General features: G+C 38.6%; 3 protein-coding genes across 3 annotated transcripts in view; 2 read left to right on the top strand and 1 right to left on the bottom strand.

The window, feature by feature from the left end:
• LOC130070343 (GTPase IMAP family member 9-like) overlaps positions 1-4,182 on the bottom strand; it is a 9,991-nt gene extending 5,809 nt beyond the window's left edge. The window contains exon 1 of the mRNA XM_056234718.1: positions 4,147-4,182. The gene's annotated coding sequence lies outside the window, so the exon portion shown is untranslated. The remainder of the gene's footprint in view (positions 1-4,146) is intronic.
• A 27,926-nt stretch (positions 4,183-32,108) lies between these two features.
• On the top strand, positions 32,109-34,092 carry LOC130070351 (GTPase IMAP family member 7-like). The gene is made up of 3 exons (XM_056234725.1): positions 32,109-32,170; positions 32,732-32,767; positions 32,880-34,092. The coding sequence occupies exons 1-3, from the start codon at positions 32,137-32,139 to the stop codon at positions 33,803-33,805; spliced, it is 996 nt and encodes a 331-aa protein (XP_056090700.1). The 5' UTR covers positions 32,109-32,136; the 3' UTR covers positions 33,806-34,092.
• Positions 34,093-39,526: 5,434 nt separating this feature from the next.
• Positions 39,527-41,510, top strand: LOC130070350 (GTPase IMAP family member 7-like). Its single transcript, XM_056234724.1, has 3 exons — positions 39,527-39,588; positions 40,150-40,185; positions 40,298-41,510. The coding sequence occupies exons 1-3, from the start codon at positions 39,555-39,557 to the stop codon at positions 41,221-41,223; spliced, it is 996 nt and encodes a 331-aa protein (XP_056090699.1). The 5' UTR covers positions 39,527-39,554; the 3' UTR covers positions 41,224-41,510.
• The last annotated feature ends 30,579 nt before the right edge of the window (positions 41,511-72,089 follow it).

Here is a 72,089-nt window from a genome sequence, read left to right as displayed (position 1 = left end):
TGGATAGTTGCATTTTTCTCAACTTTTTTCAATTTTACTTGTGCTAAATTTTTTCCATTTAATTAATATTGCTATTTATTATTTATTTCTTTTAATTTTGGGCTAGTCCTATTGAAGGTTCCATGTTAGGTCTAAATAATGAAATGTAATATAAAATTAAAAGAAAGAAATAATTAATAGCAATATTAATTAAATGAAAAAAAATGTAAATATAGCTGCGAGCAGCGATTACGGGCCCAAGCCGGTGGCACCGCTACCCCGGTGCCTTTAGTTCCCTACCTAAAGGGAACCGGGGTGGCGGTGCCGCCGGCTTTTGTGGCAAAAAAATTTACACCGGTGTGGTGAAGTGCTGGGTCCCACTGAAGTTTTGGCCCCATTTTGCTTGGCTGTGTGCACGGCTTTTGTTGTACCAGCGCGCGCGGCGACGCGTCCGAGGATGAACGACTTCAAGCCGAATCTGCCCGAGCATGTACGTCTCACCGCACCGGCACCCAGTTTGCGCGTCTAAATTGCAAAGTTTTTTTTAATGTTTTGTTTACTGTGTGTGATTTATTTAATGGAAAGCACATTCACTTGTAGTTGTCTTGCTGTTAATTTAAAATAAACGTAGAGCAAGTGGCTAATCAGTGTCTGCTCATTTATTCAAGTTGTTCTATAACAGACGAACGTCGCTCTGCATACGTCATCTCCTTCATCGCTCTGATTGGTTTTAGGTCTATCCAATTGCGCCCAGAGGCATTTGAGCGACGTCCGTTGGTGACACCCCTTTGGAAATGATTTTTCTATGAAGCTTTGCCAGACCATAACTCAGTTACTACTGCAAATGTAATGTAAGCGGAATGAAACCACTCGTTCCCAGCCAGCACAGCCATGTGGGGCCCACATGGGTTTGACGTGGGCTATCTAACTGGGACCCAGCCAGTTTTGCTCCCAGTTTCCATGTAGGCCCCACATGGGTTTGCCCAGATGAAGTGAACACTGCTCAGTGTGCACACTACAGGCTGTTAAATGTAACACTGATCAGTGTTGGAGTTAATGAGATAATTAAGTGATTGAATATGATTGAGCATTATTGATGAACACCTGGTGTTAGTAAGCAGAATCACTGAAGAAAAGAGAAACACAAGAGCTACTTCCAGTCACAGCCTTAGATGAAATCAACTGAAGATAAAATACACGAAATCTCTCAAGATCTGATTAAACAACTCCACAAACAGCATTACCAGCTTCACTTATTACCAACCAGGTTGCCTTTAATTCTGTCAGACGTCTGCAGAAGTTCTTATTGAAAATTAACAGAGGTTAAAATGTTGATTATTGAAATCAACATATGATTATTGAAAATAATAGTTTGGTTTGATGTTACTTACCATTATGGTGATAAGTGTTTGCTTTAGTTGGGCTCTTGATTTTTTAACATCAGTTTTTCTCTGCTCAGTTGTATCAGATTGTTATGTTGAGAACACCAAGAGAAAATGCAATCAGAATCTATAAACTGATTGATGATTAGAATATAATCATCATGTAGGGGTGATCAGAACTAGGGCTGGGCGATATATCGCATGACATTGTTATGCGCATTTCATCAGTAAAACCGGTTCCTTGATTAGTAGTAAATCACCCTCACCTGCTTTCAGATGGAAGATATGACGCAGATATGAGTGTTAAATTAACACTCAAGAGTGTTAAAGTTAATGAGATAATTAAGTGATTAATTTAGTAATGATTGAGCATTATTGATGAACACCTGGTGTTAACAAGCAGAATCACTGAAGGAGAAAATCTAAAATTGTAAGCCACCGTTATGGCGATCAGTGTTTGCTTTAGTTGCTCTTGACACTTATACTTTCACTTTAAATTTTGTTTGTCTGCTGTTATTGATTTATAACAGTCAAATGAACAAAGAAAAGTGTGATCTGGTTGTGTTGGTTATGTTTTGGCATAATCATGCTGTGATCTGAAAAACGATACTTATTGAGATTATCTGGTTTAACTTGTTAACAGCGCTTTGTGATTCTACAGCGTATGATTATCAGTATTTTTTTTTTTAATCTAAAATATTTCATAAACATTGTTCTGATCAAAATACTTTCAAATGAAATTATTTAGAAACACAGACATCAATAATCAGCCGGTGAATCTCAACAATGGTGATAATAATAATGCATGTTGCAGTGGCTGCCACTAATCACAGCTCATTAATGGCTCCCATCATGCATTGCGGTATGAATAAATTATGATCTGAATTGTCTATGTAATTTACTTTTCCTAATTGAATATTCTGCTCGTCACCATTGTTGAGATGCATTGACTGAATCTTGACGTTTGTGTGTGCCTAAAAGAAAGATTTTTTTTAAACAACTTTTAAGAAATACTTTATAGTATATCTAAAATTCTGGATATTTATGCAGTATCACAATTATGCTGTAACCCAACAGCATTAATCACAAACATAAAGTTGAAATGATGATTGTCATAATATAACCAACACCATTACATCACTTTTGTTTTTTTATCTGTCAGTTATAAGTCAGAAACAACAGCCAAACAAAATCTAAAGTTAATAACATAAGGGTCAAAAGCCCAACTAAAGCAAACAATGATCGCCATACCGGTGGCTTACAATTTTCTCCTTCAGTGATTCTGCTTTAGTTGTCTTCAATAATGCTCAATCATATTCAATCACTTAATTATCTCATTAACTCCAACACTGATCAGTGTTACATTTTACAGCCTGTAGTGTGCACACTGAGCAGTGTTCACTTCATCTGGGCAAACCCATGTGGGGCCTACATGGAAACCGGGAGCAAAACTGGCTGGGTCCCAGTTAGATAGCCCACGTCAAACCCATGTGGGCCCCACATGGCTGTACTGGCTGGGTTATTTTGTGGTTGACGGACCGTTTATCAGTTTGGACCAACGCAGGCCGATCTTGATCATCAGCACTGTTACTACACAGCCAAATCCAGTAAAGAAAAAACTTGAATTCGCCACTGAAGTAATAACATCGCTGCGAGATCTAGTGAGAAACATTCGCATTTCTCCGTTATTAACGGATCAAACAACGGTGACGTGGAAACCAGGAAGAAACATTATGCCATGAATGAACTATCCAGTGTCCACAGATCTGCAACATTCATCATGGATTTACTGTAGTAACACTACTAACTGTAACCATGGGAGTTTGGCAGGAATTGTAGGCTATAATGCTTTCAAGTAACATTACGTCGGTTTTATTTTGACATTATGAATACAATTGCTGCCCTCAAATGTTAATCTGAACTAAAATAAACCTTTGTTTATAACTACTACAATATTACATTTAATTTTGTCCAAGGAGCTGTTTTGTTTTATAAGCTCCTAAGAAAAGTCAAGTATAGCTCCATCATTGCTCAAAGTTAAAAAATAGCATACTTTATGATGTTAGTATTAATAAAAATATAATAAAAAAAATTAAATCAAGGAAATTTCTTTCTTATTGCTGTATCGGAAACGTACCGAATCGTACCGAACAGAACCGTGACACAAGTGTATCGTATCGAACCGAACCGTGAATTTTGTGAACCGTTACACCCCTGAGAGAGAGAGAGAGAGAGAGAGAGAGAGAGAGAGAGAGAGAGAGAGAGAGAGAGAGAGAGAGAGAGAGAGAGAAAGCCTTATACTCATGTTGAAGTTATATACAACCCATATGCAGTAGTCTGTTCAATATAAAGGCCAACTAACAGATTTTTTAACCTTCCATAAGCTTGAGATTTACATAATTCATAATCTTTTTTATAAATTATTTTTATATTTACTTTTTCTAGACTTTAGGTTTCGTCAGCGTTGTTTGTTGATGTCATTTATTAGCACAGCTGTTTATGCTCTCGATGTTCAGTATTTGCATTCATGTTAATCTCGTCCCATGTTTAATTTTGTATAACCTTATATTTTAAAGGATCACAAAACCGTATAGGCAAATAGGCCGATTAAAGTTCTGGTTCGTTTTACGTTAGTATTACCCAAAACCGAAAGCATATGGAGACCTAAACCTTAAAACAAAAACATTTCTGTAACATGTCCTATTATGTATTTAAGATTTCACATATACTTTCAGTAGCTTACAATGAATTTGTTAAATATACATTGACATGAATATAAACTTACCGATACGATCACAAACAGTCGATGTAAGATGTCTTCCGTCAGAAAGGAGCTTGCACAGAATGTCCGTATTGAAATGTTCCTTTCACTTTCAACAGTGGCTCTGAATCCTGTGACGCTGTTTGTCTTCAATAGGAGGCGCTGTGATTCCATCAGGTGAAGCAGCGACGACTGAAATAACTAAATCCTTTAACATATCATCAAAGCCTTATCATTAAGCTTTAAACTTTGTCTGAGGCATTAAAATGGTCTGTGGGTAAATCTGGCCTGAGTGAATGAATAATGTGGACTACAGGCAGTCAGTGGTTATGGCCACACTCTAAAAAGAGATGTGTTAAAAATAACACATGTTAGTGAGTGTGCTTAGGGACAAAACATGTTGTGTCAAATTTAACACAATAAATGTGTAAGTCATTTTAACACACAAATTGTGTCAGGTTTACATACTCAGATGTAATTTTAAAAGTAAAGCGAAAGGGGCAGATGTAAAAATATGAACCATTTAGGTAGCCTACTCAATATTTGAGTACAGAATGCATGTGCATGTAACAGAGTTAAAAATGCACTTTATTAATTCAAATTTCTAATTTATGTTTAATTAAATTTTAACCATATTTGAATTATCATTTAATCATTTGTTGGGTATTTGTGAATTTTATCTTATTGAGTTTAATTAATTTAACATATTGCTATTGTACCTCCTAAGTCCTAACTGTACGTTCACACCGTCGCCGACTTGAGCTTCCAAACTACCGGAAGTCATTCATTTTCAATGGAACCCTGTCAACACACCGATGAGGGGCCCATAAGGGTTGGATATGGGCTGGTGAGTGGGCCCTATCTGGGCTGCCCAGATGGGGCCCAGTTAATTTTGTCCGGGGGTTCCATGGTGGCCCCATGTGGGCAAGCCCAGATGGGCTGAAGGTGGGCTTCACATGGGCCCTAGCTAAAACCCACATGGGCAAGCCAGGTTTCTCCCATCTGGGGCCCACACTAGCTGGGCCCCATGTGGGCTGATTATGGGTCCCTGCTATTCTACCCATATGGGTAATAACCGTTATTATTATGGGCAAACAAATTCATTTTTGGGGCTTATTTTACAGTCAGCCCATACAGTTCTTTAACCCTTGTATGTTAATAGTTTTGTTTACACAGCCAATATTCCCGGGTCTGGTGGACCCACCACATTATTAGGCTTTTAAATCAGCCATAACAATTTATGTAAAAATATTTAACAGATGTTTACTTTAGCTCAATATTACCAATGTTATATACATAACTTATGGTTCATATTCACCATTTACCCCTGTGAGATCACAATTATGATCATATGATCTTTTTTTTTTTGTGAGAAAACAAGGAAATTCAATTATATATATTAAAAAAATAGAAACAAGATTTTTGATCATTATTGGTGCTCATTTCTTATAACTTAATCAGAACAGGTGAAAGTGCTTGAAATGTAACAATTTTGTAACTTTGTGTGGGAATAGCAGGTGCAGAAAGACAACATTTGCGCACACAGACAAGACACACAGCAGGCCTAGTTAGGAGGAGGACACAGTTAAGTTTCATAGCACCAACAATTAATGTAATAGTTGTGTAGGAGGGTGTACCATGTGCAGTCATTGAAAATAAGTTCTTTTTTATGTTCTTCACAGAAAATGAGCCAGGGCCAATGAGTTTGAGTTAGAAGAAATAATATATACCATAACTTTTTCTTTTTGCAAACATTGAAAAAGGGTCCCACAGACCTAAACACCTTGGGTTAATAAACAAGCTATAACAAAGAGACCAGTAATACAATTAATTACGCTTTTATTAAATTAAAATTTAAAACAACATGCTTTTGCACAGTGTTCCCTCACTGTCACAGACAGAATTAGTTTATTTCCACCTCAAATGAGCGTTTTTCATTAAGCCTCTTTCAAGAAACAAATATAACGGTCACTTACTTCATATGTGCCAACACAACTCTCAGCCAGGACTGTAAAGACAACTATGTTAAGAAAAGCGCTATATAAATTAAGATTATTATTAGAAATACACACATTCTCTTGAACACAAGCTACGCAACTGAGAGACATGTGCGAACACACTGCTCAGCCAGGACAACAAACGCCCCATTCACAATATTTAAAATCGACATGTTTATAATGTTAGGGTATTGTGACACCTTGGTACAACTTAAAACATTATCCACATGCGTACCTACCATATGTTACTTCATACAGTTTTAAGGCCTTGAACTCTCCCTTCCCATTTCGGCCCAGAAAGTTATACTGCCTGGAAAGGCCATGGTCTAGGAGGAAGGTCATCATCCTTTTTGTGGCCTCGTCAACAGTCCAACTCGTCATTTGCTTTTCTCTCCACTGTACCGAACTCGTACCGAACCGTGATGTCTGAACTGACCCGTTACTTCTGTGTACCGTTCCACCCCTAGTGTGATCACACTTGAGAAGTTTCAGATCAAATTCACTGCAAGCCCCCCAATAAAATTGAATTGAGTTTCATTACCCTAGACTTAACATACATACCAGTTCGGACATGAAGTTTGAGTTTGACAGTTTCTCTTCCATGATTTCCACATCCCTAACTGTCTTTAGGGCAGTGGTTCTCAACTCCAGTCCTCGGGAGCCACTGCTCTGCATATTGTGTATGTCTCCCTTATTTAACACACCTGATTCAGATCCTCAGCTCGTTAGGATAGACTCTATGACAGGGGTCCTCAACTCTGGCCCGGAAGCGAATTTTTTTTTTGCAGGGTGGTAGGGGAAGACTCATTAATATTCATTGGGGAACTGATCCGCAATTGGTTCGCTGTCACACGTCACTCAGATTGACGTGGCAGATCAAGACGGTGTCCCCGCAAAGATACAGAAGTTTGCGAAGTTCGTGAGCGGTCTCCGCACAAATCTTCCGGATTTGGATAACCAAATGTTGACGGGTATGCCTTACCTTCGCGAAAGTGTCTGTTGTCACGAAGGAGACGATGTCTGTTTTCTCTATCACACCTCATTAGAGATGCGTCACGGCGAGCCAATCAGGGATCAGTTCCCCAATGAATATTAACGAGTCTTCCCCTACCACCCTGCAAAAAAAAAAAATCGCGGCCCGGAAGATCCACTTTCCTGCAGAGTTTACCTACAACCCTAATCAAACTCACCTGAACAAGCTAATCAATGTCTTCATGATTACTACACCTTACAGCAGTGGTTCCCAAACCTGTCCTGGCGACACCTCAACACTGCGTGTTTTCTTTGTCTCCCCAATCAAACACACCTGATTCAACTCATCAGCTCATTAACCCATGTGATTATGAGCTAATGAGTTGAATCAGGTGTGTTTGATTAGGGAGACAAAGAAAACACGCAGTGTTGAGGGGTCGCCAGGACAGGTTTGGGAACCACTGCCTTACAGGAACACAGAAAAATTCCCAGTGTTAAATCAACACTGCTCAGAGTACATATTGTCCCAATCTAAAGAGTGTTAAAAGTGGTAAAGTTAATGAGATAATTAACTGATTAATTAAGGGATGATTGAGCATTAGTGATGAACACCTGCTGTTAACAAGCAGAATGACTAAAGAAAAGAGAAACCCTATTACAACTGACTTCAGCCAGAGTCTTAGATGAAATCAACTGAAGACATTAAATCTCTGAAGATATCAGCAGAGGAGGATTAAACAACTCCACAAACAGCATTACCAGCTTCACTTATTACTAACCAGACTGACTTTATTTCTGTCAGACTTCTACAGAAGTTTTAGAAGTTTTCAGAAGTTTTGTACATTGAGAATTAACAGAGGTTTAACTCTTTCATTTGAAGTCACCATAACAGTGATTAGTGTTTCCATTAGTTGGGCTCTTAACTCTTATGGTGTGTTCACACCGAACGCGAATAGAGCGTCAAATAAGCGTCTATCGCGTCTAGTTAGACGCTTGAACATTCGCTCGAGTTCAAACTTTTCAACTTGCGCGGAAGACATTCGCGGCAAACGCGCCGCCCAATTCGCATCATTCGCAACGCGAATAGTGGTGAAGTTAACGACTCATCGGCCAGCGAGCTTACTCGGGAGATTGTTGCGTCTGTGGAGGACAACGGCTTAGACCTTTCCAAGTGCAGAGGGCAAGGGTACGACAGTGCCGCAGATATGCGCGGCATATACAGTGGTGTCCAAGCAAGGATAGCTGCCAAGGAGCCAACTGCCGTGTATGTACACTGTGCCTCACACAATTTGAATCTCATCCTTAATGATGCGGTGAAGATACAAGAAGTAAGACAGTTCTTTGACATTGTTGAGCGCATTTATGTGTTCTTTGGGCACAGCATAAAGAGATGGGCAATGCTCTCAAATAAAACACACAGTGACGACACAAACAATGACTCCAACATAACACAATAACGCAGTAACCGCTCTGAGATATCGGTACAGTGTTGTGATGAAGGCATTGGCAAAACTTTCACTGACAAGCAGTAAGAAAGATGAACGGGACGAGGCTGCATCGTTGAAACAGGCAATTGAGAAATTCTCATTTGTTTGTCTTGTTGTCCTCCAAAGCAAAATCCTGGAACGAACTAATGTGATATCAAAACTTCTACAATCCCAAGACATGGATCTGGCTACAGCAGTCCAGCTACTGAACAGCGCCATCAGAGACCTAACTGCGTTACGAGAAAATTTTGAAGATGCCAAACAAACAGCGAAGAGCTTTTCAGAGAAGTGGGGAGTGAGCAAGACATTTGAGAACACTCGGTTGAGAAAAGTGAAAGCGCATTTTGATGAGCTGTGTCAAGATGAACGTTTAGCAGATGCTGAGTCTTACTTTCACGTCCATGTGTTTAATGCCTGCCTTGATATTGTCATCTCTCAGTTGACCCAGAGATTCGCCGGTTTACGATCAACAGTTGACAATTTCAAAGTTTTACTGCCCGAGACTCTTTGCACTGCAACAGATGATGAACTATTTTTGCAAGCAAACAGGCTGGTGGAGATTTACAGAGATGACATTACCACTGATTTCCCAATGCAATTGTTATCATTCTGTTCATGCTTGAAAGACCGTATCTCACAAATGAAAACAGTGCAACAGCTGACGAAGATGCTGATCGTCGAGAACAGCTGCATCACTGCGAGTTTCGGTGAGGTTTGCACTGCTTTCATGCTTTTTCTGACCATCCCAGTGACAGTGGCCTCTGCAGAGCGTTCTTTTTCAAAACTGAAACTGATAAAAAGCTATCTCAGGAGTTGAATGGGACAGAGTCGTCTCTCTGGACTTGCCATACTGTCAATTGAGAATGCCCGTGCGCGCCATCTGGATCTTAAGGATTTAATCGACAACTTTGCACAGAGGAAAGCCCGGAAAATGCCGCTATAATGTAAGTGAGCAACTTTTTTATGTATTTGGACCTAGGCATATGTGTGTGTAGTCATAGCGGTGAGTAACAATGTGTTCCCTATCGGTCAGTCACTACAACGTAGGTCAGACTGACCAATAGGAATCTCGCTAGAGAGGCCAATCTACTTCGAGTGAAACTAAAACAAGCCAATGCACATTGGCATGCAATCATTTGCATCAGCTGCGCGTCCTCGTCAGCGCGGGTATTTAACAGCAGCTGTTATGATTGCACGCTAGCTTTTTGCTTCGGAGCCAAACGCTAAATGTTTAATCCTACAGAGTGTGACTACGAGCCTCTTCTTTGGACCTCTCCTTCCCGGTGCGGGCGTTACAGCACGGCAGCGCGAACAGTCGTCTTTTTCTCTCTCCTGTCTGTGGTATTGAGCAAAACCAAAAAGCTGTTGTAACAGCTGGTAAGGTGCGCCGTACGAGCGCTCAAAAGCTGTTTTCACAGCTGGTAAGACAGCGAGAGAGAGAGAGAGAGATCGCGCACAGACAGGTGCACATTCCTGTCTGGGTTCGCAGTGACTGTTCCCCTGCGTGTTTCAGCACCAGTGAGAGTAGTCCCTAAAAGAGCTTACACAAATAGAGAGCGTCTTTTAAAAAGAAAAAGATGACTTTCTATTTGTGTGTTTCTGGATGCGGTCGTTACCTGGGCTCACAGGATGGTCACAAACGCTGCCTCGTGTGTCTGGGCATTGAACACGCTGAGGCAGCGTTTGTGGATGAGTCATGTACCCATTGTGGGAAGATGACCATCGCGGAGCTACGGTCGAGACTCCTGTTCCTGCAAAGGGGCGGAGTCCCCGTGCCTCTGCCTCGTTCCAATCCTCCTCAGAGGGTTGCTTCGGGCGGGGGCGCGGGTGACCTGAGGATCACGGTGAGCGCGTCTCCTTCGGGGAACCAACCCCCTAGGAGCCCTCACCCCTCTCATGCTCCGCAGCCAGTTGAGCTTCCATTGGAGAAAGCTGGACCATCCTCGAGGTGTGTACCGGTTGTCTCCTTTGGGGCTCCCAGTGACCAGATGTCGATCGCTGCATCGGAGGGTGGGTCAGACTTCTCTGCGGACGACGACTCGGCACCGCTGCCTCCTTCGGGGGTGCCAGCGGTGCCTGAGACGGACCCGGAGATGATGGCCATGCTCTCCCGGGCCGCCAACGGGGTCGGGCTCGTGTGGAATCCTCCACCGTGTCCCGAACCCTCGAGGTTGGATGATTGGTATCTCGGGGTGGCGCGCGCTGGTTCTCAGCAACCCACCCCAGTGCCTTTCTTCCCGGAAGTGCATGAGGAGCTTACGGGAACGTGGACGGCACCTTTTACTGCCAGAAACCGTTCCGGTGGCTCCTCCTCCCTCACCACCCTTGATGGCGGGGCAGCTAAGGGATACACGCGCATCCCGCCAGTGGAACGGGCCGTTGCTATGCAACTGTGCCCTAACTCCACTTGGCGTGGAGAACCGTGTCTCCCTTCCCGGGCCTGTAAGTACTCGTCGGATTTAACCGGCAAGGCTTACAAGGCCTGTGGGGAAGCTGCCTCTGCCATGCACGCCATGGCGTTGCTGCAGGTCCATCAGGCCAAGGCACTGAAGGACCTGCACGAGTGTGGTCATGATCCCCAAGTTCTTCAGGAACTTCGCATCGCGACGGACCTCGCGCTTCGTGCGACGAAGGTGACCGCGCGGTCGGTGGGTCGTGCGATGTCCACCATGGTGGTCCAGGAACGCCATCTCTGGCTGTGTCTGGCTGACATGAGGGAGTCTGACAAACTCCGGTTTCTCAACTCCCCTGTGTCCCAGACCGGCCTCTTCGGCGACGCGGTCGAGAACTTCGCCCAGCAGTTCTCGGCTGTACAAAAGCAGACGGAGGCCATCAAACACATCCTGCCGCGGCGGCCAGCTGCTGCCTCCACCCCGCCGCCCGCGGCACCTCAGTCTGCTCGTCGCCGAGGGCGTCCGTCTGCGTCTGCCCCTGCTCCCGTGCCGCAGCAGCAGCCTCCACCTAAGCGGCGCCGTGGAGCCAGTCGCAGGCAGGGCGCCCCGCCCGTCCAGGCCCCCGCCAAGAGGGGCGGCAAAGCCAGGGGTAAGCGGCCCTAGGACGGGCGACCCGGAGATGGAAGGGACTGCTCTCCAGGAGACGATGACTGCATCGCTCCCTCCCCCGGAAGAGGGCCGGGTGGAAAATCCTGTGTTTCGTTTTGTTTGTGTTCCGCCGCTGGCCTTAAAACCAGCGGTACCCAAAATTTCAATAAAAGAGCAGTTTCTACAGAATCCTCACCACTCTCATCCGCCTCCTCTGTCGCCAGTGAGCAGCAGTGTGCAGTTCGAGAACGCCACCGAGCCGCCTCCTGCACCTCCTGCCCCGTGGAACCAGGTAAGTGCTGCACAGCACACACAGACCCTGCTACGGGCCGCCTCCCAGAGAGAGCCTCCCGAGCCGCGTCCCTGTATTCCACCTCGCTGCCCCACTCCGGGTACGCCTACAGTCCCTTTGGTCCCGCTTGCACGGTCTCTGAGAGCCTGGTTAGCGCTCCCCAGTCCGTCTCGCTGGCTCATTCGGACCATCAGGCTCGGCTATGCGATTCAGTTCGCCCGGCGTCCCCCCAAGTTTCGGGCCATCCACTCCACTACAGTGAGAGCAGCCGATGCCCATGTCTTGCGTGCGGAGATCGCAGTCCTACTGGCGAAGGACGCGATAGAGCCGGTCCCTCCAGCCGATATGAGGTCAGGGCACTACAGTCCCTACTTCATTGTACCCAAGAAAGGTGGTGGGTTACGACCGATCTTGGATCTGCGAGTTTTGAATCGGAGCCTCCACAAGCTACCGTTCAAAATGCTCACGCAGAGACGCATTTTCGGATGCATCCGTCCCCAAGATTGGTTTGCAGCGATCGACCTGAAGGACGCGTACTTTCATGTCTCGATTCTTCCTCGACACAGGCCGTTTCTGCGCTTTGCGTTCGAGGGTCGAGCATATCAGTACAAGGTCCTGCCCTTCGGGCTGTCCCTGTCTCCCCGTGTCTTCACGAAAGTCACGGAGGGGGCCCTTGTTCCCATGAGAGAACAGGGCGTTCGCCTCCTCAACTATCTCGACGACTGGCTTATACTAGCACACTCTCGAGATCAGTTATGCGAACACAGGGACCTCGTGCTCACGCACCTCAGCCAGTTGGGCCTTCAGGTCAACTGGGAAAAGAGCAAACTCGCCCCTGTGCAGAGGATCTCTTTTCTCGGTATGGAGTTGGATTCGGTCGCACAGACAGCGCGCCTCACAGAGCAGCGCGCTCAGTCGGTGCTGAACTGCTTGAACACGTTCAAAGGCAGGACAGCGGTCCCACTGAAATTTTTTCAGAGGCTCCTGGGGCATATGGCAGCGGCAGCAGAGGTAACTCCGCTCGGCTTGCTTCATATGAGACCGCTTCAGCACTGGCTTCACGGCCGAGTCCCGAGATGGGCGTGGCATCACGGCACTCACCGGGTGGCAATCACACTGGCCTGCCGCCAGACCTTCAGCCCGTGGTCAGACCTCTCGTTCCTTCGGGCAGGAGTCCCCTTGGAACAGGTCTCCAGGCATGCTGTGGTATTCACAGATGCCTCTGCCACCGGCTGGGGTGCCACGTACAACGGGCATGCAGTGTCAGGGGTGTGGACGGCTCCCCAACTGCATTGGCACATCAATTGCCTCGAGTTGCTAGCAGTACATCTCGCTCTGAGCCGCTTGAAAAGGTCGCTACAGGGCAGGGACGTACTGGTCCGTACGGACAACACAGCGACCGTTGCGTACATCAACCGACAAGGTGGTCTACGCTCCCGTCGCATGTCGCAACTCGCCCGCCATCTCCTCCTCTGGAGTCAGAAGCGTCTGAGGTCGCTTCGAGCCATGTATGTCCCTGGCGTGCTCAACCGTGTGGCCGACGAGCTATCACGAGCTGTGCTTCCGGGAGAATGGCGACTCCACCCCCAGGTGGTTCAGCTGATCTGGAGAGAGTTCGGAGAGGCTCAGGTAGACCTGTTTGCCTCTTCAGAGACCTCCCACTGCCAGCTGTTTTACTCCCTGACCGAGGGAACACTCGGCACGGACGCACTGGCACACAGCTGGCCCCGGGGCCTACGCAAATATGCGTTTCCCCCAGTGAGCCTACTTGCACAGACACTGTGCAAAGTCAGGGAGGACGAGGAGCAGGTCCTTCTGGTGGCTCCCTATTGGCCCACCCGGACTTGGTTCCCAGAACTCATGCTCCTTGGGACAGTCCCTCCCTGGCCCATTCCTCTGAGGAAGGATCTTCTGACTCAGAGACGGGGCACCCTATGGCACCCGCGTCCAGACCTCTGGAAACTCCATGTCTGGTCCCTGGACGGGACGCGGAGGTTATAGGTGACTTACCCCCTGAGGTACTTAACACCATCACTTCAGCACGGGCGCCATCCACGAGACGTGTTTACGCCCTGAAGTGGAACCTGTTCGTCGAGTGGTGTTCTTCTCGCCGAGAAGACCCCCGGAGATGTTCGATAGGGTCTGTGCTTTCCTTCTTGCAGCAAGGGTTGGAGCGAAGGCTGTCTCCCTCCACCCTCAAAGTACATGCTGCCGCTATTTCAGCTTATCACAACCACTTAGATGGCAAAACAGTGGGGAAGCACGACCTGGTCGTCAGGTTTCTTAGGGGGGCGAGACGATTAAATCCTCCTCGACCCCCCTCCATACCCTCTTGGGATCTTTCCCTGGTGCTTCGAGCACTTCAGGATGTTCCCTTTGAGCCTCTGCAGTCAGTAGACTTAAAGCTTCTTTCCATGAAGACTTTGCTACTGGTTGCACTGGCCTCTGTCAAGAGGGTAGGAGACCTGCACGCATTTTCGGTCGACGAATCGTGCCTAGAGTTCGGGCCGGGTGACAACCATGTGGTACTAAGACCCCGGCCTGGCTATGTGCCCAAGGTTCCTACCACTCCCTTCAAAGACCAGGTAGTGAACCTGCAAGCGCTGCCTTTGGAGGAGGCAGACCCAGCCCTGGCTTTGCTCTGTCCCGTTCGCGCTCTGCGTATGTACGTGGACAGAACTCAAAGCATCAGGACCTCAGACCAGCTCTTTGTCTGTTACGGAGGCCAGCAGAGGGGAAAGGCTGTCTCCAAGCAGAGGATGGCCCACTGGATAGTGGATGCCATCGCCTTGGCTTACCAAGCTCAAGGCGTGCCCTGCCCGCTCAGGTTGCATGCACACTCCACGAGAGGCGTCGCATCCTCCTGGGCGCTGGCACGTGGCTCCTCGCTAACAGATATCTGTAGAGCTGCGGGCTGGGCGACACCTAACACGTTCGCTAGATATTATAGCCTACGTGTAGAGCCGGTCTCCTCCCGTGTTCTCACCCTAAACGGGTAGAACCACCGAGAGGCCCGGCTCTGTCGGCTTGCTGCACCCTACTGTGCACCCTTATTGCTCTGAAGAACCGTGAAAAACCTGTTGAGTCCTCCAAAAACCCCTCGGCCCGGACATGGCGGAGCGTCCGGTGCCAGGCCTTTATCCGCTGAATCCTTGAGAACCGGATCTGGGCTGGGTTCCATATGTGTGACCCTACGGGGATCCCATATGTGTATATTTTCCACGGATGCTCCTAACGGAACCCCGTGTCTTTCCCTTGGGCTAAGTCACCCACTATCTCATATGTAGTACAGCCTTCGGGCTAGTCCATATGTATTCCCCACATAACTCCTTGAAGTAAGTGGCTTCTGCAGCGTCCTCCTTCCTAACTGAAGGGCACGCTTTCCCAGTGTTATCCAATAATCTCACTGTATGGGTTATTACGGAACAACAGTGACAGATACACTCTGTGTGTAGCCTCCTCCTATCGTCCTTCTAGGCAAGAAGGTGTAGAGGCTTGCATGGGGCGCTGGATGGGGTGCAGCAGCTGTGGCGCTTTGGTAGGGATTCCTATTGGTCAGTCTGACCTACGTTGTAGTGACTGACCGATAGGGAACGTCTCGGTTACATATGGTAACCCTCGTTCCCTGAGGGAGGGAACGGAGACGTAGGTCCCGTCGCCACATCTGCTGCCGCCCGCTGGGGCGGCCAGCTTTTTCAGGTTTGGCTCCTTAGCAAAAAACTAGCGTGCAATCATAACAGCTGCTGTTAAATACCCGCGCTGACGAGGACGCGCAGCTGATGCAAATGATTGCATGCCAATGTGCATTGGCTTGTTTTAGTTTCACTCGAAGTAGATTGGCCTCTCTAGCGAGATTCCTATTGGTCAGTCTGACCTACGTCTCCGTTCCCTCCCTCAGGGAACGAGGGTTACCATATGTAACCGAGACGTTATTTTGTTAAATTCACTGACAGCGCGTTCTCTTTTGTCTTGTCGCGCATGAGTGGTTTAAAACATTTGCGTGAATAAGAGCATGGTCATAACCCTAGCAAAAGGATGACAGAAAGAACAGATGCTGCGTTTGCATTAAATATTTTAACACGTTAAAGCTGGACAAAAATGAATCGCGAAAATATTTTTTTCCTCACGGCCGCACGCCGGAGATCCGGCACGGTGTCGTGCCGAAAAGTGATTGCCTTATTTATTGCAATAAGTAGAGGCTTTAATCGTTTTGTTGTAAGTAGAATAGGCTACTGCATTTTATGGGTTAGTTTCGAAATTTAAAGGTATTTTAACAGGTAAAAGGGTTGGATTGGTTGGTACACAGCAGGTAAAACCATGCAGAGGATAATTGCAAAAGAGATCATGTCTGTATTTATAGCTCAGCAGTAAGTCATGTTATTATAGGTTACAGTCCGTTTTCCAAATACAAACACGTATTCCATCCGCAACAACAGGCTTCTTTTATTTCCTATAATCATGTAAATGTCATCCCTGATTAAGCTATAAACTGCAAACACTTATTTGGCCACAATTGTTATTATTATGTTAAAAGAAACATTAAAGTATCACACAGATACATTTGCTATTACCACGGACATAAACTGATAGTTATTTGCACGTTATGTCTGTTTGATCTAGCTGTGTATGACATGACACAACCGACTTTGTTGCTGTGCAGATATTGAGATCCCTCGGCGGCTTTCAGATTGTCCAATTGCTTTTCCATCCAGTAGTAGCAAATCTCGCTGTACGTTATGCTGGGCCACGTCGTCATGTTAGTGTTCTGCACTGAATTCGGGTGGGGGATAGTAACGCCATCTCCAGTCAAAACTGGAACCGTCGCTGTGTTTACACCGGCAGACGCTGTGCAAACCAATTCCGGCAGAAATGAATTGCATTTGAGTAGAGTAATGGCAGCGCCCATGATTTGGCGCGTAAACTTGTGTATACAACCATGTGCATCTAATCACTGCCATATAGTGTCAAAAATACTAATATAAATATATCCAAACAAAATAAACTATCATGCCAACAATAAACATAAATGGCTCCTACAATTACTATTTTATTTGCGGTATACTATTTGTTTATTTTATTGACTAAACTATTATGTTATATTTACTATTTGCACTGCACTGTACCATAATATATATTATCATAAAGGATCCATCAGTTATCTTTGTTATTGCTAAAATCTGGTCAATCACAGAAAATGCTTTTTCCACAATAAGAAAACTTAAATTATATCTCAGTATGGGGGTCTTCACCATTCTTATCCAAGAATAAAAAGCCAAATACATGACAAGCCTGAGCTTTGACCATTCTTTATTAAAAAAAAAATATTTTACAAGTCTAACTATCGAGATTTTAAATAACTAAAGATGGAACTTTTTGTACACCACATACAAACCACTGAAATCGGTTGATAAATGTAAACACAGTTTTTGTTTTTAATCCAGAAAAAACGCAGCTCACCGTTTACTTGCATTAGATTACAGTGCAGTCTTGCCCTCCGCAAAATGGCGGACCCGTTGACGTATCACAGCAACGTTCCAAAGTGGCCAATAGGGCGTCTATGTATTTAATAGGGACTTTAAGCAACAGCTGCTGATAGAACGGCAACGTGAGCCGGAAGTAAACGGTAAACTGCCGTAGCTAAAGAGCGGAAAAATCACTAAAGAGGACGGGATAGGGGATAATTTAATCATCAGACAAAATACAAAAAATAAAGTGATTTTAAAAAGTAAGAGAAGGGTTGATTTTGGCATTTAATGATATACAGAAACGATTATAATGCCACATAACCTAAACCATAACATTAACTTTCTTAATCTGTCACGTAACGACTACGGCAAATCAGCTGTTCTCTCGTAGTAGACGGTTACAGTAGAACGTCGTGAAGTAGCAGTTAATGTCGCGCATGCGCAATAGAACGACAGAATGTTGCTTAAAGGGGGGGTGAAATGCTGTTTCATGCATAGTGAGTTTTTTACACTGTTAAAGAGTTGGATTCCCATGCTAAACATGGACAAAGTTTCAAAAATGAAGTTGTAAGTTTGATGGAGTAATTCTGTTCCAAAAATACTCCTTCCGGGTTGTCACAAGTTTCGGAAAGTTTTTTCCGAATACGGGCGTGTGTGACGTCAGAGTGGCCGGAATTTCCTTATACGGGTCTTAAGGGCACTTCTCCCGGAAGGGCGCGCGCGCATCTGTAGCCTAGTGCGTGCGAGAGTACGCCTATGCCCATCAGAGCGCTGGGCTCGGTCGGCTGCGCTGCAATAAAAAAAATGGCACCAAAAAAGTGTGTTTTTGGTTGCCAGGGCAAGACAACACTGCACAAATTTCCAAAGAACCCAGCGTTAAGGGACCTGTGGATGGATTTTGTTTTTCCAGAGCAGCAACGGAGTTGTGCAAGTGTTTTTGTTTGTTCCCTTTATTTCGACGGTAATAGTTTTATAAACAAGGCCCAGTTCAACGCCGGATTTGCAGATCGCCTAATACTTAAAGATGGAGCAGTCCCAACGATAAAGGTTCACGGTTGTGCGTTGGAACCGCAGGCGGTGAGTAAAACTGCTTCAAATGTCTGTGAGTTGTTAACTATCGGCGTGTAAGCACAGCAAGTAAACAACATGATCACATACAGTTAATGTATATCTATGGAGCATGCGATGTATGGTGTGTGTGTGTTTAAATACATTTGTTTAGCTGGCCACTGTAGGTGTCAGTTTGTTTATTGTAAAAATAAATCATGTCCTCATAAACCACGAGTCTGTCTGTTTACAACACACAAATGTTATAAAACTCGCGCATGACATGGTGTTCTAAAAACACTGCGCTCAAGTTCAAATCATTTCTATTTTTTAAAAAAACGCTCGAGACCTTATGGTTTTCACCCATTTCACTGCCCATCTCACGTTTTTGTGAGCAAAAACGCGTTCTGTATGAACGAGCCCTTAGTATTGTTTAGATCCTTGTTCTGCATGGGATTACTATCTGATTGTTAGCAATGGTTTATTTTCGGATGTCACTCACAGCTTCCAGACGCTCTCAATGCAAAAGCTTCGCGCGCTCGTGTCGTGATTATTTAGCTCCGCCCACACGGCAAGCCTCCACCCGCTCGGGTTTTTCCGGAAAGACTCGGTACAGCCTATCTTTCTTTTATAATTATAATAAAACTAAAGACTTTTTGGAGATATGAAGGATGCAATACTACTCTATAGGTACTCAAGATTAACATGAGATTGAGTGAAACTGAGTGTTTCACCCCCCCTTTAAAGTCCCGTTGTATATGAGGCGCAGCCACACACAGTGAAGTTTCCTGCCGCCAGCGTGTCCGTATCTCGGCCAGATTGCGTTCGTTACTAGGCAATATAGATACAATATAGACACACGGAAGTTGACGGAACATTCTCGGCCACCGCGACATCACGCGAACACACACACGCACGCACGCACGCAAGCACACATGCACACACACACATTCTCGGCCACCGTAGCCTACGTTCGTTACTAGGTAACCAACAATATCGCGCGAACACACGTCGTGATCATATCGTGATGGAGAAGGTAAGTTGGAAGAAAGCTCGTCTAACATTTTTAGGCTAGAACATTTATTATATAGCCCATCGTATACATTATTATTAATGCAGTCAAAAACTCTACAACTACTTTGCAACCAGGCCAGAAGCTTTGGCTAAGGGAAATGTTAGTGGCTATGGGAAGGAAGATGTATTTCTAAATTTTATTTTAAAGGCACACTATGCAAGAATTGTACCTTAATATAACAGCTGTAAAGTCATTTCGGTGGTAAAGAAACTCATAGTAGGGCGAATCATCCTGGTAGTAAAGCGTGGGGGGTCGCCACTGGAAAAACCAGCAATGCAAGTTAGAGAGGAGCGCCCCGACAAATCTCGCGAGAATCACGACATGCTTTACGGCAACGACGTCACACACATCAACAACTTATGAAGCATGAAGACACTTGCGCGCATTTCAGACGTGACTCGACCTCTATGGACTCGACGATGGAAAAAGCAAAGAAAACGCGGTCGGTAGAGACTTGGCAAAGGAAAAGAGAATCTGACCGCGTGAGGAACCGGAAAAGAGTCCCTGATTCGCCCTCGCTATGTGTGTGCGTGTTGTGTGAGTGAGCGCGGGCGCGGCTGATGAGCTGATCAGCGCCAGCTGTTTTGAATGAGGATGTCCTATATATTGTTTGTTACCTCGTCCTGTCTTTGTCAGATGGTTGTTGAGGCTACCAGGGTTCTACCCACCGTGTTCTCCTGCATTCCACTCCTGTACCCATGCAGTGGTTTCCTGAGATTTTCCCGGAGGAATTTCTACCTGTTCCTGCATCTGTGTCTGCCCACTGCGTCCCTGCGTCGCCGAGCCTGAGTCTTCTTCTGCCTGCTTCCATTTGGACCCACACGGCTATCTACTATTGTGCTCAATAAATTACTGTTTACTCGCAACTCAATCCTTTGACTATTTCCTTCAGAGTTGTGACAGTCCCACTCGGTCGGTCTTTCACTAGTTGGCGCGAGCTAAAAAGCAGCACTCAACAGCGATGCTGACCTGGCGATTTTGTTGATGGACTAGTAAATAAATCTCTTATTTCTAAACTTGTTTGCGTTCTATGTTGTATGTTGTTGCGCTTGCTTGTAAAATGTCATTTTTTTTACATTGCTGTTCATTCATCCATTGTTGATAATTAGACCAGTCCAATAATTTCCACATATGTCTAGCTAGCTATTTACGACAGTGCAAGTATTCCACAGCGACTAGGGGTCACTGTTTGACAAAAACACAATTTCTGCATGGTGTGCCTTTAAATTATATATTATACTGTATTAATAGTCTTTCTAGTTACATTAAGGCTACATGTATACTTTCAATTTCTTTTTCCAGATGCTGAAAACATGATGCAAACTGTTGAGACGAAGGTATAATACTCAGATTTTCATTCCATTCCAAACTCCATACTTTTTTTTATTATTATAATTCAATTTACAGCTATTCGTTCTGTGTTTTCTTTCTAAACAGTTAGGCTATGTTTATGTGGTATTTTTCATGTTTTCATCACGCAATCATGTTTTTGATGCGGTGGTGACGCGTTCATGTAAGGGTGGCGGCGGCGCTGCCGATAAAGCAACTAAAAGCTGTCACAAAGAACCGGCAAAAGCAATGATTATGAATATGTCAAATATAGCAAGGAGACATTTTAATTGTTTATTAATAAAGTCAAGATGAAGTTGACGATGCTGACTCGCGATCTTCGCAGTAGGCTATGCGCCAGAGAGAAATGCACATTTCATTTCATAAGCAGAGAGCAGTCTGTTTTCTTTCGTTTTGAATTGTTCTGTTTACAAGTATACATTTCAATATAGATATATTTTTCAGGTCCGTGAATAGGCTACCTTATACGCTGAGTTTCGGTTCATTTATGAGACGCGCTCCTGTTCACGCGCCGGCGCCTCTGTGTCGTAATTGTCTGCTATATTTAGCCTACTTCTTATTTATAAAATCCAGGCAATTGGTTGATGAAACATTGATTAAAATTAAGATACAAAACGAAATTCACTTTAAAGAAAGGCTTGTGTCTGTGTAAGGTCTCTGTGAAAGTTTTAAAGCAGTCTTTTAGTGCCGCTTCAGAGCGGTCGCGTCCGTAACGGAGAACTGACGTCTGTAACATTGTTTTTTCCTCATAAAGGCAAACACGAAAAATAAAATAAAATGAACGTTTTATGTTCTGTGGAGAGCCAACCCTTCTTCATCCGATTTGCGCAGTCTAATTCACAGAATTACAAAAAAAAATCTTGCCTCCTAAAAGTTAAAGATTTTTTTTGTCACGCATGACTGTCTATTTCCCTAAAATTAAATATAAAACGCATGTGTAGACTGATATTTTTCTAATGTCTGGACTCCTTTCAGCGAGGAGCCTATGGATAAACAGACGTTTCAATATTTTGGTATTAATGCATTTATATTTCAAGTTTTGACTGCAAATGTCATGTCCATAACGCTGGAATTCCCAAATTTTAAATAATTTATCCTCAACTAGTTTTGTGGTGTAGGTCTATGTATTTTATAATGTTAGGTTAACCTCAAATAATACTAATAGTGATTTAAAGATGTGGTAGCATTGGATCTGGACGGTATGGATAATGAATTACTTTTAAATAACAGTAACAAGTAATATATAATGTATTACAGTTTGGAAGTAACTTGCACAACACTGCTAATCAGTAATGCTGTTTTCCAGGGCCCGTATCCCTAAAGATTCTGAGAATCCTCTCAGAGAGCTCCTAACTTAAACTAAAAATTCCTTGCCAGGAGTTTTAGCTTAGAAGTGATTCCAGAACATTTTCAGTGAACTCTGAGCAAGGAATGGATGGAAAATCCTATCTTAGTGAGGAGGTGTGGTTGACCCCGTTGCTAGGTATGAGTCATCATTTCAAAAGCCGTGATTGGTTGATCCTACAAGTTTGATGAAAATGAACTTTTGGTGATAATGAGCAAAGGATGTACCCTCAAATCAATCAATAAACATAATTATACACTCTAACATACCTGCCAACTTTTGAGTTTTGCTCGGCGTGAGATTTGTTGACGGGGGGGGGGGGGGGGGGGTTGAGACGAGTGAGATTTGTTGACGGGGGGGGTCTCGCTCGCGCAAGGTCTCTCGCTCGCTCTACGCGGTTTGGAGCACAATCTCTGTCTCGCATGCACGCTCGCTCTAGATAACGGGAGCTTTTTAACGAATTTGCGGTATAACTAGTCAATCACGAGGTAGATATATAGATAAACTCATCTTCCAGGCATTTGACCGCCCGGATTGACACTTCAGCGTGAGAAATCGGGAGTGTGGCGTGTGAGCGTGTGAAACCAATCAAATGCGGGTGTCTCACGGCCAATGCGTGAGAGTTGGCAGCTATGCTCTAATCTTATGCTGACTGTAATTGTAAATAATATTTCACATTCAAGAAAATATCAGGAAAATGAATAGTAAGCTGTGGGTTATAGCCTAACATTAGAATCTAAAATATGTGAAAACTTAAGCTCATTACACCCTGTTCAAATAATGATTCGTGTCTTATTTGCTCATATTAATATCCTAGCTGGCATATTTTGTATTTTCACTCCCATATGGACCCCATTGAAAACAAGATGGCCTATCTCAAGGGGCTGTCCTTAATGAAGTATAAATTGCAACGTTACAACTCAGTGTGGTCTTAACGAGGGTAACACGGCTCAGCTTTTATCAATGTCTGTGATTGCTGATGGTCTATTTATGAAGGCTTGTTAACAAATATCCTACATGTAGTATATAGCGTTGCACACTTATACTAATGTTAATTAAATAGTGCCCGCTTAGAGGCGGATGTAGGAAATGGTGCGTATGGGTGTTCGGTGGTTGTGGGCTGTTGCCGGTGCAGACATTAAAAGAAGTAAACGATCCTGATGTTGTCGTCCTTCCTCTCACCACGAAGTACGTTAACAAAACGTAAACCAAAGCAGGAATACTACACTACAAACACAGAAAATGGAGAAAAAAAGGAATCGCAAGCCGAACTGGACTGAGGAGCAAGGTTTGTTGCTGGCCCAGTTGGTGAAGTAATTGCATCTCTCAGGAGATCCACCACAAACATGATTCCTGCACGATCCAATCTGTAGCGTCTCAATAATTCCCTGTCATCCAGTGTTTGCAGGACATCTCTCCTGCCTCCTCTGTTGGCCATGTTGTGCAGCTGCTTAGCTTAGGGGAACTCCTAAGCCACTAAAAGTCCTCTTCCCTGCTCTTAGCAGATCTCGCCTTAGGAGCCCTTTTAAGCGCTAGGAATCTTGAGGAATAGCTTTTATATTAACTGGGATTTCCGTGTCACTTTTAGGGGAAATTCTAAGAAAACGTCATGACTCTGAGAATTTTCTTAGAATTTGGCCGCTAGGAGCCACTTTTTGCTCAAAAATTGGCCCAGGTGCACAGAAGCTGAAATATGGAGGCATGCTATAAGGTGGTTTGCCTTTTCGGCGGACAGGAGAGGAGGGCGCCAGGAGAGACTGGCGCGTCAGCAGCAGGAGCAGCAACAGCAACCGCTGCCACAGCAGCTAGTGATTTTGTTTAAGTGCATGTTTTTTTGTGTGTTTTTTTTTCACGTTGTGTTAATAGCCTGTGCGTTTTTTTATCCATTAATTCTGTGTTTGTTGTTGACTGTTCTGTGTTAATTGTTGACTTGTTCATGACTTTGTTGTTTCTTTTTTTTATAATTAAATCTATGAATTCGTGGTCATTAATTCTGTGTTTGTTAACTTTGTTCACGTTGTTTTAGTATGCGTTTTAATCATTAAATGATTTATTTCAGCTATAGCCTATAGGCCTATTGCTCCAAATAGCTCAAGCCAAGTCAAGCTTTTTATTTATAGCCAAGGCCTTATAGTGAAAATGTTTTTCTGGACATTCCACAGACTGTGAAAAATGTAGGCCTATAGGTAGCATAGGTTACTATACCCTAACTGACAAAAATGCCGAAAATAAGGCAAAAGGACAATCCAGTGATTTAAGCGGAATCGTAACACATCCGGCACAGCTCCGGTAGGCGGAATCGTTTCACGCACCCGTTACGCATCTGTAACGGGATGATCAGGCGGTGCTGGATCGGCGCTGGCACATATCCGCAACAACCTCTAAAAACAGACCAGAAACGGCTTCGACCCGATGTGCGTTTGGACTCAGGAACGAGTCCCTGAGGCGGTTGCGGGCCAGACCCGACTCTATCGTTTTGCGGTTGCGGCCCTGTTCCGTTACAGCGTCCAGTGGCTATCTGGGGGGTGTTGTTTCACTGGATGAGGCTGTGAGAATACCGGTTGTTGTACAATTGTCTCTTTAGGCCTTGCGCCTGATTCCAAACACTCATGCTTTGATCTTTTTTCTCTTAGAAGCTTTGGAGGAACAAATGATTTAGCACTGGCATTAAGACTTTATGTTTTCTTTTGTTCATTCTCTAAATTGGAATGTTTCCTTCCTGAACGGTCAGATTTACTGCTTGACACACTCTGAGATTTCAAAACATTCAGTTTGGCCATTTGAATTGCAATTTCTCCATGCAAATTAAGTTGTTCTTTCTTTTTCCGTAACTGTTCTTGATCCTCCAGCTCATGCTTATCCTTCAAGAATTTTTGTTGTGCCCTTAATGCTGCCAACTCAGCCTCTGCTTTGAGACGTACAGAAGAAGTAGATGATGCCACAGATCTTTTTTCTGTTGTTGAGCTTTGAATTTTGGATAATATACTCCCCACATTTGATACACTGTCAGTTGGTTTGATGTCATCTTGTACAAATGATGCACTTGCACTTGAGGATTGGGAAACTCTTCCTGCATTGCACCAGCACAAGACTGAACAGACATAACATTCTCCAATGATCCTTCTGGTTCACTCAACCAATGTTGAACCGCTTCTTTAAATGTGTTGCTGTATTTCATAATACTCCAAAACCATTCATTTTGTTTCATCTTTAGGAAGTAAATGAATCACCATGTCATGCATCTTGCTGGCATTTTCACAAAGCTGAACAAGAGTTTTAAACTGAATTTGCATCTGGGAGGTATTTTCCTTTCTCTTCATCAGATTTTTCATCTCTGGTCTCTGGCTCTTAATTTTGTTTACATTTGATTTCCGTTTCATTTGCAAACTTTCAATTTTGTTCGCCAAAGCCTTTGCAGTAAGTTTAGTTTCTCTTTTACCGCAATCCTTTTCAAAGCCAGTGACGTCATCAACACTCACTTCACTCATGTTTGAGTTTTCTCACAAGTCAACAATGTTCGTATAATCATTCAAATCCTCCAACATCACAGCATCAGCGACACGTAAACAAATGCCGTCAACATCGTGACATTATTTTTCAACACAAACTGATCACCAACGATCAGCTTTAAACACCAGGGGCCCGTTCTTCCTACGTCGCTAACTCACTTAGCTGGATTTGATTGTTGGCGATTTGGCATGATCTTGGATTGTTTGGTTCTTCGACGCTCATCCTGGACTTGCTGTCATAGCAACAGGTGCGCCAGCTTGAACCTGCTCGCGAGCAGCTTATTTCATGTTAACAGGATTAGATCGCGGCTTCATAAGCGGAGCTGATACGGGAAGTCTTTTAGCGCAGCGCGATAGTGTAGGCCTACTTATATCATTTTTTTCATGACTCGTGAGGATGTCGTTTACATCAATAATTTGTTGGAAACGTATAAATGTTCGACTCGTCTGAGGGTTGAAAAGTCTGAGGGTTGCACCTGACAGGGCCTGTGACATTGCATGGGCCATATTACACAACATTGCACCATCAGAAAAAATATAAAACATTTCATTAATAAAAGACAAGACAAATATGCTTAGTTCTTTGAGTTTTATTTTAATTGTTCTTTGTAAAGAAAAGCCAGTGATCAAGTCATCTTTTGCCTGCAAATAATATATATTGTACTCTGTGTGAAATAATATATTAGCACTTACTCTGAAGTTCCTATGAAGCAACTCTATCTCTAGTGCCAGTTTTTTTTTTTCTTTAAGTTGTCAAGTATTTTCAAAATATTCTAGGGGTAAACCTGTCAACACATGGCCAATGCATCAAAAATTAAAAGGAAAAGTACAACACTGCCCACCTCTGCATCACTGCTTTGTGCAGACTCTTCTGTAGATGTGGACTCCTGCAACTCATATTGCATTCAGAAATAATAGGTACTCAAGTGTAAATTAAGTAAAGTTATTTATGCACTTAAAGATACCTGAGAGGGCTTCTTCACTGGCCTGTGCATTGGGGGGGGGGGGGGGGGGGGGGGGGGGGGGTGTACATGAGTACACATGTTCTCATGTACACATTACAAAGTGTTGTACTTTCTTCCCTTTTGATGTAACAATAGGAAAACTCCACTTACTGCACGCTTCAGTCAACACTTGCTTGGGAACACATAAAAGTGTTGGTGTATTGTTTAATACTGCACAAAAGAGAAAAACACAATTTCATTACAATGAAGTACACTGGGGGGAAATGTGATCAATAACCCATCGCAAAATTTTTTTTTTTTACATTAACTATGTAGTTTCACAGTCACACATGTAGACTTTCACAAGTCAAAGCAATTCATTGCTACTCAAGGTTTAACAGCTGATACGACTGGACAGCCATAGGCCTACTTAATTTAATGCAGCAACAAATTATTTTACAGTGTACTAGGATCATTTAAAGTTCATTTACCAGCAGTGAAGGTGTTGCTGCTCCTGGCCTCTGGCTGTGGGTCTGAGGAAGAGCTGAACCCAGGGATAACCTCCACAATGGGTCGTTCACATTCAAGCCAAGGGCCAGCTCTTCTGCCTGGGTATAATGTGGGGGTGCAGGACCACCACCTGTTTGTTTTACTTTTCTTTTTTTACTCAGCCTTTTTCTTGGTTGCTTTTAGAAAGAGGCAAACATTTATTAACAGTGCCTTTTTAAAAGAGATTAGTTAGTACAAATTACTTATTATGTAGAATATTCTAGTACTTCACTTTTACTTGTTCCTATGTTCTAGAAGTGGGTGGTGACTGACATTACAATGAACAAAGTTATTAATTATTTAGAAATTATTAAACTATAAAAATATATACTGTAATAAGTGATAAAAACATCTAACTACAAACTTAATTTGTCTGCTACTTTTTGCCAGCCCTCTCTTCTGGCTTTTGCACACTTTGAGGTGTTCCCTGGCGTTTAATTAAGTTTTCAAATTCTGCATATCCTTCAAGCAATAACTCTTGCTCTTCTGTGGAGAAAAAAACTGAGCGCGCTCTTTGGCCACGGTGAGCTGCCAATAGCAGCGTTGCTGATCAATGTTTCGATACATATCCCCTTTTAACCCAGCGCATGAACGCGCAATTATCTCAGATAACTTAATCCAGCTATACTAATCATAACCGGCAGGAGTGTTCGAAGAACCTAATTAGCCGGATCATGATGAGCATGATGATATTATCTTTGATGTCTCGTTTGATCTCGGATGTTTTAAGCAACGTACGAAGAACGGGCCCCAGAGCTCTGTGCAAAATCAACTGAAGCCAAACAACAAACAATAACACAACCGTGCGATCATCCCCAATGGATAGATAGCGACGAACAGAATTCAATCTGCGCGCAATCCAATACTGCACAGCTGATTAGAACAAATAAGCCCAACAGGTTTACCAGATGATTGTTTGCTTGCTTCTCTTCGGAGCTTTGCTGATCAAGTTTCGCTGGCGTTTCAACTTCTACGATGGCTGTAGAATTCCTTTCCCTTTAATGGAGCAGAATCCTCCGTCTGCGATGTGAACTTAATCCGTTTAGCGCGTCCGCTGAGAATGGTCTTGACATAATATAGCGGCTTGAATATGATGAAACCGCTGAGAGACTAAGACAGGGACTTATGCACTCGTGACGCATAAATACAACATCGATGAGGCAAATTATCTTTTAGCAATTCTTTATTGCTGGCTGATGTTTCTTGATGGTACAAAGTTTAGTGGTCAACAAAGAATACATCGCCCCTGGGGCTCGTTCTTCGTACGTTGCTTAAAGTGTAAATTGCAGGTTAACCACCACAACCAATTAATGTGTAAATTAAAGTGCTCAATGTGTATATATGTAAAAATTTCTACGGCATCGACGCCACACGACTCCTCCGATAAATATTTATATTATTTGATGAAAATTTGATCGATTTTCTTACCGTTTTTTGCAGCAGAAAGCTAACGAGCTAGCCGTCACGGGGGTGTCTTTCGTGTCTTTCTAGCCTTTACAGAAGGTTTTCTATCCAGCCTGGAACTTGTGCGTCCTTTCAGAGTGTTTCAGCAATAAATCCAAACGCTTATATCCAAGTTTTATCGACTTGATGTCCATAATTTATACATTATCCGTCATTTTTGCCGCTAGCTCGATGCTAGCTGCCATTTTGGATAACACGTCATGCGTTGCGTGAGGTTGTTGACCAATGACAGGCTGATCCGTCATCCACGTTGGTGTGCGTCATTACGCATGAAACAAGGCTGATATTAGGCTTGTTTGAGATGAGCAAAATCTGCGCAGAACCGATCACCGGTGATCAGCGCGAGATGCATGCCGGTTAGAAATGTGTCCGAGTGCGGTCCGCCTTGCTCTGATGTCATGCCGACGGATGTCAAAAAACTCTCGCGACCGCAAGGCGCGCGTGTCGGATTCTGCAGTCGCGCGCAGTTGCTCTCCACCGACTGCGCTGATCAAAAGCATGATGGGAAACGACTTGCTGACGGCACAGCTTGATGCTCATTGGTTTAAACAACCGTGATGTATTGTTCTCTTTTAAAATGTTTGATTTTAAAACTCTAATATCATGTTTTATGTGTATAAATTATGTGTGGATGATATTCCCAAACTCTCTGACAGTGTGATCAGATTCTATGTGATGTAATTTAAAAAAATAAAAATAAAAACACATATCTGTATTAAAGAAAAAATGATTGATAAACACGTAGGCCTATTTAAAATGGAATTAAATAAGTACTTTGGGTGTCTTGTTCTATATATTTATTTTCATATACAAGCAGTAAAACTTAAATTACATCCAGTTTAGCAACACCGTGCACGGGCGTGAATCCCGCGATATCCGCCTTTGATCTCACAGGTGTCAGATCCACTGCGAGAAGCGAGATCTGTCCGGCTTGCCTGCGCTTTTTCCACTCCTCCTCTCACTGCAGCCGCCTACTCTCGACTACATTTCAGGCGAGGCAAGGCGCATCTCAAACAAGCCTATTGTGGAGAGAGAGACGCACATAGAGACGCGAGTTTTGAATAATGGATCGTCAGATTGAGAAACATGGATCTAAATCAAGCGCTGGCCTTTTTTGATCCCATGGAGGATAATGGATTTTCTGGAGAAAAGAGCTTTTTGACTGATGAGGAACTAGATTACCTGGATGGTCTTAGACACTGCTGAAGAATAAGTTCCATTTATTTATTTACTGTAAAAGTGAATATCACTATTCTATGATATATCAATATCATATTATCACTAATATGATAAAATATAAATTTTCTAAATATGTAAAAATAAGTTCTGTAAAAGTAGTATTTCGTTTTTCTATGTTTGTTACAGAGTTGTGGATTACACTTTGTCTGCCATTGTTTGTCTTGAGTTTTTTATTTACTGTAAAAGTATAAAAATAAAAAAACGAATATAATAAAATATACATTTTCTAAATATGGTCAAACAGGCCACCCCCTGGAAATGCAAAGCCTGTGATGTGGCCCTCTGTGTGATTCCTGATAGGAACTGTTTTGAGGCTTGGCATCAGTGAATTTCATGAGGCCCAAAACGCCTGGACTTCTTTTGGAAAAATGTAAATAGTTTTGGTTCTGTTCAAGTTATAATGTTTATTCCTGTGCTCCAGGACTCCAAAGACATGAACAAACTGTTTTCCAGAGGACATTTGCTTAGCTTTTATTTATTTGTGTGTGATTTCAATAAATGTTTGAGTGATTCAATTTCCGTTTTATTTTTTCATTTGTCTTTGTGGTCCCATAACTTATTTTACATTCAAGTGACATCAATGCAACACAAATATGCTGAAAGTTCAATTTGTCCTGAAAAAAAAGAGGTGTGTCAATTGTCTGTGCACAAAAGGGTTGATATTTTACAAGCTTTTTTAGTAAATAACACCAGACGGAAAATTTATTTTAAAAATACCCTTAGGTCTCAGAGGGTTAAAACGCATTAAAATAACATTTATTGGGGTTTCTTCAAAGGTAGCATGTTTTTTTACGTAACTGGGTGATGATGTCATAAGAGGGAGCGCGGGCGCCCACATAGCAACATTGTGTCGGCCCAGAGCCGGCCCAAATCTGGCACTTGTGGCATGCGGATCTGGTCCACATGCAGCGTGGAATGACGGCCCTTGGGTGGCCCACTCCTGTTTGCCAGATCTGGGCCACAAGCAGGCCACCGCAATGCCACATGTCAGCCAAGAGCAAAGAAATAAACCAGAGCTGGACCTTATCTGAGCCACAAAATCTGTGTACATTAAATATGGAGTAAGTTCAGCCTTAATAAGCCTGTTAACAAGCAGAATCAATAAAGGAAAGAAGAGAACAGAAAAAGAGACGAGCAGAAACACAATAACTACAACTGACTTCAGACACAGTCGGTGAAATGCACTGAAGAGAAGACATTAAATCCCTCAAGATCTCAGCAGAGGAGGAATAAACAACTCCACAAACAGCATTACCAGCTTCACTTATTACTAACCAGATTGACTTTATTTCTGTCAGACGCTGCAGAAGTTTTATTGAGAATTAACAGAGGCTTAACTCTGTTTAATTTGAAGTTACCATAACAGTGATCAGCGTTTCCATTAGTTGGTCTATTAACTCCTATTATGTTCTTTGTCTTTTTTTGGCTGCTGTGCCAGTGTGTGTGTGTTAAACACATATGCAGCAGCAAAGAAAGCTAAAGTGAAATGAGATCAGGTGATGATGGTTTCTGGTGATGGTTTTATAATCATCATCATTAAAAAGACTGGTTCACTGATGTCTTTTGACTCTAATAATTGTGTTGTAGCCTACCAATTAATTCATATCTTAAACCCTGTGTTTCTGCTGCATGAGAGATTTGGCAATATTGCAACTTCACAGACTCTTCACCGGACCGGTACGGGTTGTGTCGAGCCATTCTGCTGTGAAGAACTGACGACGACACAGTTTGATCTTCGGCTGACAAATCAGAGGAAAGGGGTGTTACATTCCCGCCCACGTGTCGAAATCCAATATTCAAGCTGTTTATTCATTTTTCTAACCTGAGAACGAAAAATCAAGCTGAATTCTTGTTTTTCGATTTTTGTGTGAAAACTGCTTTCTATTTTTTCTACTTTCAATATTATTATTTTTTTTTTAAAACGACTGAACGAATGATACACAGTTTTTTAAAATATAACTGATTGTTTTCGTCTGAGTTTGAGTGACTGTCAGGCACGTCCGAAAGCGAGTAACTTTAGAAAAATGTGCCTTACTCAAGACGCGAAATGTTTTGAACGATTCAGTTCGATTTGGTGAAATGGTTCGACTGGTTCACTAAAAAGAACCGGTTCAAAAGAACGATTCGTTCACGAACCGGACATCACTTCGCTTGTTTCTTGCTTCTGGTGATCGCAGCGCTCGAGGAGAGATTCGCCATTATAAAGTGCGAGCTGTCAGCGGATCTACTGTAAATATCATGGCCTCATCAAGCGCCAAAACACAGACAGCAGGTAATTTTCTGCTTTTAAGAAGAATTTGAGACCAACTTTGATCGAAATAGTCTAATTTTGTAACTTAACACAGTCATGTGTGTGTTTTTTTTTCTTCAGAAATGTTTACTTTCGTTTTCAACGTGTAGCTAATGCTGTTTAACCCCAAATCTGAAAATAGCCCAACTTAAATTGAGCTTTCTATTATCATTTACCCCATTTCATATTGCAAGTTATTTAATTTTGATACATGTTAGAGCAATTGCAAACATTTGAAATGAAGTTTGAGTGAAATGGAAACAGGTAGCCTGCGTGCTGTGAATATCTATGAAACAAATTACAAAGTCGAGCTGCCTTAAATCTGGGCTTTTCACTACTTTAAAATTGTTTAAGTAATATTAAAAGACTATTAACAATTAGCCTAATGTTTTTAAATATGAAAAGACTATTGTAAGCATATCGTATATTGTGGGAATCTTTAACATTCTATTCCAAATAATGTAAACTAGTCTATGTCTTATATCGAAAAGCTTTAAATGTGCACAAAAAAAGAATGAAATTATTTTTTTTCTACTTTTGTAGTTCGAAGAGGAAGCTTTGATTTTGACTCTCCAAATAGTGAGTAACACATGTTCACGATATACACATTTGTTTGGGTCTATTAATCTGTTTTAGCATTCACATGAACTTATTCTGTTTTTGTTTTGTTTTGTTTTTTCTATTTTTTAAGTGTCTATGAGACTGGTGTTGGTGGGAATGACTGGAGCAGGGAAAAGCTCTTCTGCAAACACAGTCCTGGGCAGGAGAGTTTTCAGAGCCGCCAGAAGTGGTTCATCTGTGACCAAAGAGTGCTGGAAAGAGACTGAAGAAGTGGCTGGAAGAAAAATTACTTTGGTAGATACACCTGGTCTTTTTGACACAGCTGCTTCAGAGGAGTATCTGAAACTGGAGATCAGTAAGTGTTTAAACATGACGGCACCTGGACCTCATGCCATCATCCTGGTCATTAAACTCGGTCCATTCACTGAAGAAGAGAGACTTTCAGTGGAGAAGATCAGAGCCATATTTGGAGAAGAAGCAGATAAACATACACTCATCCTCTTCACACACGGTGATGAACTGACAGACAGCAGTATTAGAGATTACGTCGATGGAGCCAGTGAAAACCTGAAAGAAGCCCTGATTCGCTGTGGAGGAAGATATCACCTGTTCAACAATAAAGACATGGAGGACCGTAATCAGGTTCTGGAGCTGCTGGAGAAACTAGACGACATGATTTCTGATAATGGAGGAGGATTTTACACCAGTGACTCTTACCAGGGTGTGGAGCTCTTGCTGAAAACTAAAGAAGAAGAACTGAAGAAGCTGTACGAGAAGAAACTAAAAGAGAAAGAAAGAGAACTGGAGTCCAGATTTACTGAAGAAAAGACCAAACTAAAACATAAAATAGAGACACTAACAGCATCTGAGCAGGAGAAAGAAAAGAAGATCAGAGAGCTGGAACAGCTGAATCAGAGGAACCAGATTAAAATGATTGAGCACAAGCGTTATTATGAAGGAAAGCTCAGACAGGCCAGACTGGAGGCAGAACTCTCTCCTTTTAATGACAGAAAAATGATGGAGATCCTCACCAAGATTCAAAGCCTCCATCTTTAATCATTTCTGTGTATTTGATGAACACCTTTATTTCCTTTTTCAAGACGTTGATTGTGCTCAGACATACAGTTATATGTAACTCTGAAAATAAGACATTTCTCTTTGTGCACTAAATAGAAGGTGCCAATAATGTACGAATTAGACGTTCATGGACACTCTTCATACAAGGTTAAAAACTAGTTCAAATGTGGCCATTGTGGACATATTTTCAACATCATTTATGGTCTTATTTATGTATAATTTATACTGTTTCTGGACCAAATAAACACTCTCAGGATGCATTAAATTAAAACGCATGTTTATTTCAATGTAATTGCAAAGCAACTCACAGACAGTTTGTGTTTGTCCAAAAATCATGAGATGATGAGAAAATCATCACAAAAACAAGCATCTAATATTGTCAGATGCTTTAGCATTTTCAGCTGGCCAACTTGAGGAAGTGCAATATTGGCACCAATAGCATTAAAATCAATTGTTTAGAGATATATAAAAGGGATGAGCACACAATGTTTTGAACAAGTGAGTCATCTAGTCACACACAGACATCAAGAATTTGCATATGATTCACAACAATGGTGGCAATAAAAAAAAAGCTTCATGCTGCAATGCATGATGGGTAGCTTTCATAGTACAAAACCCATCCTTGATTCCCAAGCTTTTTTGTTTTGATTGTCACCGTTGTTGTGATTCATATCCAAAATCTTGATGTTTGTTTGTGACTATATGACACATTTGCTCAAAACATCCTGTGCACATGCTTTTTATAAACCTTCAAGCAAGTGATCAGTTTAAAGCTATTTGCGCCAATATTGCAGTTTCACAAGGTTGGTGGTTATAAATGCCACATATAAACACAACATTAGATACTCATTTTGTGATTATTATGTACATTTTTTTGAGTATGATATTACTTTTTCTTGGCTTTTCTGCCACAACAATTGTGTTTTACAAACACAGTTACAGCAGCCAAAGAAAAGCTAACGCAGAAAATAAAAGCGGGGACCAAGAACCCAACTAAAGCAACACTGATCACCACAATGGTGACTTCAAATGAAACAAATATCTACATCTAAACCTCTGTTAATTCTCACTAAGATCTTCTGTATATGTCTGACAAACACAAACTGTGTGAATTGCTTTGCAGTTACATTGAAATAAGCATGAGTTTTAATTGAATGCATCCTGAGAGTGTTTATTTGGTCCAGAAACAGTATAAATTATATATAAAGGAGACTATAAATGATGTTGAAAATATGGCCACATTTGCACGTCTATATCTGATTTGCACGTCTATATATGAAAGCACTGTAAGCCTATTTTGATTACACAGACCATTTGTTGCAATTGTTCTATGATCAAGTTAGGCTTACGATGTTTATTGGAAACGCAGCCCAGGTCATTTGTCGATGATGAAACTACAATCCTGTAGTGTCCTGATTCACTGATTTCACCTAGCGTTATAAACTGATTATACAAATGCATAATTAATTTTTCATTACAGTAAGCAATTCCAGCAGTGCTTTAATAATCTGAAGGTTTTAAAATCACACACATACATCAATAATCTACATATGAATCTCAACAATGGTGACAATCACACACATGCTTCATGTTGCAGTGCATGATGGGAGCCACCAATCAAAACACATCCATGGCTGACATCGTGCATTACAGCATGAATAAATTATGCAGCTAAATTGTCCTGTAATTTTCATTGTTTTTTTCTGTTTGCTTTTATTTTGCTATTGTTTTGTTAGGACTTTAGTAGCTGGTTTTGTGATGTTCAGAGTTGATCTGTTTGTCACTAGTTTGTTTATTGTCACCATTGTTGAGATTCATATGCTGATTCTTGATGTCTGAGTGTCCAAACACAAGATCTTTTATGCTCAAAATATTTTCAAAAATGTTCATATTGGTTTTGGTTCTCAAATTGTTGAATCTTTGGGCTACAATCACCAATGCAAAAATTAGACATCAAGCATATAGTCAAAGATTTTAACTCTGAATGACATCAGTGATTAGTGGTGGGTAGGGCTGGGCAATATATCGCACGATATTGTTATGCGCATCTCGTCAGTAAAGCCGGTTCCTTGATTAGTAGAAAATCTCCTTCACCTGCTTTCAGATGGAGCGGCATTTACTACAAAGAGCCGTAGTTAACTGACAAGCTGAGCCATATCGCATTAATATTGCTGACGATACATCCGCGATATGGCTCAGCTTGTCAGTTAACTACGGCTCTTTGTACACAGCAAAAACTCCAGTGTTAAATTAACACTCCTGGGAGCGAATGTATATGAGTCCACTCTCAGTGTTGAAGTTAATAAGATAATTAAGTGATTAATTGAGTGATGATTGAGCATTATTGAAGACACCTAAAGCAGAATCACTGAAGGAGAAAATCTAAAATTGTAAGCCACCGTTATGGCGATCAGTGTTTGCTTTAGTTGGGCTCTTGACCCTTATATTATTAACTTTAGACTTTGTTTGGCTGTTGTATCTGAGTTATAACTGCCAGGTGAACAAAGAAAAGAAGTGATTTAATGGTGTTGGTAATATTATGACATTCATCATTTTAAATTTATGTTTGTTATTGATTCTGTTGGTTACAGCATAACTGAGATTCTGCATTAATATCCAGAATTTTAGATATAATATAATTGATTTCTTAAAAGTTGTTTTTAAAAAAAAAACCTTTCTTTTAGGCACACACAGACCTCAAGATTCACTCAATGCATCTCAACAATGGTGACGAGCAGAATATTCAATTAGGAAAAGTAAATTACATAGACAATTCAGATCATAATTTATTCATACCGCAATGCATGATGGGAGCCATTAATGAGTTGTGATTGGTGGCAACAAGGATTATTATTATCACCACGGTTGAGATTCACAGGCTGATTATTGATGTCTGTGTTTCTAAATAAAGAAATTTGATCAGAACAATTTTTATTAAATGTTTTGGATTATAAGAAAAATACGGATTATCATATGCTGTAGAACCACTAAACTGTTGCTAACAAGTTAATCCAAATCATCTGAATAAGTTTCATTTTTCAGATCACAGCATGATTATGCCAAAACACAACCAACACTATCAGATCACACTTTTCTTTGTTCATTTGACTGTTATAAATCAATAACAGCAGACAAACAAAATTTTAAGTGAAAGTATAAGTGTCAAGAGCCCAACTAAAGCAAACACTGATCGCCATAACGGTGGCTTACAATTTTAGATTTTCTCCTTCAGTGATTCTGCTTGTTAACACCAGGTGTTCATCAATAATGCTAAATCATCACTAAATTAATCACTTAATTATCTCATTAACTTCAACACTCTTGAGTGTTAATTTAACACTCATATCTGTGTCATATCTTCCATCTGAAAGCAGGTGAAGGTGATTTACTACTAATCAAAGAACCGGCTTTACTGATTAGATGCGCATAACAATATCGTGCGATATATCGCCCAGCCCTAGGGGCAGATCGAGGCTTCGTGAGGCAATGAAACAGTTAAAGCATATGTGCCATATTGTGAGGCTTCGAATCAATCCGACACCCGTCTCCACGGTGACACCTAGTGGTCACTTGCAGGTGTTGATCTGAAACAACCTTGACAATGAACCATTAGAAAAATGTTTTTTTTTTATTTTTATTATTGTATTTTTCTAATATGTGAAACTTGTAACCTGTAGGCTCTTCACAGTGCAAAATGTTATTTTGGTCATGAAAAAATAATATTAATAAAATAAATCAATCTTATGGATTTTTATTCAAAAATATTAATTTCTCTGCTGTCGAAGGCCTTCGCCTACTTCTTTTTTTACAGATAATTTCTCCAGCCTTTGAAAAAATCCTTTTACAAGGGACACTTGTTGCTGGCATGCAAAGATATTTTTTAGCAAGGACGTACAAATGAGGAAAGATTACTGCTCTCTCTTTCCAGTAAGTTAGTGGATCACGAGTTCTGGGCAAAAACGCATCGTTTAGGTATTTTTTTTCACTTCCACTGTGGCATCAGCTGTAGCATTGTGTAGTATCATCTGGGTTTTATGGATACGATCAGGGCTTGACATTAACTGACATCAATGCAACACAAATATGCTGAAAGTTCAATTTGTCCTGAAAAAAAAGAGGTGTGTCAATTGTCTGTGCACAAAAGGGTTGATATTTTACAAGCTTTTTTAGTAAATAACACCAGACGGAAAATTTATTTTAAAAATACCCTTAGGTCTCAGAGGGTTAAAACGCATTAAAATAACATTTATTGGGGTTTCTTCAAAGGTAGCATGTTTTTTTACGTAACTGGGTGATGATGTCATAAGAGGGAGCGCGGGCGCCCACATAGCAACATTGTGTCGGCCCAGAGCCGGCCCAAATCTGGCACTTGTGGCATGCGGATCTGGTCCACATGCAGCGTGGAATGACGGCCCTTGGGTGGCCCACTCCTGTTTGCCAGATCTGGGCCACAAGCAGGCCACCGCAATGCCACATGTCAGCCAAGAGCAAAGAAATAAACCAGAGCTGGACCTTATCTGAGCCACAAAATCTGTGTACATTAAATATGGAGTAAGTTCAGCCTTAATAAGCCTGTTAACAAGCAGAATCAATAAAGGAAAGAAGAGAACAGAAAAAGAGACGAGCAGAAACACAATAACTACAACTGACTTCAGACACAGTCGGTGAAATGCACTGAAGAGAAGACATTAAATCCCTCAAGATCTCAGCAGAGGAGGAATAAACAACTCCACAAACAGCATTACCAGCTTCACTTATTACTAACCAGATTGACTTTATTTCTGTCAGACGCTGCAGAAGTTTTATTGAGAATTAACAGAGGCTTAACTCTGTTTAATTTGAAGTTACCATAACAGTGATCAGCGTTTCCATTAGTTGGTCTATTAACTCCTATTATGTTCTTTGTCTTTTTTTGGCTGCTGTGCCAGTGTGTGTGTGTTAAACACATATGCAGCAGCAAAGAAAGCTAAAGTGAAATGAGATCAGGTGATGATGGTTTCTGGTGATGGTTTTATAATCATCATCATTAAAAAGACTGGTTCACTGATGTCTTTTGACTCTAATAATTGTGTTGTAGCCTACCAATTAATTCATATCTTAAACCCTGTGTTTCTGCTGCATGAGAGATTTGGCAATATTGCAACTTCACAGACTCTTCACCGGACCGGTACGGGTTGTGTCGAGCCATTCTGCTGTGAAGAACTGACGACGACACAGTTTGATCTTCGGCTGACAAATCAGAGGAAAGGGGTGTTACATTCCCGCCCACGTGTCGAAATCCAATATTCAAGCTGTTTATTCATTTTTCTAACCTGAGAACGAAAAATCAAGCTGAATTCTTGTTTTTCGATTTTTGTGTGAAAACTGCTTTCTATTTTTTCTACTTTCAATATTATTATTTTTTTTTTAAAACGACTGAACGAATGATACACAGTTTTTTAAAATATAACTGATTGTTTTCGTCTGAGTTTGAGTGACTGTCAGGCACGTCCGAAAGCGAGTAACTTTAGAAAAATGTGCCTTACTCAAGACGCGAAATGTTTTGAACGATTCAGTTCGATTTGGTGAAATGGTTCGACTGGTTCACTAAAAAGAACCGGTTCAAAAGAACGATTCGTTCACGAACCGGACATCACTTCGCTTGTTTCTTGCTTCTGGTGATCGCAGCGCTCGAGGAGAGATTCGCCATTATAAAGTGCGAGCTGTCAGCGGATCTACTGTAAATATCATGGCCTCATCAAGCGCCAAAACACAGACAGCAGGTAATTTTCTGCTTTTAAGAAGAATTTGAGACCAACTTTGATCGAAATAGTCTAATTTTGTAACTTAACACAGTCATGTGTGTGTTTTTTTTTCTTCAGAAATGTTTACTTTCGTTTTCAACGTGTAGCTAATGCTGTTTAACCCCAAATCTGAAAATAGCCCAACTTAAATTGAGCTTTCTATTATCATTTACCCCATTTCATATTGCAAGTTATTTAATTTTGATACATGTTAGAGCAATTGCAAACATTTGAAATGAAGTTTGAGTGAAATGGAAACAGGTAGCCTGCGTGCTGTGAATATCTATGAAACAAATTACAAAGTCGAGCTGCCTTAAATCTGGGCTTTTCACTACTTTAAAATTGTTTAAGTAATATTAAAAGACTATTAACAATTAGCCTAATGTTTTTAAATATGAAAAGACTATTGTAAGCATATCGTATATTGTGGGAATCTTTAACATTCTATTCCAAATAATGTAAACTAGTCTATGTCTTATATCGAAAAGCTTTAAATGTGCACAAAAAAAGAATGAAATTATTTTTTTTCTACTTTTGTAGTTCGAAGAGGAAGCTTTGATTTTGACTCTCCAAATAGTGAGTAACACATGTTCACGATATACACATTTGTTTGGGTCTATTAATCTGTTTTAGCATTCACATGAACTTATTCTGTTTTTGTTTTGTTTTGTTTTTTCTATTTTTTAAGTGTCTATGAGACTGGTGTTGGTGGGAATGACTGGAGCAGGGAAAAGCTCTTCTGCAAACACAGTCCTGGGCAGGAGAGTTTTCAGAGCCGCCAGAAGTGGTTCATCTGTGACCAAAGAGTGCTGGAAAGAGACTGAAGAAGTGGCTGGAAGAAAAATTACTTTGGTAGATACACCTGGTCTTTTTGACACAGCTGCTTCAGAGGAGTATCTGAAACTGGAGATCAGTAAGTGTTTAAACATGACGGCACCTGGACCTCATGCCATCATCCTGGTCATTAAACTCGGTCCATTCACTGAAGAAGAGAGACTTTCAGTGGAGAAGATCAGAGCCATATTTGGAGAAGAAGCAGATAAACATACACTCATCCTCTTCACACACGGTGATGAACTGACAGACAGCAGTATTAGAGATTACGTCGATGGAGCCAGTGAAAACCTGAAAGAAGCCCTGATTCGCTGTGGAGGAAGATATCACCTGTTCAACAATAAAGACATGGAGGACCGTAATCAGGTTCTGGAGCTGCTGGAGAAACTAGACGACATGATTTCTGATAATGGAGGAGGATTTTACACCAGTGACTCTTACCAGGGTGTGGAGCTCTTGCTGAAAACTAAAGAAGAAGAACTGAAGAAGCTGTACGAGAAGAAACTAAAAGAGAAAGAAAGAGAACTGGAGTCCAGATTTACTGAAGAAAAGACCAAACTAAAACATAAAATAGAGACACTAACAGCATCTGAGCAGGAGAAAGAAAAGAAGATCAGAGAGCTGGAACAGCTGAATCAGAGGAACCAGATTAAAATGATTGAGCACAAGCGTTATTATGAAGGAAAGCTCAGACAGGCCAGACTGGAGGCAGAACTCTCTCCTTTTAATGACAGAAAAATGATGGAGATCCTCACCAAGATTCAAAGCCTCCATCTTTAATCATTTCTGTGTATTTGATGAACACCTTTATTTCCTTTTTCAAGACGTTGATTGTGCTCAGACATACAGTTATATGTAACTCTGAAAATAAGACATTTCTCTTTGTGCACTAAATAGAAGGTGCCAATAATGTACGAATTAGACGTTCATGGACACTCTTCATACAAGGTTAAAAACTAGTTCAAATGTGGCCATTGTGGACATATTTTCAACATCATTTATGGTCTTATTTATGTATAATTTATACTGTTTCTGGACCAAATAAACACTCTCAGGATGCATTAAATTAAAACGCATGTTTATTTCAATGTAATTGCAAAGCAACTCACAGACAGTTTGTGTTTGTCCAAAAATCATGAGATGATGAGAAAATCATCACAAAAACAAGCATCTAATATTGTCAGATGCTTTAGCATTTTCAGCTGGCCAACTTGAGGAAGTGCAATATTGGCACCAATAGCATTAAAATCAATTGTTTAGAGATATATAAAAGGGATGAGCACACAATGTTTTGAACAAGTGAGTCATCTAGTCACACACAGACATCAAGAATTTGCATATGATTCACAACAATGGTGGCAATAAAAAAAAAGCTTCATGCTGCAATGCATGATGGGTAGCTTTCATAGTACAAAACCCATCCTTGATTCCCAAGCTTTTTTGTTTTGATTGTCACCGTTGTTGTGATTCATATCCAAAATCTTGATGTTTGTTTGTGACTATATGACACATTTGCTCAAAACATCCTGTGCACATGCTTTTTATAAACCTTCAAGCAAGTGATCAGTTTAAAGCTATTTGCGCCAATATTGCAGTTTCACAAGGTTGGTGGTTATAAATGCCACATATAAACACAACATTAGATACTCATTTTGTGATTATTATGTACATTTTTTTGAGTATGATATTACTTTTTCTTGGCTTTTCTGCCACAACAATTGTGTTTTACAAACACAGTTACAGCAGCCAAAGAAAAGCTAACGCAGAAAATAAAAGCGGGGACCAAGAACCCAACTAAAGCAACACTGATCACCACAATGGTGACTTCAAATGAAACAAATATCTACATCTAAACCTCTGTTAATTCTCACTAAGATCTTCTGTATATGTCTGACAAACACAAACTGTGTGAATTGCTTTGCAGTTACATTGAAATAAGCATGAGTTTTAATTGAATGCATCCTGAGAGTGTTTATTTGGTCCAGAAACAGTATAAATTATATATAAAGGAGACTATAAATGATGTTGAAAATATGGCCACATTTGCACGTCTATATCTGATTTGCACGTCTATATATGAAAGCACTGTAAGCCTATTTTGATTACACAGACCATTTGTTGCAATTGTTCTATGATCAAGTTAGGCTTACGATGTTTATTGGAAACGCAGCCCAGGTCATTTGTCGATGATGAAACTACAATCCTGTAGTGTCCTGATTCACTGATTTCACCTAGCGTTATAAACTGATTATACAAATGCATAATTAATTTTTCATTACAGTAAGCAATTCCAGCAGTGCTTTAATAATCTGAAGGTTTTAAAATCACACACATACATCAATAATCTACATATGAATCTCAACAATGGTGACAATCACACACATGCTTCATGTTGCAGTGCATGATGGGAGCCACCAATCAAAACACATCCATGGCTGACATCGTGCATTACAGCATGAATAAATTATGCAGCTAAATTGTCCTGTAATTTTCATTGTTTTTTTCTGTTTGCTTTTATTTTGCTATTGTTTTGTTAGGACTTTAGTAGCTGGTTTTGTGATGTTCAGAGTTGATCTGTTTGTCACTAGTTTGTTTATTGTCACCATTGTTGAGATTCATATGCTGATTCTTGATGTCTGAGTGTCCAAACACAAGATCTTTTATGCTCAAAATATTTTCAAAAATGTTCATATTGGTTTTGGTTCTCAAATTGTTGAATCTTTGGGCTACAATCACCAATGCAAAAATTAGACATCAAGCATATAGTCAAAGATTTTAACTCTGAATGACATCAGTGATTAGTGGTGGGTAGGGCTGGGCAATATATCGCACGATATTGTTATGCGCATCTCGTCAGTAAAGCCGGTTCCTTGATTAGTAGAAAATCTCCTTCACCTGCTTTCAGATGGAGCGGCATTTACTACAAAGAGCCGTAGTTAACTGACAAGCTGAGCCATATCGCATTAATATTGCTGACGATACATCCGCGATATGGCTCAGCTTGTCAGTTAACTACGGCTCTTTGTACACAGCAAAAACTCCAGTGTTAAATTAACACTCCTGGGAGCGAATGTATATGAGTCCACTCTCAGTGTTGAAGTTAATAAGATAATTAAGTGATTAATTGAGTGATGATTGAGCATTATTGAAGACACCTAAAGCAGAATCACTGAAGGAGAAAATCTAAAATTGTAAGCCACCGTTATGGCGATCAGTGTTTGCTTTAGTTGGGCTCTTGACCCTTATATTATTAACTTTAGACTTTGTTTGGCTGTTGTATCTGAGTTATAACTGCCAGGTGAACAAAGAAAAGAAGTGATTTAATGGTGTTGGTAATATTATGACATTCATCATTTTAAATTTATGTTTGTTATTGATTCTGTTGGTTACAGCATAACTGAGATTCTGCATTAATATCCAGAATTTTAGATATAATATAATTGATTTCTTAAAAGTTGTTTTTAAAAAAAAAACCTTTCTTTTAGGCACACACAGACCTCAAGATTCACTCAATGCATCTCAACAATGGTGACGAGCAGAATATTCAATTAGGAAAAGTAAATTACATAGACAATTCAGATCATAATTTATTCATACCGCAATGCATGATGGGAGCCATTAATGAGTTGTGATTGGTGGCAACAAGGATTATTATTATCACCACGGTTGAGATTCACAGGCTGATTATTGATGTCTGTGTTTCTAAATAAAGAAATTTGATCAGAACAATTTTTATTAAATGTTTTGGATTATAAGAAAAATACGGATTATCATATGCTGTAGAACCACTAAACTGTTGCTAACAAGTTAATCCAAATCATCTGAATAAGTTTCATTTTTCAGATCACAGCATGATTATGCCAAAACACAACCAACACTATCAGATCACACTTTTCTTTGTTCATTTGACTGTTATAAATCAATAACAGCAGACAAACAAAATTTTAAGTGAAAGTATAAGTGTCAAGAGCCCAACTAAAGCAAACACTGATCGCCATAACGGTGGCTTACAATTTTAGATTTTCTCCTTCAGTGATTCTGCTTGTTAACACCAGGTGTTCATCAATAATGCTAAATCATCACTAAATTAATCACTTAATTATCTCATTAACTTCAACACTCTTGAGTGTTAATTTAACACTCATATCTGTGTCATATCTTCCATCTGAAAGCAGGTGAAGGTGATTTACTACTAATCAAAGAACCGGCTTTACTGATTAGATGCGCATAACAATATCGTGCGATATATCGCCCAGCCCTAGGGGCAGATCGAGGCTTCGTGAGGCAATGAAACAGTTAAAGCATATGTGCCATATTGTGAGGCTTCGAATCAATCCGACACCCGTCTCCACGGTGACACCTAGTGGTCACTTGCAGGTGTTGATCTGAAACAACCTTGACAATGAACCATTAGAAAAATGTTTTTTTTTTATTTTTATTATTGTATTTTTCTAATATGTGAAACTTGTAACCTGTAGGCTCTTCACAGTGCAAAATGTTATTTTGGTCATGAAAAAATAATATTAATAAAATAAATCAATCTTATGGATTTTTATTCAAAAATATTAATTTCTCTGCTGTCGAAGGCCTTCGCCTACTTCTTTTTTTACAGATAATTTCTCCAGCCTTTGAAAAAATCCTTTTACAAGGGACACTTGTTGCTGGCATGCAAAGATATTTTTTAGCAAGGACGTACAAATGAGGAAAGATTACTGCTCTCTCTTTCCAGTAAGTTAGTGGATCACGAGTTCTGGGCAAAAACGCATCGTTTAGGTATTTTTTTTCACTTCCACTGTGGCATCAGCTGTAGCATTGTGTAGTATCATCTGGGTTTTATGGATACGATCAGGGCTTGACATTAACTTTTTTGCTCACTAGCCAATGTGGCTAATGATTTTCCAAAATTACTAGCCACGCAGCATTTTTACTAGCCTATTCTATTTTAACAAAAATAATTTTGTTTTATTTTATCACTTCGGGGTACGCGAACCGAAATTCACAACGCTTTATCTGTAGAGTGGGAAAGGGATCCTCCATAGGGAGAGGATAGTGGACACTTCAGCACTGCATTGTCATCAGGTCCAGGCGAATCTCCTTCGTCAGATCTGGATACGGCCTGGATCCGGCAGGCTAACGAGTACATCAAGAGTACAACGAGTAACGAGTACATCAAGATTTAAGGGAAGTGTACCCAGTTCCGGCTGACCTAATCTATGCAGCCTAACATTGAATTATAGAAGTCTATAATGTATTATGTGTATGCTATGTCAAAGAGATGTGTTTTTAGTCTAGCTTTGAACTGACAGAGTGTGTCTGCTTCCCGGACAATGGTAGGAAGACTGTTCCAAAGTTTTGGTGCTAAATAGGAAAAGGATCTACCGCCTGCAGTCGATTTAGATATTCTAGGTATTATCAACTGGCCGGAGTTTTGAGATCGCAATAGACGTGAAGGACTATAATGCGTTAAGAGCAAAAGTTTTTTGTCCAATAATTAGAATCTCTGTCTTTTCAGAATTTAGTAGTAGGAAATTACTAGTCATCCAATTTTTTATATCAGCTATGCATTCCGTTAATTTTGTGAATTTGTAGGTTTCGTTGGGTTTTGAAGAAATATACAGCTGAGTATCATCGGCATAACAGTGAAAGCTAACTCCATGTTTCCTAATGATATCTTTCTCTGATGGTAGCATGTACAGAGTGAACAGCAACGGTCCTAGTACTGAGCCTTGTGGTACGCCATACTGAACTTGTGATTGATAAGACATCTCTTCATTTACTGCTACAAACTGATAACGGTCAGATAAGTATGATTTAAACCATGCTAGTGCAACTCCACTAATGCCAACATAGTTTTCTAGTCTATTTAAAAGAATGTTGTGGTCAATGGTGTCAAATGCAGCACTAAGATCGAGTAACACTAATAAAGAGATACAACCACGATCGGATGATAAGAGCAAATCATTTGTGACTCTAATGAGAGCAGTCTCAGTACTATGGTACGGTCTAAATCCGGACGGAAAATCCTCGCAGATATCATTTCTTTCTAGAAAGGAACATAGTTGCGAAGATACTGCTTTTTCTAATATCTTTGATAGAAAAGGCAGATTCGAGATCGGCCTGTAATTTAATAATTCTGTAGGATCAAGTTGTGTTTTTTTAACAAGCGGTTTTATCATAGCCAGTTTAAAGGTTTTTGGTACGTATCCTAGAGACAAAGATGAATTAATGATAGTAAGAAGAGGATATATGACCTCTGGAAGCATCTCTTTCAGTAGTTTAGTCGGTATAGGATCTAACATACAAGTTGTCGATTTAGATGAATTAACGAGTTTGCAGAATTCTTCCTCTCCTATAGCAACAAATGAATCAAATTTTTCCTCAGGGAGACTACAATGCACTTACTGATGCGATACTGTGGTAGACGGTTGCATAGTTATAATTTTGTCCCTGATATTATCAATCTTATAAGTGAAGAAGTTCATAAAGTCATCACTGCTTTGTTGCTTTGACACTTCTGAGCTTGAAGCTTTCTTTTTCGTTAGTTTAGCCACTGTTTCAAATAGATACCTATGATTATGTTTATTTTCTTCTAATAGGTTTAAAAAATAAGCAGATCTAGCAGCTTTTAAAGCCTCTCTGTAAGCAATCGAGCTCTCTTTCCATGAAATCCGAAATACCTCTAGTTTAGTTTTCTTCCAGTTGCGCTCCATTTTTCTGGCTGCTCTCTTAAGGGTCTGGGTGTGCTCGTTGTACCACGGTGTTGGACTATTTTCTTTAATCTTCTTTAAGCGCAATGGAGCAACTGTGTCTAAAGTGCTGGAAAAGAGAGAGTTAAAAGTTTCTGTTGCAATATCGAGTTCTTCTAAGCTATCCGGGATGCTGAGATGATGAAACTGATTAGGAAGATTATTGATAAAGCAATCTTTAGTGGCAGAAGTTATAGGTCTAACGTATTTATAACACGGAGTCGGCTTTGCAGCCTTGGCTAAATGTAATTTACATGAGACTAGATAATGATCTGAGATGTCATCGCTCTGCTGCAGAATTTCAACGGCATCAACATCTATTCCATGTGATAATATTAGATCTAGAGTATGATTACGACAATGAGTAGGTCCCGACACGTGTTGTCTAACTCGAATTGAGTTTACACTATCTTTAAATGCCAATCCCAATGCATCTTTTTCATTATCTACATGTATATTAAAATCACCAACAATTAGTACTTTATCTGCAGCCAATACTAATTCTGATAGAAAGTCCGCAAATTCTTTGATAAAATCTTTATGGTGCCCTGGTGGCCTGTACACAGTAGCCAGCATAATTCTCAAACGTGATTTATTGTTTACACTATATATTTTTACATTAAGAACCAACACTTCAAAAGAAGTATATTTAAAACTAGATTTCTTAGTGGTTTTGAAAATATTACTATAAATTACAGCAACACCTCCCCCTTTGCCTTTCAGACGAGGTTCATGTTTATAACTGTAATCTTGTGGGGTTGACTCATTTAAAGTAATATAATCGTTTGGTTTTAGCCAGGTTTCTGTCAAACACAGCACATCTAGATTATAATCTGAAATCATATCATTAACTATGAGTGATTTTGAAGTAAGGGATTGAATATTCAGCAACCCAAGCTTTATCATTTGCTCATCTGTATTATATCCGTTTTTTATTTGTTGAACATCAATTACATTTTTAACCTGACGTTTTTTGGATTTCCAAATTCGGGGAACAGACACAGTCTCTATATGATGATATCTAGGTGAAAGAGGCTCTATGTGATGGGATTTATCTGACCTTGGTGACGTGAGGCCGCTAGCAGACGGTCGGTTTAGCCAGTATGTCTGCTTCCTGACCTGAGCCCCAGATTTGTCATGTTTTAGCTTTAAGACTATGAGCCAAATTACTAGAAAGAAGAGCAGCACCAGCCCAGGAGGGATGAATACCATCTCTTTTCAACAGGTCAGGCTTGCCCCAAAAACTTTTCCAATTGTCTATGAATTCTACATTATTTAGCGGACACCACTCAGACAGCCAGCGATTCAGGGAGGCCAATCTACTAACTATCTCATCACTCCTGCGAACAGGAAGAGGGCCAGAGCAAATTACAGTGCCTGACATCGTACTTGCGAGTTCACACACCTCTTTAATATTAATTTTGGTGATCTCCGACTGGCGGAGTCGAACATCATTAGTGCCGACATGAATAATGATCTTAGAGAATTTACGATTAGCATTAGCCAGCACTTTTAAATTTGCTTTGATGTCAGGCTCCCGGCAAACATGTGACTATGGTGGCTGGTGTCTCTATTTTCACGTTCCGTGTGATCGAATCACCAATTACCAGGGCACAATCAACAGAATGAGATTTAGAATTAGATTTAGTTTCTAAAGTACATTATGGAGAGGATAACATTAAATTAAGAACAAATGTATACATTTTGAAAAGATATGTGCAACTCTAAAATCAAAGAATATTCCATAAAATAAAGGAATATATATTGGCCTACATTTACTACATTTTTATGTAACCTTCCCTTTTATTTCTAGTTATTTGTAATTTTATTTATCTACTTATTTAATATTGAATATTTGATATTTAAATAATATTACTTGAATAACTATTAGGAATTATGTGTCATTCATTATAAGAGTTTGATATATGTGAATGTTATATTTTTATTAATATTTATTTATTGTTTTATTTATATGTATGTGTTGGTATTATCACAAAAGAAAAAAAAGTAGAAGGAAAAATAAGGAATATTTATTGGGGGAAAATAATGTCTTTAAAGGAACTGTCCATTTGTATAATTGTGTTAAATGTGTTTGAATTGAAAGACATAATAAAGTACATAATATATATATATATATATATATATATATATATGAGACAGTGTAGAAAAAAGAATTCTCTGATAACCGAGGCATTCCTTAATTAAAATGTCTTTATTACAAAAATGACATGTCCTAAACGGACAACTTTAAAACGCCTTATATATGTGTCTATATTGTAGCCATATTTAAGTTGATTTTCTGTATACTGTGTATTTATAAAGTCCAATAATGGTATTAGAGACTGTCAGTGGTAATATCATTGTGTTCTTGTCGGTCAGTGTTGAGGATCTGTGTAACAACTGAGGCTTAGCCTGACAGTTAGCCTGCCCTGGACCAGGCTAGTTTCCCAGCATAAGTTGCCAGGGTAACTGAGTTTGAACTTTTTTAAGTTTGATTTATGAAACCGAATCTCCCAAAAATAAGCCTGACTAACCGAAATAAGCCTGGCTTATACTCTAATCTTGGTGTTATGAACCCAGTATGGGTTATATTTGTGGTTTGTGTGTTTCTTTTTGTTTGGTTTGCAGGATGGAGTTAGAGTGAGTGACGTCATTATTGATTAAGGAGTTACACCTGTGTTGGAACTGATGCCGGCAAATAAAGCAGTTCCCTTCACCTGTGACGGGGCGCGCTCTCACCATTCTCGTGCCGTTTGTGTCTTGGATCCGATTGTTGCTTTGTTTTGCGTCTCGTCTCATTTAATTATTCTTACTTAAATAAATGTTATTCTTTTTGAGCATTATCCAACGTGTTGTCTCCTTCTTTGTTGCGGCTTGCGAGCCGGCCGTGACAAATGGGGGCTCGTCCGTCCTTTAACGTTTGAAAATTCCAGTTGTATTTCGTCATGATTTGGAAGCGCTTTGTTTTTTTTGCGTTTGGTTATTTTGTAAGGTAATTTGCGTGTTGATTAACCGAATGTAAAATTGTAAGAGAGATCGTTTGTTAAGCGCTATTGTTTGGGATGTTTTATACATCGTACTTTGAAGGAAATACGCGTTGGATTTGTTTGGTTTTGACAACGGAATGTGTGGAGGGCTGTATCTGTAGAAGGTAAGTGTTTTTGCAAATCCTTTTGTGGGAGGAATATTATTTGTGTTCCCTGGTTAGGTTCAGCTGCTCGTTCCCTTTTGGAACAAGTGGATAGAATGTAATTTTTTTTTATTTTTGTGTGGCGAACGTGAGTAGAGCAGTGGTCTCGGGTGCATATCCATGGTATGAGTGAGTCGCCAGCGTGCTGGTTGCTTTTCTTCGTACTAGTGGGATTTGGTGCTTAAAATACCCCTCACCAGTAACCACATGAAGATTATAGGGTTGAGTTAGCTAGAATTTTTTTTTGTTATAGCTAGGGAGAGGGAACCATTTTATTACTCCTGCTGAGGTTTGTAAAACACTTCTATTTGTAACGTGCATATTAAGTTGGAAAGATGTCTAATCTAGTTGTAGAGTTTATTAGTTCTCCTTCTGAAGGTTTGCTTGGTTCATGTACAAAAGATCAGTTATTTGAAATTGCGGATCATTATGAAATTGAACTTGGAGATAAGAGGTTAAAGGATAGTACAATTAGAGAGGTACTTAAAACAAGACGAATAGAGAAGGCCGTCTTGTTTGAAAAGTCAGATACAGCTATCACCTCTCAAGTTAAACCTCATGTCGGCTCTTTAACTTTTGAACAACAGGAACGTTTATTGTTGTTACAGCTTGAACAGGAACGTTTGAAGTTGGAAGTAGAGCGTGAGAAAACTAGAAATGAACAGACTAATGTTGAGCTGCAGAAATACCGCTTGGAGATCATAAGAGAAGGTGGGCTAAATGGTTCAACTGATGCTTTGCAGGGTGCTTCTCCAGTGTTTGACACTGCTGGAAATTTGAGGTTAATGCCTAAGTTTAACGAGCGAGACCCAGATACCTTTTTTATATTGTTTGAGCGAATAGCGGAGGCAAGAGGTTGGCCTAGTAAGGAACGAACACTCCTTTTACAGTGTGTGCTCACTGGCCGGGCTCAAGAAGCTTATTCTGCCCTGTCACACTTGGACTGCAATGATTATGATACCGTTAAAGCGGCAGTTTTAAAAGCTTATGAGTTAGTACCAGAAGCGTACCGACAAAAATTTAGAACATTGTCCAAGGGTGTAAAGGAGGCTCATGTGGAGTTTGCTAGGGAGCTCACTTCTGCGTTTAATCGTTGGTGTATGGCATCTGAGGTAACCACGTTTGAAGAGTTGACTAACTTAATTGTGCTTGAACAGTTTAAGAACTCTGTTCCTGCTCGAATAGCAACATACATAAATGAGCAGAAAGCTGAAACAACTGCTAAAGCTGCTGAGTTGGCTGATGACTATGTTTTAACGCACAAGAGTAGTTTTGAGTTTTGGAGAAGGGATGATATTTTTGAAGGTAAAGTAGATCGCATGCCCAAGGATTCATCTCTGATCTGTAACTATTGTCGTGGTAAAGGCCATTGGAAAAATGAGTGTCCTGTGCTTAAGGCTAAGAGTAAAGGAGGAAAGGTTCTTCGCGTTAAACCAGCAGGTCTTGTGGCACCATTGTTGAATTCTGTTGGCTTGTCTTCTGAAGGATCTCCTACAGCAGTTGACCAGTTAAAAGATGGAGATTATGCACCTTTTATTACTTATGGGCACGTGTCGCTTGTTGGTAAAGAGACAAATGTTCCAGTAACGATACTGAGGGACACGGGAGCTTCGGAGTCCTTTATTTTGCAGGACGTGCTGCCTTTTTCCTCTGTGAGTGATACTGAGACTAGTGTTCTTATTAGGGGAATTGGGTTAAATGTCCTATCTGTCCCATTACATAAAATTATGTTGTCATCTGAACTTGTGAATGGAGAAGTGGTGGTTGGAGTGCGTCCATCATTACCAGTGGAGGGGGTGGATATAATCCTGGGAAATAATTTGGCAGGGGGCAGGGTTTGGCCTGTTACCTTTTCACCTCCTGTTGTTTCATCTTTTCCCCTTCCAGGTCCTGATGAGAGCAACAAGAACTTTCCGCAGGTATTTACTGCTTGTGCTGTAACTCGATCCATGACCTCTGCACAGCCAAGGTTAACATCTGATTCTTTGGGTAGACCAGCATTTTCCTTGCCTGATGACTTTTCTGTTTCCTCTTCTGATTTGATCCAGGAGCAGAAACTTGATTCTTCTCTCCATAAATTGTTTGAGAGTGTGATGTCTCCTGATGAAATTAGGCATGTTGCTCAGGGTTATCTCTTGCAGGATGGAATGTTGGTGAGGAAATGGATTCCTCATGGAAGTGACTTTGCTGGGGATCCTATCTTGCAGGTGGTAGTTCCAGAGAAATATCGTTCATTGGTGTTGGAGATTTCTCATGATAAACTTGCTGGACATTTAGGGGTAAGAAAGACTTATGACAGAATCCTTCGTCATTTTTTTTGGCCTAAATTGAAGAAGGATGTGTCAAAGTATATCCAGACATGTCATACCTGTCAACTAACAGGCAAGCCGAATCAGAAGATCAAACCTGCTCCACTGTTTCCTATTCCAGCTGTTAGTCCACCTTTTGAGCACTTGATCATCGATTGTGTAGGCCCACTGCCTAGATCAAAATCAGGTAGTATTTATTTGCTCACTGTGATGTGTGCATCGACTCGGTACCCTGCGGCCTATCCCCTCCGTACGATCACTGCAAAGTCGGTGGTGAAGGCCTTGACTCAATTCATTTCTATTTTTGGCATTCCAAAGATTGTGCAAAGTGATCAAGGTTCTAATTTTACGTCTCATTTGTTTTCGCAGGTTTTGAAATTGTTGCACATTAAGCACAATAAAGCTAGTGCTTATCATGCCCAAAGCCAAGGGGCTTTAGAGCGTTTCCATCAGACGTTGAAGTCCCTACTGCGTGCTTATTGTACAGAGCTGGGGGGTGATTGGGAGCAGGGATTGCCGTGGTTGATGTTGTCAGCGCGTGAGGTGAGCCAGGAAAGTACTCATTTTAGTCCCAATGATCTGGTGTTTGGGCACACCGTTCGGGGACCACTGGCTGTGCTCCGCGATAATTGGACTGAAGGTACACCGCCTCAGTTAAGTTATGTGAATGACTTTAAGCGCAGATTGTATGAAGCAGGTAAGATGGCAAGAGAACAATTGCATTCTTCGCAGGGACGTATGAAGTCACTTTACGATCGGCGAACTGAGAAACGACAATTTATGCCTGGTGATCAAGTGTTGGCTCTGTTACCTGTGGAGGGCTCACCATTTCAAGCTCGGTTTACTGGTCCGTATGTAGTGGTGAAACAAGTTACTGACTTAAATTATCTTATTGCTACCCCAGAGAGAAGGAAGTCAACACAGCTGTGTCATATTAATTTGTTGAAGCCGTATTATTGTCGTTCTCCTAAAGCTTTAGAGACCAGAGCAGATGTGAAGTCTGCACTGGTAGTTGAGAGCATTTCCCCTGCTCCTTTGGAAGAGGAAATTGATGAAGGGGTTTCTTTCCCTGAGGATACGGTGCTGTTGGGACGTCTTAAAAATTCAGAGACTCTGAAGAATGTCCATAAAATGTTGACCCATTTAACAGAAAGTGAACGTACCGACTTGACTGCTCTTATTAATCATCATGTCTCTTTATTTGGTGATGTACCTTCGTGTACACATTGGGCGGAGCACGATATTGATGTTGGGGATGCTGAGCCCATTCGCCAACATTTTTATCGTGTGTCCCCAAATAAACTCTTACATCTGGTTGCTGAAGTTCAATATATGTTAGATCATGACATTGCACGGCCATCATTTTCCAGCTGGGCATCCCCCTGCTTGCTTGTCAATAAAGCTGATGGAACTTATCGGTTTTGTACCGATTATAGGAAAGTAAATAAAGTGACGAAACCAGACTCCTTTCCACTTCCTCGTATTGAGGATTGTGTTGATCGGGTTGGGGCCGCGAAATTTGTAAGTAAGTTTGATTTGCTCAAGGGCTACTGGCAGGTTCCGTTGACCCCAAGGGCTCAGGAGATCTCTTCCTTTATTACATCTGAGGGGTTATTTTCATATAATGTTATGAGTTTTGGTCTCAGAAATGCGCCTGCAACGTTTCAGCGACTTATGAATAGGGTTGTTTCTGGATTGGTGGGAGTCGCGGTTTATTTGGACGATGTGGTAGTTTTTAGTGATTCATGGGAGCAGCACTTGAGTCGTATTGCAGATCTGTTCTCCCGTTTTGTTGAGGCTGGTCTGACGGTCAATTTGGCCAAATGTGAGTTTGCCAAGGCCACCGTGACTTACTTGGGTAAGGTCGTTGGACAGGGTTGTGTGCGTCCAGTTCGGGCCAAGGTTGAGGCCATTGATCTATTTCCTTCTCCATCCACCAAAAAGGAGTTGATGTGTTTTTTGGGGTTAGTGGGTTACTACCGGGGATTTTGTAGGAATTTTTCCACCGTGGTGGCCCCACTCACTGATTTGCTGAAGGCAAAAGCCGATTTTATCTGGACTTCTGTCTGTCAGGAAGCGTTTGAGGCAGCTAAATCAGTGCTTACTTCCGCTCCTGTGTTAGCAGCTCCCAAATTTGACCGCCCTTTTAGGTTGTGTGTGGATGCTAGCAACGTGGGTGCGGGAGCTGTATTGTTACAAGCTAATGATGAGGGAATTCACCGTTCCGTGAGTTATTTTTCAAAGAAGTTTTCTTCTTATCAGTTAAATTATTCGGTGATTGAGAAAGAGGCTTTAGCGCTGATTTGGGCCCTGCAGCATTTTGAGGTGTATGTGGGATCAGTGTCAGATTCTTTGGTCGTGTACACTGACCACAACCCACTTACTTATTTACACTCTTTGCGGTGCCCAAATCAACGTTTGACTCGTTGGTGCCTCTTCCTACAGTCATACGCCCTTGAAATTCGACACATCAAAGGTACTGACAATGTGGTGGCAGACGCATTGTCTAGAGTTCCTTACTCTTCTTAACTGTTTATGAACAATGTTTTGTCTTGCTTTCCTTTACTCTCCTAAGATTGCTTCTACAGGGCCCGTAGTTGCTGAGGACATTGGGGGTAAGATGAAGTTGGTGTCATACAGTAATGTGGGGTTATCGGGTGAAGGGTTTAAGTTGGGATTCATAAATGTCAACCCTTTTCTATGGGGGAGGGTGTTATGAACCCAGTATGGGTTATATTTGTGGTTTGTGTGTTTCTTTTTGTTTGGTTTGCAGGATGGAGTTAGAGTGAGTGACGTCATTATTGATTAAGGAGTTACACCTGTGTTGGAACTGATGCCGGCAAATAAAGCAGTTCCCTTCACCTGTGACGGGGCGCGCTCTCACCATTCTCGTGCCGTTTGTGTCTTGGATCCGATTGTTGCTTTGTTTTGCGTCTCGTCTCATTTAATTATTCTTACTTAAATAAATGTTATTCTTTTTGAGCATTATCCAACGTGTTGTCTCCTTCTTTGTTGCGGCTTGCGAGCCGGCCGTGACAAAGCAATGCGATTGTTGCTTTGTTTTGCGTCTCGTCTCATTTAATTATTCTTACTTAAATAAATGTTATTCTTTTTGAGCATTATCCAACGTGTTGTCTCCTTCTTTGTTGCGGCTTGCGAGCCGGCCGTGACATTGGTTTATGGAACAGCCCCCAGATGTGCTCCTACAGTCTCACATTCAAATCCAGACTCAAAACACTTCTGTTTAGCTGTGCATTTACTGAATGAGCACTGTGCCACTGTGTCCGACTGTTTGTACTGTACTTTATTTATGCATCCTCCTTTTGACTCTAAACTCAAATGGCATTGGAAATTGAACAAGAGACAAATATAAATTACTTAATTGTAGAAATTGAGAGATGAAACCCTGCTGATGGCCTGGGTCTGTGGTGGAGTAGTGAGTTTGATGTGTGATTAAACTCGAGGTTCTGTGGGGTGCGGACTGGATCGACTCCATTCCTAGAGCTTCCCAACAATTTTTTTTTTTTTTTTTGTGGTGCAGACTGATGGGGTCAGTGAACCCGAGGTTACCCCGTGAGTCAGTCCTAGCTTCTAATGTCCGATTTTAGGTAAACATGATGCTCTTTTACTGTCACATCATGACGGTCAAACACATCTTAAAGATACAATTTCTTCCACAAAACCAATGCATCCGATTGTGTATGATATTACGTTTTTTGATGGTGTTCGCTGTAGAATCGTAAGTTCAGCTGGATTCAGTAAAACTGGAGGTAGAATAGCAGAAGAGACGACAGCAGGAGGAAGCTTTCCTTATACACTCCATCAAAAAAACAGTGATATTTACTGTTGATCATGAGAAAAGTCATGAGATCTGACTCAAAGTTCACTGACACCAAACACAATGAAACCTTACACTGCTCAATCTGATCACTGTCACTGCAAACCAAACAAACTAAACTGAGATAAAGGTCACGCATTACGAAATATAAGAAATATAGAGCCTTATCTGTTTATGACACAATTGCTCAACATAATTTCTCATGAGTCAAACAACAGCCTGTCCTTTAGATTCCCAATCACAAACGAGATCTCAGTTATTTCTCCCATTAATCTGAATTCTCCCGCGTCTCATGTTTCTCCTCAATCTTCTGAGAAAAAGTGAACACATTTCCACAGTGTCTCAAACTGCTCAGATTTGCTCAATATCCCAAAGTCTGCAATAAAAAGTCAGAGATCTCAATATAAAATCATTTCCAATCTCCAAATTAATTTCACAGCTCTAGACTCTCACCGGATCATGACGAGAGATTCATTTGAGACATTTTTTTTCTCTCACTTAAGGAGAAACAAATATAAATACTTAATGTGACTCTCAATTATTTTTCATTTCAAGTCTCAAGTGAGCAACTTCTGAGCAATAACATTTTATTAACTCTTTCACTTAATGAAGCTTCATAATACTCACTGCAAGAAACTAGTAGCAACATGTTGATACTTAAGGCACTTTATTCTGTACGATTTCAAGGAGAGCAAAAGTTCAGGATTCTGTCTTCCATCAGAATCAGCCTCTCTCAGTCAAGAAGAATGCAGACTCAGTATTTAATCACATTCAACAGTCAGAAAAATAAAATACAGAAAAACTATCATAGAAAATAAACATATCGCATTAGGCTCGTGTACATCATGTGTATGTATCATATTGCATGTTATTTCTGTTATTGACTATGGGCTTTTAACTTTTATTACATGAAATAAACCATCATATTATAAATGTAGATACAGCTGTTTTCATTTGTCTCTGTGTTTCTCAGAACACCTTATTTTCACACATGGGGACATTTAATATTCATTAATATTAGTGATCTGCCTTACTTAAGGTGGACGTTGGCGCAATTTTCTTTTAGAAACAAACTCTGTTATATTATTTTCATGTTATCATTGTGAAGCGCTTTGATACAATCTGTATTGTAAAAAGCACTATATAAATAAAGGTGACTTGACTTGACATTCATATTCATAGGATATTAATTCTAATTTATATTTCCATATTAATTCTCAATTATCCGATGCAGTCGCCATGTGACTGAGTTTAACCCAGTGAACATAAACCTTTTCAAAATCAAATAGATTAAACACTTTAAAATAATAATCATATAGACCTTCGGTTGCAGTTGAGAAATTCAGCTTCAATCCCCCAAATGCAATTTGCACAATTTCCCCTACAAGTGAGGGGATGGAGGTCTTTCTTTTCTGCGTGGATTGTCGTTCAGTTGACTTGTTGGGCTGATACGTTTGATCATCAGGCTGCGATGGCACTCTCGGTCTGGCTTTTGATTCACCCTGGCACAAAATTCCATAATGTATGGCAAAATTGCCTTTAGGAAAAGTCTCAAGTGAATTGTCACCTCAAGTGAACTGTCTTGAGTTGACCCCTCAGAAGGGTCCACTTCCTCTTTCAGGAGCTGGGGAGCTGAGGGCACCACTTCCTCTTTCTCTCTCCACAGTCATCCAACTTTTCAAGGCTGGTGTCTGAAATTCTTGAACCGCAAAACTCAAATTAAACCTACAGAATTATAACTAAAAATCTCATCTGGTTATCAACACAGCAGTTCCTCATTTTATTAAAAAGCGTACTTCATTGCGGGAAAAAGCAAGCCTTTCTTCGTTGCCTCTCCTCTCCCGCCCAGACCCATATACTGAGTTTTTTCCCCCTGAAAGTCATGTGATTTATTGGAAAGATCTGGCAATCTTAGTAACATGCAGATTCTGATTGGCTGATATGCATATTGCGTAACATGAGTACACTTATTTAAGCCCAGAACGCAACGGCAAAAGAATACAGCTTAAGAATTCAAGAAAACAAGATACAACTCTTATAATTCCAGCAGAAAAACACAGCTTGCTGTTTTGGAGAACACATTTTCTCAGGTTTGACTTTTTTCACATTTACATTTATATTTATTTGTTATTTCACTTTTACTAAAAACATTTAATCATTTCTAATTCATGCGCGGTCTGGGAATGTTAGTTCTGTTGGAACATTATGGAACAAGAACATACTAACCCTTTTTTTGGCTATTCATAATGTAGCCTGGGTTTTATGTTGTGCATGTGTGTCTCACGCATGTTAGTGTAAATTAGTGATTCTAAAATGCTCAATGTAGAAGCGCTGAACGGTTTTTAATGCATTAGACAGTAATGTTGGAGGATACACGTCTTCGATGAAGCAAGCAGATGAGCCCATAACAAGCCCATATATAGTCATTTTGAAAAGTGGTTATTTTTGGTAAACCATTATTTTGACGGGTGGTCAAAATAAATGCTCCTCCCACCTCCCTGAAGAGCTCTCACAGGGGGAGGGGAGGGGAAGGGCGAGCTGGGCCCGCAGGCTTTGGTGGTTGGGTAGGCTTTTCGGGTACGTTGCCATATGGCAACATTGTGCGACAATGGAACAGCCTGATGCGTTTTCTCCCAAAATGACATGAAATTCATAGATGATTACAGACCTGTCTTTTAGAAATGAAATTGTTTTTATTATTTAAAATGTTTTCAAGAGCTTTTTGTCTAAAATATTAAACTAATTTTCAAAGTATTATTTCAACAATATTTACAAAACATCTGACGCAAACTCATAAGAACTGTTCAAGTGAAACTACTCGATGTGAAACGCCTTAAAGCAGTTGTTCTCTCCGTTAAAGGTGGGGTATGTGATTTTCTTTTTTGACCATTTTTTCAAAATCACTTGAATTCCTATTCCTAACCCACTTACAGCCACTGAGTTAGAAGCACTGACATGAAAATTAAAAAATGTAATTATCTGTGGAACGGGCAGGACTCGAAAAACTCCAGCCAATCATTTCCAAGACCACCTAGAATCATTGGACAGTAAGTGCGTCAATCAAACGGTCGTACCATCCCCCCTCCCCCCATGCCCCTCTTCGAATGGGTGGAGTCAGGGCCAGCGTTGGAGGAAAGAAGGTAGGACCTTTTGAGTTGTGTATTTTCAAAATCTGCCGGCCGTTTTACAAATCACATACCCCACCTTTAAGGCAGAGGTGCACCTTGCACTTAGAGCAAACCCCTCTGACGATGCCCTTGCAGCCAGTATTCTTGCACCTTCCTTTTGGTGCACCCATCTCTGGCCAGTGATCAAAGCGGTCAAGACGGATATATATTTTACTTTTATACTTTACTTTTACTTTACTTTATAAATATATACAAATATATATAAATATATGAGTAGAATACAACCATCCAACTATATCAGTGCATCCATACATTGTCATTCATACAAAGCTACTCTGCATTAGCATGGGCAAAATATTGTTCCATTACCGCACAATGTTGCCATATGGCAACATAACTATTTTATTAAATAAAAAGGTAATATAAGTATCAAAACAATGTGACAATGATTGAAAAAAGATTAGAACTTACCCCAGATGCTTGATGTATTTTTTTATTACGAAGAAATATGAAAAAAATGAGGAAAATCTTCACATATACACAAGCACTTTTTCAGCAGCTGGAGTCATCAAAAGTGTGTGAAAAGAATGACGTTGCAAGGGTGTGTGTAGTGTCGTGATGTCATCAAAGCATATCATTGGTTACCACCGGGTTCTATTATGAATTTAAGATCAATCAGAGCTCATGTTTATTTTCAAATTTCAAGAAATGTCCAAAGAAAGGGTATGTTGCCATATGGCAACACTGTGCAGTAGAGGGTTAAGTAATATGGTCCAAAGTTTTAAAGTTGAGACACACAGATAGATAACGCTTATTTTAAAAGCTTTTTTGTAAAGAAAAATTAAAATTAAAATGTATTTGCAACCGTTATGTTAACAGCATTATATTTCTGTCGTAAGAACAGCTATTCAGCTGATTGACACTGTGCTGCGTTGTCATGGGAACATCCCAGGGGAAAATAATGAGGAAATTACGTTGTCTCCTTCATCAAGTGCGTTTCACACGACTACATAATGGCACACTAGAGCCCTGCTCACTCCACAGTCCCACTTTAAGGGCTCTGCCGTCTGCCCTTCGAAGGGAGTAGGACACAGGGAAGCTCACGAGCAATAAGCACAATAGACATCATATAGAGAACGTCTATGATAAGCACGTCTCAGCCGGGTTCGTCACTTATTTGGTTCCCCTGGAAACATTTCCGTTGTGGTCTGTGTTATTCAATAGCATCCAGCTGCAGCCCCACAGACTCACTTCTCGATAGACACCAGTGGCTGGACACCAGTGGATGGACAGCCTACGTCATTTCCGTTTTCTCCGTCATTTCCGTTTTGCCGCTAATTTCCGTTTTCACCTCTGGATAGACATATATTTATTTTATATTTTCACCCCTGGATAGACAGCATATTTATTTTATATTTTCACCTCTGGATAGACATATTTATTTTATATTTTCACCTCTGGATAGACATATTTATTTTATATTTTCACCTCTGGATAGACAGCATATTTATTTTATATTTTCACCTCTGGATAGACAGCATATTTATTTTATATTTTCACCTCTGGATAGACATATATTTATTTTATATTTTCACCTCTGGATAGACAGCATATTTATTTTATATTTTCACCTCTGGATAGACAGCATATTTATTTTATATTTTCACCTCTGGATAGACATATATTTATTTTAGATTTTCACCTCTGGATAGACAGCATATTTATTTTATATTTTCACCTCTGGATAGACATATTTATTTTAGATTTTCACCTCTGGATAGACATATTTATTTTATATTTTCACCTCTGGATAGACAGCATATTTATTTTATATTTTCACCTCTGGATAGACAGCATATTTATTTTATATTTTCACCTCTGGATAGACATATATTTATTTTATATTTTCACCTCTGGATAGACAGCATATTTATTTTATATTTTCACCTCTGGATAGACATATTTATTTTAGATTTTCACCTCTGGATAGACATATTTATTTTATATTTTCACCTCTGGATAGACATATATTTATTTTAGATTTTCACCTCTGGATAGACATATTTATTTTATATTTTCACCTCTGGATAGACATATTTATTTTAGATTTTCACCTCTGGATAGACATGTTTATTTTATATTTTCACCTCTGGATAGACAGCATATTTATTTTATATTTTCACCTCTGGATAGACAGCATATTTATTTTATATTTTCACCTCTGGATAGACATATATTTATTTTAGATTTTCACCTCTGGATAGACATATTTATTTTATATTTTCACCTCTGGATAGACATATTTATTTTAGATTTTCACCTCTGGATAGACATGTTTATTTTATATTTTCACCTCTGGATAGACAGCATATTTATTTTATATTTTCACCTCTGGATAGACAGCATATTTATTTTATATTTTCACCTCTGGATAGACAGAATATTTATTTTATATTTTCACCTCTGGATAGACAGAATATTTATTTTATATTTTCACCTCTGGATAGACATATTTATTTTAGATTTTCACCTCCGGATAGACATATATTTATTTTAGATTTTCACCTCTGGATAGACATATTTATTTTATATTTTCACCTCTGGATAGACATATTTATTTTATATTTTCACCTCTGGATAGACATATATTTATTTTAGATTTTCACCTCTGGATAGACATGTTTATTTTATATTTTCACCTCTGGATAGACAGCATATTTATTTTAGATTTTCACCTCTGGATAGACATATTTATTTTATATTTTCACCTCTGGATAGACATATTTATTTTATATTTTCACCTCTGGATAGACATATATTTATTTTAGATTTTCACCTCTGGATAGACATGTTTATTTTAGATTTTCACCTCTGGATAGACATATTTATTTTATATTTTCACCTCTGGATAGACATATATTTATTTTAGATTTTCACCTCTGGATAGACATGTTTATTTTATATTTTCACCTCTGGATAGACATATATTTATTTTATATTTTCACCTCTGGATAGACAGCATATTTATTTTATATTTTCACCTCTGGATAGACATATATTTATTTTATATTTTCACCTCTGGATAGACATATATTTATTTTATATTTTCACCTCTGGATAGACAGCATATTTATTTTATATTTTCACCTCTGGATAGACATATATTTATTTTATATTTTCACCTCTGGATAGACATGTTTATTTTATATTTTCACCTCTGGATAGACATATATTTATTTTAGATTTTCACCTCTGGATAGACAGCATATTTATTTTATATTTTCACCTCTGGATAGACATATATTTATTTTATATTTTCACCTCTGGATAGACATGTTTATTTTATATTTTCACCTCTGGATAGACATATTTATTTTATATTTTCACCTCTGGATAGACATATATTTATTTTATATTTTCACCTCTGGATAGACATATTTATTTTATATTTTCACCTCTGGATAGACAGCATATTTATTTTATATTTTCACCTCTGGATAGACATATATTTATTTTAGATTTTCACCTCTGGATAGACATATTTATTTTATATTTTCACCTCTGGATAGACATGTTTATTTTATATTTTCACCTCTGGATAGACAGCATATTTATTTTATATTTTCACCTCTGGATAGACATGTTTATTTTATATTTTCACCTCTGGATAGACAGCATATTTATTTTATATTTTCACCTCTGGATAGACAGCATATTTATTTTATATTTTCACCTCTGGATAGACATATATTTATTTTATATTTTCACCTCTGGATAGACATATATTTATTTTATATTTTCACCTCTGGATAGACAGCATATTTATTTTATATTTTCACCTCTGGATAGACATATATTTATTTTATATTTTCACCTCTGGATAGACAGCATATTTATTTTATATTTTCACCTCTGGATAGACATATATTTATTTTAGATTTTCACCTCTGGATAGACATATTTATTTTATATTTTCACCTCTGGATAGACATATTTATTTTAGATTTTCACCTCTGGATAGACATGTTTATTTTATATTTTCACCTCTGGATAGACAGCATATTTATTTTATATTTTCACCTCTGGATAGACAGAATATTTATTTTATATTTTCACCTCTGGATAGACATATTTATTTTATATTTTCACCTCTGGATAGACATATTTATTTTAGATTTTCACCTCCGGATAGACATATATTTATTTTAGATTTTCACCTCTGGATAGACATATTTATTTTATATTTTCACCTCTGGATAGACATATATTTATTTTAGATTTTCACCTCTGGATAGACATATATTTATTTTATATTTTCACCTCTGGATAGACATATATTTATTTTATATTTTCACCTCTGGATAGACAGCATATTTATTTTATATTTTCACCTCTGGATAGACATATATTTATTTTATATTTTCACCTCTGGATAGACATGTTTATTTTATATTTTCACCTCTGGATAGACATATATTTATTTTAGATTTTCACCTCTGGATAGACAGCATATTTATTTTATATTTTCACCTCTGGATAGACATATATTTATTTTATATTTTCACCTCTGGATAGACATGTTTATTTTATATTTTCACCTCTGGATAGACATATTTATTTTATATTTTCACCTCTGGATAGACATATATTTATTTTATATTTTCACCTCTGGATAGACATATTTATTTTATATTTTCACCTCTGGATAGACAGCATATTTATTTTATATTTTCACCTCTGGATAGACATATATTTATTTTATATTTTCACCTCTGGATAGACATATTTATTTTATATTTTCACCTCTGGATAGACATATATTTATTTTAGATTTTCACCTCTGGATAGACATGTTTATTTTATATTTTCACCTCTGGATAGACATATATTTATTTTATATTTTCACCTCTGGATAGACAGCATATTTATTTTATATTTTCACCTCTGGATAGACATATTTATTTTATATTTTCACCTCTGGATAGACATATATTTATTTTATATTTTCACCTCTGGATAGACATGTTTATTTTATATTTTCACCTCTGGATAGACAGCATATTTATTTTATATTTTCACCTCTGGATAGACATGTTTATTTTATATTTTCACCTCTGGATAGACATATTTATTTTATATTTTCACCTCTGGATAGACATATATTTATTTTAGATTTTCACCTCTGGATAGACATATTTATTTTATATTTTCACCTCTGGATAGACATATATTTATTTTAGATTTTCACCTCTGGATAGACATATTTATTTTAGATTTTCACCTCTGGATAGACATATTTATTTTATATTTTCACCTCTGGATAGACATATATTTATTTTAGATTTTCACCTCTGGATAGACAGCATATTTATTTTAGATTTTCACCTCTGGATAGACATATATTTATTTTATATTTTCACCTCTGGATAGACAGCATATTTATTTTATATTTTCACCTCTGGATAGACATATATTTATTTTATATTTTCACCTCTGGATAGACAGCATATTTATTTTATATTTTCACCTCTGGATAGACATATATTTATTTTAGATTTTCACCTCTGGATAGACATATTTATTTTATATTTTCACCTCTGGATAGACATATTTATTTTAGATTTTCACCTCTGGATAGACATGTTTATTTTATATTTTCACCTCTGGATAGACAGCATATTTATTTTATATTTTCACCTCTGGATAGACAGCATATTTATTTTATATTTTCACCTCTGGATAGACAGAATATTTATTTTATATTTTCACCTCTGGATAGACATATTTATTTTATATTTTCACCTCTGGATAGACATATTTATTTTAGATTTTCACCTCCGGATAGACATATATTTATTTTAGATTTTCACCTCTGGATAGACATATTTATTTTATATTTTCACCTCTGGATAGACATATATTTATTTTAGATTTTCACCTCTGGATAGACATATTTATTTTAGATTTTCACCTCTGGATAGACATATATTTATTTTATATTTTCACCTCTGGATAGACAGCATATTTATTTTATATTTTCACCTCTGGATAGACAGCATATTTATTTTAGATTTTCACCTCTGGATAGACATATATTTATTTTAGATTTTCACCTCTGGATAGACAGCATATTTATTTTATATTTTCACCTCTGGATAGACATATTTATTTTATATTTTCACCTCTGGATAGACATGTTTATTTTATATTTTCACCTCTGGATAGACATGTTTATTTTATATTTTCACCTCTGGATAGACATATATTTATTTTATATTTTCACCTCTGGATAGACATGTTTATTTTATATTTTCACCTCTGGATAGACAGCATATTTATTTTATATTTTCACCTCTGGATAGACATGTTTATTTTATATTTTCACCTCTGGATAGACATATATTTATTTTATATTTTCACCTCTGGATAGACATGTTTATTTTATATTTTCACCTCTGGATAGACATATATTTATTTTAGATTTTCACCTCTGGATAGACAGCATATTTATTTTATATTTTCACCTCTGGATAGACATATTTATTTTATATTTTCACCTCTGGATAGACATATATTTATTTTATATTTTCACCTCTGGATAGACATGTTTATTTTATATTTTCACCTCTGGATAGACATATATTTATTTTAGATTTTCACCTCTGGATAGACAGCATATTTATTTTATATTTTCACCTCTGGATAGACATATTTATTTTATATTTTCACCTCTGGATAGACATATATTTATTTTATATTTTCACCTCTGGATAGACATGTTTATTTTATATTTTCACCTCTGGATAGACAGCATATTTATTTTATATTTTCACCTCTGGATAGACATGTTTATTTTATATTTTCACCTCTGGATAGACATATATTTATTTTATATTTTCACCTCTGGATAGACATATATTTATTTTATATTTTCACCTCTGGATAGACATGTTTATTTTATATTTTCACCTCTGGATAGACAGCATATTTATTTTATATTTTCACCTCTGGATAGACATATATTTATTTTATATTTTCACCTCTGGATAGACATATTTATTTTATATTTTCACCTCTGGATAGACATATATTTATTTTAGATTTTCACCTCTGGATAGACATATTTATTTTATATTTTCACCTCTGGATAGACATATATTTATTTTAGATTTTCACCTCTGGATAGACATATTTATTTTAGATTTTCACCTCTGGATAGACATATTTATTTTATATTTTCACCTCTGGATAGACATATTTATTTTAGATTTTCACCTCTGGATAGACATATATTTATTTTATATTTTCACCTCTGGATAGACAGCATATTTATTTTATATTTTCACCTCTGGATAGACATATATTTATTTTATATTTTCACCTCTGGATAGACAGCATATTTATTTTATATTTTCACCTCTGGATAGACAGCATATTTATTTTATATTTTCACCTCTGGATAGACATATATTTATTTTAGATTTTCACCTCTGGATAGACAGCATATTTATTTTATATTTTCACCTCTGGATAGACATATTTATTTTAGATTTTCACCTCCGGATAGACATATATTTATTTTAGATTTTCACCTCTGGATAGACATATTTATTTTATATTTTCACCTCTGGATAGACAGCATATTTATTTTAGATTTTCACCTCTGGATAGACATATTTATTTTATATTTTCACCTCTGGATAGACAGCATATTTATTTTATATTTTCACCTCTGGATAGACAGCATATTTATTTTAGATTTTCACCTCTGGATAGACATATTTATTTTATATTTTCACCTCTGGATAGACATATATTTATTTTAGATTTTCACCTCTGGATAGACATATTTATTTTATATTTTCACCTCTGGATAGACAGCATATTTATTTTATATTTTCACCTCTGGATAGACAGCATATTTATTTTATATTTTCACCTCTGGATAGACATATATTTATTTTATATTTTCACCTCTGGATAGACAGCATATTTATTTTATATTTTCACCTCTGGATAGACATATATTTATTTTAGATTTTCACCTCTGGATAGACATATTTATTTTATATTTTCACCTCTGGATAGACATATTTATTTTAGATTTTCACCTCTGGATAGACATGTTTATTTTATATTTTCACCTCTGGATAGACAGCATATTTATTTTATATTTTCACCTCTGGATAGACAGCATATTTATTTTATATTTTCACCTCTGGATAGACATATATTTATTTTAGATTTTCACCTCTGGATAGACATATTTATTTTATATTTTCACCTCTGGATAGACATATTTATTTTAGATTTTCACCTCTGGATAGACATGTTTATTTTATATTTTCACCTCTGGATAGACAGCATATTTATTTTATATTTTCACCTCTGAATAGACAGCATATTTATTTTATATTTTCACCTCTGGATAGACAGAATATTTATTTTATATTTTCACCTCTGGATAGACATATTTATTTTATATTTTCACCTCTGGATAGACATATTTATTTTAGATTTTCACCTCCGGATAGACATATATTTATTTTAGATTTTCACCTCTGGATAGACATATTTATTTTATATTTTCACCTCTGGATAGACATATATTTATTTTAGATTTTCACCTCTGGATAGACATGTTTATTTTATATTTTCACCTCTGGATAGACATATATTTATTTTATATTTTCACCTCTGGATAGACAGCATATTTATTTTATATTTTCACCTCTGGATAGACATATATTTATTTTATATTTTCACCTCTGGATAGACATATATTTATTTTATATTTTCACCTCTGGATAGACAGCATATTTATTTTATATTTTCACCTCTGGATAGACATATATTTATTTTATATTTTCACCTCTGGATAGACAGCATATTTATTTTAGATTTTCACCTCTGGATAGACAGCATATTTATTTTATATTTTCACCTCTGGATAGACATATATTTATTTTATATTTTCACCTCTGGATAGACATGTTTATTTTATATTTTCACCTCTGGATAGACATATTTATTTTATATTTTCACCTCTGGATAGACATATATTTATTTTAGATTTTCACCTCTGGATAGACATATTTATTTTATATTTTCACCTCTGGATAGACATATATTTATTTTATATTTTCACCTCTGGATAGACATATTTATTTTATATTTTCACCTATGGATAGACATATTTATTTTATATTTTCACCTCTGGATAGACATATATTTATTTTATATTTTCACCTCTGGATAGACATGTTTATTTTATATTTTCACCTCTGGATAGACAGCATATTTATTTTATATTTTCACCTCTGGATAGACAGCATATTTATTTTAGATTTTCACCTCTGGATAGACATATATTTATTTTAGATTTTCACCTCTGGATAGACATATATTTATTTTATATTTTCACCTCTGGATAGACATATATTTATTTTATATTTTCACCTCTGGATAGACATGTTTATTTTATATTTTCACCTCTGGATAGACATATATTTATTTTAGATTTTCACCTCTGGATAGACAGCATATTTATTTTATATTTTCACCTCTGGATAGACATATATTTATTTTAGATTTTCACCTCTGGATAGACAGCATATTTATTTTATATTTTCACCTCTGGATAGACATATTTATTTTATATTTTCACCTCTGGATAGACATATATTTATTTTATATTTTCACCTCTGGATAGACATATTTATTTTATATTTTCACCTCTGGATAGACAGCATATTTATTTTATATTTTCACCTCTGGATAGACATATTTATTTTATATTTTCACCTCTGGATAGACATATATTTATTTTATATTTTCACCTCTGGATAGACATATTTATTTTATATTTTCACCTATGGATAGACATATTTATTTTATATTTTCACCTCTGGATAGACATATATTTATTTTATATTTTCACCTCTGGATAGACAGCATATTTATTTTATATTTTCACCTCTGGATAGACAGCATATTTATTTTATATTTTCACCTCTGGATAGACATATATTTATTTTATATTTTCACCTCTGGATAGACAGCATATTTATTTTATATTTTCACCTCTGGATAGACAGCATATTTATTTTATATTTTCACCTCTGGATAGACAGCATATTTATTTTATATTTTCACCTCTGGATAGACATATATTTATTTTAGATTTTCACCTCTGGATAGACATATATTTATTTTATATTTTCACCTCTGGATAGACATATATTTATTTTATATTTTCACCTCTGGATAGACATGTTTATTTTATATTTTCACCTCTGGATAGACATATATTTATTTTAGATTTTCACCTCTGGATAGACAGCATATTTATTTTATATTTTCACCTCTGGATAGACATATATTTATTTTATATTTTCACCTCTGGATAGACATGTTTATTTTATATTTTCACCTCTGGATAGACATATTTATTTTATATTTTCACCTCTGGATAGACATATATTTATTTTATATTTTCACCTCTGGATAGACATATTTATTTTATATTTTCACCTCTGGATAGACAGCATATTTATTTTATATTTTCACCTCTGGATAGACATATATTTATTTTAGATTTTCACCTCTGGATAGACATATTTATTTTATATTTTCACCTCTGGATAGACATATATTTATTTTATATTTTCACCTCTGGATAGACATATATTTATTTTATATTTTCACCTCTGGATAGACAGCATATTTATTTTATATTTTCACCTCTGGATAGACATATATTTATTTTATATTTTCACCTCTGGATAGACAGCATATTTATTTTATATTTTCACCTCTGGATAGACATATATTTATTTTAGATTTTCACCTCTGGATAGACATATTTATTTTATATTTTCACCTCTGGATAGACATATTTATTTTAGATTTTCACCTCCGGATAGACATATATTTATTTTATATTTTCACCTCTGGATAGACAGCATATTTATTTTAGATTTTCACCTCTGGATAGACAGCATATTTATTTTATATTTTCACCTCTGGATAGACATATATTTATTTTAGATTTTCACCTCTGGATAGACATATTTATTTTATATTTTCACCTCTGGATAGACATATTTATTTTAGATTTTCACCTCTGGATAGACATGTTTATTTTATATTTTCACCTCTGGATAGACAGCATATTTATTTTATATTTTCACCTCTGGATAGACAGCATATTTATTTTATATTTTCACCTCTGGATAGACAGAATATTTATTTTATATTTTCACCTCTGGATAGACATATTTATTTTATATTTTCACCTCTGGATAGACATATTTATTTTAGATTTTCACCTCCGGATAGACATATATTTATTTTATATTTTCACCTCTGGATAGACATATTTATTTTAGATTTTCACCTCTGGATAGACATGTTTATTTTATATTTTCACCTCTGGATAGACAGCATATTTATTTTATATTTTCACCTCTGGATAGACATGTTTATTTTATATTTTCACCTCTGGATAGACATATATTTATTTTAGATTTTCACCTCTGGATAGACATATTTATTTTATATTTTCACCTCTGGATAGACATATTTATTTTAGATTTTCACCTCTGGATAGACATATATTTATTTTAGATTTTCACCTCTGGATAGACATATTTATTTTAGATTTTCACCTCTGGATAGACAGCATATTTATTTTATATTTTCACCTCTGGATAGACAGCATATTTATTTTATATTTTCACCTCTGGATAGACATATTTATTTTATATTTTCACCTCTGGATAGACATATATTTATTTTAGATTTTCACCTCTGGATAGACATATTTATTTTATATTTTCACCTCTGGATAGACATATTTATTTTAGATTTTCACCTCTGGATAGACATATATTTATTTTATATTTTCACCTCTGGATAGACAGCATATTTATTTTATATTTTCACCTCTGGATAGACAGCATATTTATTTTAGATTTTCACCTCTGGATAGACATATTTATTTTATATTTTCACCTCTGGATAGACATATATTTATTTTATATTTTCACCTCTGGATAGACATGTTTATTTTATATTTTCACCTCTGGATAGACAGCATATTTATTTTATATTTTCACCTCTGGATAGACATGTTTATTTTATATTTTCACCTCTGGATAGACAGCATATTTATTTTATATTTTCACCTCTGGATAGACAGCATATTTATTTTATATTTTCACCTCTGGATAGACATATATTTATTTTATATTTTCACCTCTGGATAGACATATATTTATTTTATATTTTCACCTCTGGATAGACATATATTTATTTTAGATTTTCACCTCTGGATAGACATATTTATTTTAGATTTTCACCTCTGGATAGACATATATTTATTTTATATTTTCACCTCTGGATAGACATATATTTATTTTAGATTTTCACCTC

This window comes from Rhinichthys klamathensis, unplaced genomic scaffold (genome assembly GCF_029890125.1).
Source record: "Rhinichthys klamathensis goyatoka isolate OS25496 unplaced genomic scaffold, OSU_Roscu_1.1 h1tg000403l_1, whole genome shotgun sequence".
Lineage (NCBI taxonomy): Eukaryota > Metazoa > Chordata > Actinopteri > Cypriniformes > Leuciscidae > Rhinichthys > Rhinichthys klamathensis.
Note: the sequence above shows the minus strand (reverse complement) of the source record. Positions and strands in the feature narration are given on the sequence as shown.

Excerpts from the sequence above, each read along its gene's own strand:
- LOC130070351 (XM_056234725.1), top strand. The coding sequence starts at position 32,137 with ATGGCCTCATCAAGCGCCAAAACACAGACAGCAG. Across the intron at positions 32,171-32,731 it reads CGCCAAAACACAGACAGCAG|TTCGAAGAGGAAGCTTTGAT; the intron begins GTAATTTTCTGC and ends CTACTTTTGTAG. Across the intron at positions 32,768-32,879 it reads TGATTTTGACTCTCCAAATA|TGTCTATGAGACTGGTGTTG; the intron begins GTGAGTAACACA and ends CTATTTTTTAAG.
- LOC130070350 (XM_056234724.1), top strand. The coding sequence starts at position 39,555 with ATGGCCTCATCAAGCGCCAAAACACAGACAGCAG. Across the intron at positions 39,589-40,149 it reads CGCCAAAACACAGACAGCAG|TTCGAAGAGGAAGCTTTGAT; the intron begins GTAATTTTCTGC and ends CTACTTTTGTAG. Across the intron at positions 40,186-40,297 it reads TGATTTTGACTCTCCAAATA|TGTCTATGAGACTGGTGTTG; the intron begins GTGAGTAACACA and ends CTATTTTTTAAG.